The sequence below is a fragment of the Oncorhynchus tshawytscha genome, linkage group LG24, assembly GCF_018296145.1.
Source record: "Oncorhynchus tshawytscha isolate Ot180627B linkage group LG24, Otsh_v2.0, whole genome shotgun sequence".
In the NCBI taxonomy this organism is placed as follows: domain Eukaryota; kingdom Metazoa; phylum Chordata; class Actinopteri; order Salmoniformes; family Salmonidae; genus Oncorhynchus; species Oncorhynchus tshawytscha.
This window is the reverse complement of record NC_056452.1, coordinates 3,519,160-3,591,248: the sequence shown is the minus strand read 5'-3', so window position 1 is coordinate 3,591,248 and position 72,089 is coordinate 3,519,160. Positions and strand designations below refer to the sequence as shown.

Sequence of the window (72,089 nt, the reverse complement as noted above, 5' to 3'; positions counted from 1 at the left end):
TAACGTAGGCTAATGCGACTAGCATGAGGTTGTAAGTAAACAAGAACATTTCCCAGGACATTGACCTATCTGATATTGGCAGAAAGCTTAAATTCTTGTTAATCTAACTGTACTGTCCAATTTACAGTAACTATAACAGTGAAATAATACCATGCTATTGTTTGAGGAGAGTGCACAATTTTGAACAATTTTGAAACGTTATTAATAAACAAATTAGGCACATTTGGGCAGTCTTGATACAACATTTTGAACAGAAATGCAATGCTTCATTGGATTAGTCTAACACTTTGCACATACACTGCTGCCATCTTATGGCCAAAACATAAATTGCACCTGGGCTGGAAAATACATTATGGCCTTTCTCTTGCACTTCAAAGATGATGTTACAAAAAAATACAAAAGAACGGTAGGTTTTGTCTTTTTATTATCTTTTACCAGATCTATTGTGTTATATTCTCTTACATTCCTTTCACATTTCCACAAACTTAAAAGTGTTTCCTTTCAAATGATACCAAGAATATGCATAGCCTTGCTCCAGGGCCTGAGTTACAAGCAGTTAGATTTGGGTATGTCATTTTAGGAAAAAATTGAAAAAAAAGGGCGGATCCTTACTATCAAAAATGTATATATAAAAAAATGATTTAATAAAATATTGAATTTGGCCTTTACTACTATAGCCCATAGAAACGCATTGACTAACACTTTCATAAATGACAAAAAATACAGTCATAGAATGTATCATAAGTCATAAGGTTTTGAAGTGTCTGACCTATATCTAGGAGATATAAGAAAGCTCAAGAAATATACAGTACCAGTCAAAAGTTAGGACACACCTACTCATTCTAAGGTTTTTCTTTATTTTTACTATTTTCTACATTGTAGAATAATAGTGAAGACATCAAAACTATGAAATAACATGTGGAATCATGAAGAAATGCCAAAAAGTGTTAAACAAATCAAAAATATATTATATATTTGAAATTCTTCAAAGTAGCCACCCTTTGACTTGATGACAGCTCTTGCACATTCTTGGCATTCTCTCAACCAGTTTCCTGAGGTAGTCACCTGGAATGTATTTCAATTAACAGGTGTGCCCTGTTAAAAGATAATTAGTTGAATTTCTCTCCGTCTTAATGTGTTTGAGACAGTCAGTTGTGTTGTGACAAGGTAGGGGTGGTATACAGAAAATAGTTCTATTTGGTAAAATACCAAGTCTATATTATGGCAAGAACAGTTCAAATAAGCAAAGAGAAAACGACAGTCCATCATTACTTTAAGACATGAAGGTCAGTCAATGAAGAACATTTCAAGAACGTTGAAAGTTTCTTCAAGTGCAGTCGCAAAAACCATCAAGCGGTATGATGAAACTGTCTCTCATGAGGACCGCCACAGGAAAGGAAGACCCAGAGTTACCTCTGCTGCAGAAGATACGTTTATTAGAGTTGCCAGCCAAATAAATTGCAGCCCAAATTAATGCTTCACAGAGTTCAAGTAACAGACACATCTCAACATCTACTGTTCAGAGGAGACTATGTGAATCAGGCCTTCATGGTCGAATTGCTGCAAAGACACCACTACTTAAGGACACCAAGAAGAAGAAGAGACTTGCTTGGGCCAAGAAACACAAGAAAAAAAATGTATTTGTCACATGCGCTGAATACAACAGGTGCAGACCTTACAGTGAAATGCTTACTTACAAATCCTTAACCAACAATGCAGTTGTAAGAAAAATAATTGTTAAGTAAAAAATAGATAGGTAAAAATGTTTAAATAAAAGTAACAAATCATTAAAGAGCAGCAGTAAAATAACAATAGATTGGTTATATACAGGGGTACTAGTACAGAGCCAATGTGCAGGGGCACAGGTTAGTCGAGGGGGGGGGGTGGCAATGCAAATAGTCTGGTTAGCCATTTGATTAGCTGTTCAGGAGTCTTATGGCTTGAGCGTATAATCTGTTAAGAAGCCTTTGGGACCTAGACTTGGCGCACCGGCACTGCTTGGCGTGCGGTAGCAGAGAGAACAGTGTATGACTAGGGTGGCTGGAGTCTGACTATTTTTAGGGCTTTCTTCTGACACCGCCTGGTTTAGAGGTCCTGGATGGCAGGGAGCTTGGCCCCAGTGATGTACTGGGCCGTACGCACTACCCTCTGCAGTGCCTTGTGGTTGGAAACAGTTGCCATACCAGGCAGTGATGCAACTGGTCAGGATGCTCTCGATGGTGCAGCTGTAGAACTTTTTGAGGATCTGACGACCCATTCCAAATCTTTTCAGTCTCCTGAGGGGGAATAGGCTTAGTAGGATTCAATCTTAGTCCTGTATTGACACTTTGTTTGATGGAACGTCTGAGGGCATAGCGGGATTTATTATAGGCGTCCAGATTAGTGTCCCACTCCTTGAAAGAGGCAGCTCTAGCCTTTAGCTCGGTGCGGATGTTGCCTGTTATCCATGGCTTCTGGTTTGGATATGCACTGTGGGGACGACGTCGTCGATGCATTTATTGATGAGGCCAGTGACTGAGGTGGCATACTCAATACCATCTAAAAACCTGTTTTCACTTTGTCCTTTTGGGGTATTGTGTGTAGATTGATGAGAAAAACAAATGTTTAATCTATTTTAGAATAAGGCTGTAACATAACAACATGTGGGAACAGGGAAGGGGTCTGAATACACTGTATATATTACACACATTTAACCCCTTATTTTTGTTGGCATATAACTACCTCCATACTTCCATTTATTTGTATCGGCTACCCTCTGACACATCCCATGACACTAGTGAGGTCGTAGAGCAAAACGGAGAACACGTTCTGTTCATGAGAGTGTCCCCTTACCAAGGTGGGGTCACATGAGTTTTTAGCCCAAACGGTTCTGATGCTACGGAAGGCCGTCAGACGAATGTGGTGGATTGTTGCCCATGCAAAAAAAAATGTTTTACTTAGATTGACCCACGGGTACATCAGTAGACTCTTAAAACCTGTTGTGACTAGAGGGCAGTATTTTCATTTTGGAAAAAAAAACATTCCCGTAGTAAACAGGATATTTTGTCAGGACAAGATGCTAGAATATGCATATAATTGACAGCTTAGGATAGAAAACACTCTAAAGTTTCCAAAACTGTAAAAATATTGTCTGTGAGTATAACAGAACTGATGTTGCAGGCGAAAGCCTGAGAAAAATCCAATCCGGAAGTGCCTCCTGTTTTGAAAGCGCTGCGTTCCAATGAGTCCCTATTGAGCAGTGAATGGGCTATCAACCAGATTACTCTTTCTCCGTATTCCCGAAGGTGTCTACAGCATTGTGACGTAGTTTTACACATTTATGTTGAAGAATACCCGTAAGCGGCTACATTGCGCAGTGGTCACCTGATGCTCCCAGAGAGATTCTCGAGTAAAATACAGAGGTAGCCACTGAAAAACGAATTGTCCCGATGGATATATTATCGAATAGATATTTGAAAAACACCTTGAGGATTGATTATAAACAACGTTTGCCATGTTTCTGTCGATATTATGGAGCTAATTTGGAATATTTTTCTTAACTGCAATTTCCGGGCGATTTCTCAGCCAAACGTGAAGAACAAACGGAGCTATTTCGCCTACAAAAATGATATTTTTGGAAAAAAGGAACATTTGCTATCTAACTGGGAGGAGTCTCGTGAGTGAAAACATCCGAAACTCATCAAAGGTAAACGATTTAATTTGATTGCTTTTCTGATTTCTGTGACCAAGTTACCTGCTGCTAGCTGGACAAAATGCTATGCTAGGCTATCGATAAACTTACACAAATGCTTGTCTAGCTTTGGCTGTAAAGCATATTTTGAAAATCTGAGATGACAGGGTGATTAACAAAAAGCTAAGCTGTGTCTCAATATATTTAATTTGTGATTTTCATGAATAGGAATATTTTCTAGGAATATTTATGTCCGTTGCGTGATTACGCTCCCTCATGCGGGATTTAAGGATTAAATGAGCCAGAACTCCCCTTATGACAGGGGGATTGGAGCTTGTTGTGTGCAACAGGGAGGTAGGTGCATTTGAACGCAAGCTTAATACATTTTTTGTACTTGTTAAAAAACCTCTCTGGGATATTGTGGCCAAAAGCCAGTGAAAATGCAGAGCGCCAAATTCAACTAAATTACTATAAAAATCAAACTTTCATGAAATCACACATGCAAGATATTAAATTAAAGCTACACTTGTTGTGAATCCAGCCAACATGTCAGATTTCAAAAAGGCTTTTCAGCGAAAGCAAACTATGCTATTATCTGAGGATAGCACCATAGTAAACAAACACTGACAAGCATATTTCAACCCTCCAGACGTGACACAAAACGCAGAAATAAAGATATAATTAATGCCTTATCTTTGTTGAGCTTCTTTTGTTGGCACTCCAATATGTCCCATAAACATCACAAATGGTCCCTTTGTTCGATTAATTCTGTCGATATATATCCAAAATGTCAATTTATTTGGCTCGTTTGATCCAGAAAAACACTGGTTCCAACTTGCGCAACGTAACTACAAAATATCTTAAAAGTTACCTGTAAACTTTGCCAAAACATTTCAAACTACTTTTGTAATACAACTTTAGGTATTTTTTTTTATGTAAATAATCAATCAAATTGAAGACAGGAGGAAAACAAACTGTAGCTAGCTTTCAGGTCAAGCGCAAAAAGGGTTCTTCAAAGGGTTCTCCTATGGGGACAGCCAGTTCTCAGGTCCAAACTTGAATAAAAAGGGCTTTATCCACCCTGACAGACAAGAACATCTCAGTAAAACTTCTTAGCAACAAGAGTCCCCCTTCCAACTCAACCCTGCCTCTCCCTTCTTCAGTTAGCTCTTTCACCTTGAATTAGACTCATATCATATCATATCATATGCATGGTCGCTTCCACGACTTTCCTCTTTTCATCCTCTCACCCCCTTTTCTGCTCTCTATTCGTCAACCCTTCTTCTTGCATCCTCCTGTCTTTATCTTTCAAATGATCTCTCTGTCAGTCTTTTTGGCGTTTCTTTCCCCCAACCTGTGTTGTGTTACTTTCTTTCCAGTCTTTCATAGAACACAAATAGGCCCTCGGCAGTCTCTTTTCACCTTTAAATAATACTGTGGAGACAGACATTATTGTGCAGTGCACTCTACTCATTAGAACCTAATAGTCTGTGTTTCACTCAGCCTCCTAGTACTACGGTGAGCGCTTGTCAATTAGAGTCAAATTATTTCCAGTGTGTGTGTGCCTTGGTGTGTGTTTGTTTCAGGATTGGAGCTGGGGTAGGGGTTGCGAGCGGCATGTGTGTTAGAGGGAGATACAACAACAAAAAAGACCCAAAAATTGCGCATATGTGTGAGGGCGAGATAAACCATCAAGTCTCTAGTTGTGTATGAGTGAGAGAGAGAGTTAAATAAATCTAACTTAAAGTGTGTACGTGTGTGTATGTGCATATGTGTCTGTACGTACGTGCATGTGTGCGCGGGTGGGTACACCCTACAACTTGGCTACGCATTGTTTTTCCTGTATTCGTTTTCAGCGTAGCACAGGTGACAATCACAGGTGACAATCGTTGAGAGTAAATGTCACGTGAAGTGAACGGACACACTGACGACTACATTGAGTGAGGAGACACTGACAGCTCAAACAGCTAATACTGACAAACTGCACATTAGACCTACTGATAGTGAAAAAAAAGAGGAGTAGAGGGGATGTGACAGACAACGTGGGGAAAGAGTGAATGCGGACAGTAAAATAAGCAGTGTGATAGAATAAACGAAAGATCAAGATTTTTTTTAAAGAAACATCTGCAATCACACAAAAAAAGAGCTTAGAAATAGATGAAAATGCAATATCCACTGATAAAAGTATGGACTTACCTTAGTAATAGCGTGAGTGTGAAACTCCCCCGTAAAACTGGAAATACCGGTGAAGAGAGAGTCAAGACTAACAGGTGGTGAGGAGAAGGGAGGGAGGAAGACAGAGAGAGAGAGATGGAGAGAGAGAGACAGTGAGAGTCAGGGAGAGGAGAAAGATGCATTCAAAATTTAATGCATGAATAGTTCAAGTTGAGATTTTTTTTAAAAGAGAGAAGGAGAGGAGGAAGAACAAAGGCATGCTGGAGGAGGAAGATTATAGAGTGACTCAACGGGAAGGAAAATGATTCCTTGTCAGATATTCCTTGACAGTCTGTTTTGCGCTTCTGTGTGTGACTATTTCTGTCTTTCCTTTCTCTCCCTCCTTCTCTTTCTCTCCTCCCACTTGCCCTCCCTCCTCCTTCAGTGCAGTGTTGCAGTTGTTCCAGGATCACCAGAAAAACTCTCGCTTCCTTTTTCTCTCTTTTCTGTTCTGTTTTGCTTTCCAAGCCAGTGCCCAATGCAATGCAGTACAGACTGTCTCCCAGTCTCCCTTTCTGTCTCTCTCTCCTCTCAGTATGTCTGTTTCTTCCCCTCCCTCTCCCCCTCCCAGTCTCTCTCTGTCTCTACTCTCCACTCTCGACTCCCCCCTCTCAGTCAACCCCCCCCACCCCTCAGTCTCTCTCTGTCTGCCTCTCTTTCTCTCTCCCTCTCTCACACACTCACTCTTTCTCTCCATATAATTAAACTAATTGTACTTCAGGCAGTGATAGACACAGGGAGACATGCTATTTCCCCTTCTCTCCTCTTGGTAAAGGGTCATAATTGGTGTTGCTTACTTACAGGTCTTCCTGTCGTTACCCCTCGCTCCCTCCCTCCTTGTCTTTCCCTCTCTCTCTGTCTCTCTCTCTCTTTCCGTCCTTCCCTATCCCTTTCTCTCTGTGGCTCTCACAACCCAATCCTTGGCCTTCACTCTCTGAATCTATTCATCCATCACAGAGCAGCACAAATAATGTCAAAATTGCATTGTAGTATAGCAATGAGGACTAGCTGGCCATTTTTTAGGACTAGCTGGCACAGAGTCAGTCTCTTTCTGTTCATGTCTTTCTATTCTTTCCCCCTTCCACTCAAATGCATATGAATTCACGGTCACATTCTCTCTCAGGCACACACACGCTCACACGAACGCACACACACAGACACCGCACGCACACACACATACCCGTAAACTCTCAAAAAAAAGGGTGTTCAATCTTTCTAACCTTTTCTATTCCGCTACTCTTTCCCTCACCCATATCTCACTTTCCCAAAGCTGCTCTTTTCTTCTCTTCACATCCCACTAGTGTTGATGAACAGTGAAAATCCCCGCATAAAAATGCATGTGGTCCACTATCAGCGTGAAAGTAATTACCCAGTATCTCCAAAGCAATTATGTCATGCTTGGCTGTGTTGACATTAGAAGAAAATGACCCTCCATCCAAGTCTACGAAGTCTACAAACGATTGACCATAAAAAAAAATATTGACTCCTATATTGCATATGCCTGTGGATTATATGGATTATACCCTGTACATGCCTAGTTCCATATTTTTTTAAAAGATTGGGCTGGCATAATAACAAACCAGGTGTTTCAATCTGACAGATATTTTTACCTCAAAGTGAGTAGAAGACTATATATGAGAAACACAGCAATATCGATTAAAGGATCCCAAGACTCTCTGGAATAGAGGGATGATTGATGATGGATGCTGAAAAGGAAAAACATATATATAGCTGTGGGCAGCAATGGTCAGGTTTCACAGTATGGCAGAAAGGACATCAGATCATTTGGATAACAAAGCAACCACTCTATCACGTAGGAATTCAGTGTGGTTCATCGTAGGGACGTCCATGATAGTGATTATAGGTTTTGAGTTAAAACGCCACAATGGAGTGGATTTACAGTGATTTAAATTGACATGTAAAAGTCCTTCTCTTTTCTCAAACTAAGGTTAAACATGTACATGTCATTTGGTGTCATTTGGTTCATGAGAAGAAGATTTTAGTTATTTTAAGCATTAGTGTTGCATAGTAAAAAAGGTTCATGTCAATAGTTTCCCTATTTATTAAGATATCAATGCCAAACGCAACATGGTTCATCCTGGTAATGTCTTTGATGACCCTAAAAAGTTTCAAGTTGAAACTGGCCATTGAGGAGTGGATTTACAAAGGATTTAAATGGACACATAAATTCTGATTTCCTGATTGATCAATAACTCAACCATCTCTTATCCAATCCCCTAGTTGGTGCTATTTGGACGTATGGTTCATGAGAAGATTTTCAAAGACTGTAAAAAAAAATAAAAAAAATAAAAAAATAAGATTGAGGAAAATCTATGCTGACGGACCTTATGGGTCCTTGAGGGAAATTTGTTCAGCATGAGGAAAGACACCTACATACAAAGTAGGCCAAATGGGGTGACGATATGAGGGTTTAAGTGAGACTGCTTATAATAGCACCCCCTATAAGCCAATCGGTGACATTCTTTTTGACCGAGTTACTCATGTCCTGTAGTTTCTGAGTGCCAAATTAGAAAACATTTTACCAATCTATGATTAGGTTATTTGACCATGTAAATATGATTTTTTAAATTAATAATTCAGACAATAACAATAGATTTCACAGCTTCGCAGTGAAACCCTAATAAAATCACAGACGATGATCGCAGAGACTTGTGGACTTGGAAGGGAAGGTTTGTTTCTTTCATTTTCCTGTTGCAAATTCTCCTGAAAGTAAGATATTTTTCGAGTAAGATCATGTACGGAGAAGTGAAATATAAGAAGGCTCTTGTAAAAGAAGCACTCTGGTATTTCGATTGCATCCCAAATGGCACCCTATTTCCTATATAGTAGACTACTTTTGACCAAAGTACTGGTCAAAAGAGCGGCACTTTATAAAGAATAGGGTGCTATTGGGGAAGCAGACATCCTCTCCAGTACATATTCTGTGATCCAGATCCACCCTGGAGTATTGGGTGATTCACTAGCTGACAGAAGTGACAGACGGAAACGTTGGCATCATTACATGTATTAACTTAGATCCTGCCTGAAATAAAGGAGAGGCTGTTGTGTGACTTACAGTATAGTCTATTAATGATATGAGGACAAATACTAGCCTGGTCCCAGATCTGTTTGTGCTCTTGCCAAATCCATTGCTCATTGTCATGCCATGTTGTGCATGACCAGAAGTTAGCATGATATCACAAACAGACACTGGCACTCAGGCTAGACGAATACCAACATTGGTGTATGATACTGGGAGAGTACAACCCCAAACACTAGTATAGATCATATTAAAATAACATAATTGAATGGAAAAATGAAAAGGTAATAGGCTAGATCCATGATCCCAAAAAGACTGTCAATTTTTATATTAGATATTCCGACTCATAATGGTCTTGACATCTTGAAGAAGAAAACAATAATTTCACACAAAAAACAAAATGGCCTTAACGTCTTAAAGAGCTTTTAGTGATATTGTGTGGCTCAGTTGGTAGAGCATGGTGCTTGGGTTGTGGGTTCCATGGGGGACCAGTATGAAATTATATATATATTGTTTTACCTTCATTTAACTAGGCAAGTCAGTTAAGAACAAATTCTTATTTTCAATGACGGCCTAGGAAGAGTGGGTAAACTGCCTTGTTCAGGCGCAGAAGAACAGATTTTTACCTTGTCAGCTCGAGGATTCAAACTTGCAACCTTTTGGTTACTAGTCCAACTCTCCAACCACTAGGCTACCTGCCGCACTGTATGCACTCTCTACTGTGTCGCTCTGGATAAGAGCATCTGCTAAATGACTAAAATGTAAAATATGCACTACAAAATGATTCAAACAAGTTTACACTGAGAATACCAAACATTAAGAACCCCTCCCTTATATTGAGTTGCACCCCCCCCCTTTTGCTCTCAGAACAGCCTCAATTTGTCGGGGCATGGACTCCACAAGGTGTCGAAAGCGTTACACAGGGATGCTGGCCCAAGTTAACTCCAAAGCTTCCCACAGTTGTGTCAAGTTGGCTTGATGTCCTTTGGGTGGTGGACCATTCTTGATACACACGGGAAACTGTTGAGTGTGAAAAACACAGCAGGATTGCAGTTCTTGCATCTACTACCGTACCCTGTTCAAAGTCACTTACATTTTTTGACTTGCCAATTCACCCTCTGAATGGCACACATACACAATCCATGTCTCAAGGCTTAAAAATCCTTCTTTAACCTGTCTCCACCCCTTTATATACACTGATTGAAGTGGATTTAACAGGTGACATCAGTAAGGGATCATAGCTTTCACCTGGATTCACCTGGTCAATCTATGTCATGGAAAGAGCGGGTGTTCTTAATGTTTTGTATACTCAGTGTATATTCTATAGACAAGTGGCAAAAGCTCCATTCCCAGTGTCCTTGGTTGCCACTTGGAGACAGGCAGCCTGCAACACACTTCTCTGTAGGGCCTTACACTCGTTCATATGAGTCTGCACAGAGCATGGTTGTGTGTGCAGTTGCTTGAGATCTGCCCTGGTTGGCTGTAGCTATGTTAGTTTAGGGCAGGGATAGGCAGCTAGATACAGCCACAGGCCGATTTCTGCCGGGGACCGGGAAATAAATATTGTAATTTGTACACTGCAAATTGCTCCCTTTGTACACTGCAAACTGCTCCTTAAAACACTTCAGCGAGCAGGCCTTTCTAGTTCTTTCCCTTGAACAAGGCCCTTGAGCAGTCATTGAAAATAAGAATTTACCTAGTTAAATAAAAGTACAAATAAAAAAATAAAATCCTACCCTGCCTTTCTAAGGTCTTAAGCCAACAAACAGATCAGCAACCATTTCAAATCCCACTGTACCTTCTCCGCTATGCAATCTGGTTCCTGAGCTGGTCATGGGTACACCTCAGCCACGCTCAAGGTCCTAAACGATATCATAAAGGCCATCGATAAAAGCCTTTACTGTTTAGCCGTATTCATCGACCTGGCCAAGGCTTTCGACTCTGTCAATCACCACATTCTTATCGGCAGACTCAACAGCCTTGGTTTCTCAAATGACTGCCTCGCCTGGTTCACCAACTACTTCTCAGACAGAGTTGAGTGTGTCAAATTGGAGGGCCTGTTGTCCGGACCTCTATGGGGGTTCGCCACAGGGTTCAATTCTCGGACCGACTCTTTTCTCTGTATACATCAATAATGTCGCTCTTGCTGCTGGTGATTCTCTGATCCACCTCTACGCAGATGACACCATTCTGTATTACTTCTGACCCTTCTTTGACACTGTGTTAACTAACCTCCAGACGAGCTTCAATGCCATACAACTCTCCTACAACTTTGGCGATGTCATTTATAAAATAGCCTCCAACACTCTACTCAGCAAACTGAATGCAGTCTATCACAGTGCCATCTGTTCTGTCACCAAAGCCCCATATACTACCCAGCACTGCGACCTGTATGCTCTCGTTGGCTGGCCCCCGCTTCATATTCGTCGCCAAACCCACTGGCTCCAGGTCATCTATAAGTCTTTGCTAGGTAAAGCCCCGCCTTATCCCAGCTCACTGGTCACCATAGCAGCACCCACCCGTAGCACGCGCTCCAGAAGGTATATTTCACTGGTCACCCCCAAAGCCTATTCCTCATTTGGCCGCCTTTCCTTCCAGTTCTCAGCTGCCAATGACTGGAACGAATTCAAAAATCACTGAGGCTGGAGACTCATATCTCCCTCACTAACTTTAAGCATCAGCTGTCAGAGCAGCTCACAGATCATTGCACCTGTACATAGCCCATCCAACTACCTCATACCCATATTGTTATTATTATTTTTTTTCTCCTCCTTTGCACCCCAGTATCTCTACTTGGACATTCATCTTCTGCACATCTGTCACTCCAGTGTTTAATTGCTAAATTCTAATTACTTTGCCACTATGGCCTATTTATTGCCTTACCTCCCTAATCTTACCTCATTTGCACACATTGTATATAGACTTTTTTCTATTGTGTTATTGACTGTACGTTTGTTTATTCCATGTGTAACTCTGTGTTGTTGTTTGTGTCGCCCTGCTTTGCTTTATCTTGGCCAGGTCACAGTTGTAAATGAGAACTTGTTCTGAACTGGCCTACCTGGTTAAATGAAGGTGAAAAAATAAATAAAAAAATAGACCACAACTAAGCCCAAAAGATATTGTATTTGAAAATGACAATAATTTAATACCTTTATAGCATTGAGACACGATCTCGTACATTTTTTGATTTGTGTGAAAACTTGGCAACAGATTTCCTCAATGATATCTTTTTTTTTGCTGAATTCCTGGTTATTTTTGTCTTTTTTGGCCAAAAACTAAAATCACCCCAAAATTTGGGGGTGCAAAAAAAATCTCTCAGGGGACAGTTGTGACTGTATAGAAATAATGATGCCAAAATTGCAAATGATTTCTATCAGCCTAATGGAGGTGTAGATTACATCTCACATTCCAGTGTTCAAACTTCTAAACAAGGCTGCATGGGATTTCTCGTAATGTGACTCCTTGCAGCCAATGGCAATGTCCGCTTTAGGTATAATGTCAGGAGCTGCTTGTGGATTTGAAAGCTCTAATGTAGTTCCACCTCCGCGACACTGCCAAAACAACCGCTATGCAGATGTCGGCTAAAGTGGATCTGTTTGAATAGAGCTCTTAGAATAGGGAAAGTAGTATGAAGGTGGATGTCATGTAATGTGCATGAAATTATGCCCCATTTGGAGAAAACTCAATTAATAGAGAGTGATTAGGGGTTATTGTGACATGGCCCTCGAAGAGTTTCTGTTTAATTGATTGCTTCCTTAATGAAAGAGTCTCATGAAGAGTCTCAGGAAGTCTTGCCTGAGCGGTGATGATGAATTAGAGAGAGAAAATAAAGAGAGGGAGAAAGATTGGCGAGAGAGAGCGAAGGGGAAAGAGGAGGAGAAAGAGGATATATTAAACATTATCATAGGTCAAGAGTGATATTGCACTTTTATGGACTTGAAATAGCTTTCATGTAATATTTTCGTTAGAAGCACTATTTCCCCTCAAACTCTGAAAAAAGTGGAAGTAAGTGTAACAAATGAACAAACTATAGGCTAATGCATGGAGAACTGAAGAATAATACTTGGGGAACAGAGGCTACAATGTATAGAACAGAACTTAAGACTGAGGTATTGCTATGCACATACACACACACACACACACACACAATCCCACCCCACCCAAACACAATCCTAAACACTGTTAATTCTCTGCTGTGTATGGTCCTACTGGCAAATCTCAACTCAGTTGCTAGGCAACCGTTGAACTTATTATACCATCTGTATCATGACTGCAGTGGCCTGGTGGGGGTGGGGATGTGGGTGGAGGGTCAGAGGAGGGAATGTGTGAAGGGGGTTGGTTGAGAATAATGATGAAAAGGGGGACTTCATTTAGACTTTGTGCTTGATTGGGAGAGACAGCGATGCACAGACCTGTCTACTTCTCAGCCCCACCAGTCTGCCAACCTCTTATCTATTTTATCATCATAACCATACCCAATGTCGATTTGATGAGCAATACCAAGCAACGCCTCAGGTTAGATTAAGAAGATGGAGGGTGTCATTTCGGGAACACTCCAAACATGAAATATAAAAATGCACTCTTTCCTTTTTGACACATCGATATTGTCACGTTCTGACCTTAGTTCTTTTGTTATGTCTTTGTTTTGGTATGGTCAGGGCGTGAGTTGGGTGGGTTGTCTATGTTAGTTTTTCTATGATTTGCTATTTCTGTGTTTGGCCTGGTATGGTTCTCAATCAGAGGCAGCTGTCAATCGTTGTCCCTGATTGAGAACCATATTTAGGTAGCCTGTTTTCTATTGTGTTTCGTGGGTGATTGTTTTCTGTTTTCTGTTGTGTGTCTGCACCAGCCAGAACTGTTTTCGGTCGCTTCTCTTTGTCATTTTCGTGTTCATTTAATAAATATGGACACATACCACGCTGCACCTTGGTCCTCACCTTCTTCCACCGACGACGACCGTTACAGATATGTTCTTTTTTGGTAGGCTGTACGCAGGCAGAGATCAAATTTAAATCTTTAGTTGGAATTTAAATATGAGTAGGCCTACCAACCAAATATCACTTTAAGAAAGTGTGGGACTATTTGTTCAGCTGTATAAAAAAGAGGAAGGGAAAATCAAGTCACTTCACACTATGGGCCCTGGTCAAAATTAATGCACCAAAAATGGAATAGGGTGCCATTTTGGATGAAGCCACTGCCTTACAGTCTCTCCATGGAACTGCAGTGTGGATTCACAGGCATTCCAGTCTCTTCTGCTGCACCAGTAATGTGACTTTTTCCCTTGGCCTCAAGGCTGAGTTGGAAGGAAGTTTAATAGTCAACCTTAAAACAGCAATCAGCAGTAGAAGTTTAAAATGGCGCCGGAAGAAATGGCAGCAGTTTTACGGGCGCCCAACCAATTGTGTTATTATGTGGGTTTTTTCCACGTTATTTGTAACTTATTTTGTACATAATGTTTCTGCAACTGTATCTTATGGGAAAAAAAGAGCTTCTGGATATCAGGACAGCGATCACTCACCTTGGATTAGACAAAGATTTTTTCTTAAACAAGCAAGATGCACAGGACATTTTCCAAACACCCGACAGGGCCAACAACCCCGTTATTTGAAAGAGGAAGCGACGCAGGTACAAAGGACAAAGAGCCGGATGCCTGGTCAGGACCCAGAAAAGGCGAGTGGGAAAGCTGCCATTAACGTCAATACTACTCGCCAACGTGCAATCATTGAACAATAAACTAGACGAGGTACGATCATGAATATCCTACCAACGGGACATCAAAAAATGTAATATCCTATGTTTCACGGAATCGTGGCTGAATGACGACATGGATATTCAGCTACCGGGATATACGCTGCACCGGCAAGATAGAACAGCACACTCCAGTAAGACAAGGGGGGGGCGGTCTGTGCATATTTGTAAACAATAGCTGGTGCACGAAATCTAAGGTCTCTAGATTTTGCTCGCCTGAAGTAGAGTATATTGTGATAATATGCAGGCCACACTACTTGCCTAGAGAGTTTTCAGCTATACTTATCGTGGCTGTTTATTTACCACTACAGACAGATGCTGGCACTAATAGAGAATACCCTCTCGCTAGGGACAGAGGTCCCGGGCACAGCCAGGTAGTGCTTTGCTAACATCCTGGGTCGTGAACAACTCCCCAAAAAGCTCAGCCATGGCTGAGGAGAACCCCTGTCGTCTGCAGTCTCTGGAGAGGGGTTGGCTCCTGTGGTATCTGTGGCTTGGCCCTGCAGAATTAAATTAGATGAAAATGATTATCTCTGAAGTGGCTTTAAAAATATGATTTGTTTTTAGAAATATATATCAGACACTTATAACAATTACAATTATTACTTTATAATGAATTGTTAAATCACTAATTAATAAAAGTCACATTAACAAAATAAATACAATATTTGTTGTATATTGGTCAAAATCTCTGCTGTGAGTTCATTGTAGACTCTCAGACGAGCAGCAGCATCCAGGTGCAGCAGGGACTTGAACCGGGGGTCCAAAGCTGTGCTCTTGTGTAAGAAGTCTTGGACACCATGGCCAGCATATCTAGGCTCCGGGTTAACTCTGATAGCAGTCTTGACATCCCTTACTGTGGGTTCATCTTCATCAGATGATAGCATTGATTTCAGGATCATTGTTTTCATAGGCAGGACCATGAAAACTGATGGAAGGCTCTCAGTGCATATCAGTGTTGTGACTGTTTTGAGAGGTTTGCACACTTTGATGACTTCCTCTGCTAGCCTTATGTCATTTTCAGACAAAGTCACAATATCTTTGACATTCTTCCTCACAGCTTGATCAGTCAGTGTAGAATACACCGCAACTTTCTGCTCAAGGTATCTCTCAGCCATGTCATGGCTTGAATTCCATCTAGTAGGAACATCTTGGATTAGTTTGTGGTTTGGCAGCTCCAGCATCTCCTGTTTTGGCTTGAAAACATGTGCAGCAGTTGTGCTTTTATGAAAGAAGGATACCACCTTCCTGATCTTTGCTAAGAGGCGAGAGATTGGATTCACTGACATTGTTTTTTGAGATGCTAGATTAATAACGTGAGCAAAGCATCCTATCTGTGGCCCCAATCCAGCTAGTGCAACTGCATTTACAATATGTCTAGGGTTGTCAATGGTCACAGGAATCGTCACGTTATCCCTCTCCAACTTCCACACTGCAACAACTTCCCTTAGCTCTTCCCCCAAGTTTACACTGGTGTGACTCCTCTCAAGGGGACGTGTTTGAAGGACATGGTTTTTATCTCTCACTCTGCCGTAATGAAATGAGCCGTTACAGTAAGGTAGCTCTCTGTAGCTCTAGACATCCAACTGTCTGTTATTAGAGCAACAGACTGCATTTCTGACAAGTAGCTCTTAAGTTGTTCTTTTGTATAAGGCAGGTATTAATGTCTGGGCAAAATGTGTACAGGAGGGAATAGTGAAGCGTGGCTCGAGATATATATATATATTATTCCCCCCCTAGCTATAATATATGATTAATGTATTGTTAGGTTTGCAGTGCGTACCGAACAGTACACCGTGGACCCTGTATCGAACGGTTCAATACACATACCGTTTCACTCCTAGTACATATCATTAATGTATAAGTCCAAAAATGTATGTAACAACTGCTGGTTGCCTCTTCAACTGTATATCTCAGAACGTAACTAAACATTTTTTTTTTGCTCAGTAAAGCTGAACGAATTAGAAGCAGGTAATTTAAAAAGAAAAAACATGAGGGATGAATGCAAATAGGCCTGGTTGGTAATTAGTCCTATTGAATCTGGATATCTTGTGAACTTCAATTGACTTTGACACCCCTTGGTTGCTTCTGTGTATGATCATGTATAATTATTGAATGTATGTGACGTGTGGAAACAACATATTGAAATCAATCCATATGTGCCTCTCCAAACTACACACATGCATATGAGCATGCACTTGCATGCATACACACACACACACAAACATACACAGAATTAGAAACATGTGGAAATCATTGTGCATGAGCTGTGTTTGCTAATGTGTTTCCATGATGATGTTGATACAGTGACAGAAAATCTCTAGCAAGAAGAGGTCCAGAAGCCTCCTATTCTATTCAAGAGTATTGTCACATGGATCACATGCACCACTTTATATCTCCACTTTCCATCAGCTTTATGGCCAGATAAATCTCATGTAACAAATTACCAGCAGGCTATCGCCAATACTTCAGCCATCAATATCTCAGCTCTGTGTGATCTCAAGACATTTCCCGAGACAAAATATTTTTTATATCCTGGATTACAATGTGCAGTAGTCATGGGATTGCCTCAAGCTATCATACACCAACCCTGAAGAACTATTTTCTGTGAAATGGAATCTCTGCTGATTTTGCAAGGAACTCAATTTTAAAGAAACCATGCCATCATGTGGAGGCACTTGTTAACCAGAGAAGAAATGTGGTTCTTTATTTTCTATAGAGAGAGATGGGCAGAGGCAGACAAGGAAAGAGGGGTACCAAAGACTGAGCATGAGGGAGAAAATAAGAGGGAGCGAGTGAGCGAGATGAGAGAGAGATGGGAGGGGAACATACAGTGCATTCAGAAAATATTCAGACCCCTTGACTTTTTCAGATGTTATGTTACAGTCTTATTCTAAAATGGCTTAAAGTGTTTTTTTCCCCTCATCAATCTACACACAATACCGAATAATGACAAAGCAAAAAATAAAGCACAAATAATGACAAAGCAAAAACAGGTCTAAAATGTTAGAATCATATACATGTTAGAATCGCCTTTGGCAGCAATTACAGCGGTGAGTTTTCTGGGGAAGTCTCAGAGCACACCTGTATTTTTTTATATATTTTTGATTTATTTCACCAATATTTAACCGGGTAGGCTAGTTGAGAACAAGTTCTCGTTTTCAACTGCGACCTGGCCAAGATAAAGCAAAGCAGTGCGACACAAACAACAGCCCAGAGTTACACATGGAATAAACAAACAATACAATAGAGAAAGTCTATATACAGTGTGTGCAAATTATCTAGGATAAGGGGGGTGAGGCAATAAATAGGCCATAGTGGGGAAATTATTACAATATGTAACATTAAACACTGGGGTGATAGATGTGTAGAAGATGAGTGTGCAAATAGCGGTACTGGGGTGCAAATTTAAAAAAAAATATGGTGATGAGGTAGTTGGATGGGCTATTTACAGGTGCAGTGATCTGTGATTGTACAATAGTTGCACATTATTCTTTAAAAAAAGATTCAAGGTCTGTCAAGTTGCTAGATGATTGCTAGACAGCCATCTTCAAGTCTGAATTGTAACTAGAACAATCAATGTTGTCTTGGTAACCAACTGCAGTGCATATTTGGCCTTATTTTTTAGGTTGTTATCCTGCAGAAAGGTGAATTTGTCTGCCAGTGTCTGCTGGAAAGCAGAGTGAACCAGGTTTTCCTCTAGGATTTGTGGCAGAAGAATCAGAATTAGTTAGGTATTATAGATCATTATCTTGCTGCGGGATACTCCTTTCTCATTTATCAAGTCTCACCTTATGACGCATTCCACACATCTGTTGCTTGTCATGTAGACTATGGGGTGGATCTTTGCTATAAAATATTTTTGTAACCTTTGTATCGGGGCTCTCAACGAATCATCTGAGGGTGGTTCGTCGACCAGCCATTGCTGTTGCAGAGCTCTCACTAATAAAGATTCAGTTTAAGTATAACTCTGACTTGTGGGATAAGTTTGTCTCTCCTCATTTGATAATACAGAATTAAACCACCACAGATTTTGCATGTGCTTAACTCTATTCTGTTCTTTTTATCCTAAAAAAAACTCCCTAGTCCTTGCCGATGACAAGCATACCCAGAACATGATGCAGCCTCCACCATGATTGAAAAAATAAAGAGTGGTACTCAGTGATGTGTTGTGTCGGATTTACCCCAAATATAACACTTTGTATTCAGAACACAAAGTACATATCTTTGGCAAATATTTTGCAGTTTTACTCGAGTGCTTTATTGCATGTTTTGGAATATTTTTTATTATGTACAGGCTTCCTTTTCATTCTGTCATTTAGGTTAGTACTGTGGCGTAATTACCATGTTGTTGATCGATCCCCAGTTCTCCTATCATAGCCATTAAACCTACGGGATCGGTGTCCCTAAAACGGGACGGTTGTTGCTAACGTGTGCTAATGTGAGCAGAATGATGTTGTATATAACAGCCAACATTCCTGGACATATAGATGTCTTATATGGGCAGAAAGCTCATATTCTTGTTAATCTACCTGCAGTATCCAATTAACAGTAGCTATTACCGTGAAAAGAAAAACATGGTATTGTTTGAGGAGAGTGCACAACAACAAAAAACTTTTATCACGGCAACTGGTTTGATACATTCACCTATGAAGGTAAATAAAGTACTTACATTTAGTAATCTTGCTCTGATTTGTCTTCCTGAGGGCCCCAGAGATAGAATGTATCATAAAAATTGATTTGACCAAATAAAACTATGTTCAAATGTAGGAACTGGGGTCTACAGTTTGACCCCACTGCTGTCAGGATTTGGCCAGGATTGTTCCGGTTTTGGCCACTAGATGCCCCCATTGTGCTTTTTGACCCTTTTGTTTTCCCTTGTTTCCAGTTATTATTTGCACCTGTGCCTCGTTTCCCTTGAATATATTTAAACCCTTAGTTTTCCTCAGTTCTTTGCTCTGTGTTTGAATGTTAGCACCCAGCCCCAGTGATGCTGTGAACATTTGTTGCTCCAGTTGAACTCTCTTGTGGTACTCGGTTTTTGTTCTCATTTATTTTTGGTTATCTTTTGAGGCTTTTTCCTGCTGTACCTACCACCTTGTGGATTTACCTTTTGACTTGGAGGATTACCTTTTTCTCTTGGAATTACTTTTGACGTTGTGAATTTATATTTTTGCCTGAACTTTCCTTTTTACTTTATTAAAACACAGTCTGAACACTGCCTCATCTTCAGGGTTCTGCCGACTATTAGTGGCTCAGTTTGCTAAGTGACTGTTTCTCACACCGGAGACCCGGAGGTCCTGACAACTGCTGTCTCTGGCTTCACATCCATCCCGCCCAGACATCAAGATGTGTGAAAGTTCAAATCAAATCAAATTTTATTTGTCACATACACATGGTTAGCAAATGTTAATGCGAGTGTAGCGAAATGCTTGTGCTTCTAGTTCCGACAATGCAGTAATAACGAGCAAGTAATCTAACTAACAATTCCAAAAAAACTACTGTCATACACAGTGTAAGGGGATAAAGAATATGTACATAAGGATATATGAATGAGTGATGGTACAGAGCAGCATAGGCAAGATACAGTAGATGATATCGAGTACAGTATATACATATGAGATAAGTATGTAAACCAAGTGGCATAGTTAAAGTGGCTAGTGATACATGTATTACATAAGGATGCAGTCGATGATATAGAGTACAGTATCAACGTATGCATATGAGATGAACAATGTAGGGTAAGTAACATTTAATCTCAACCAAAAATGTAACTTATAGAATAGGACTAAATAAATTCTAATTGAACGTTAAATTCACATTGGGTTGAGATGGAGATGTGAATCCAACGTATATATATATTTTTGTATTTGCAGACAAACCGGAATTAAAGTCAGACTAAGTCAGTGGCACAGATGGAACTATCCAAGCAGAAGATACATCTCCTTAAAAATAATGATATTTGGTTGCATTGAGAACCAAACACAATTCAATATCACTAAATATAATTACATTTGAAATCAACCAGAGCTTGAAACCCTAAGCCTATTGTATTGTCAATTCTTTGTTGAATTCTGGGTTGAACTCAATTGCTGTTGAATTGTTGATTACTTTTCAAATGCTATATAGGCCTAAATGTCGTCATTAATGATTGATAAATTATGGTCACATTTAATTTCCCAGTAAAACCTACATTTTGGAATGACTTTGATAGCAATTTAGTTTTTAAGTGGAGACCTCACAAAAATCACTCTCACAATAGCAATGGTAATAGTAAAGTGACAAAGCAGGGCTAGGGAAGGTTAAAACCTTAGATGGGAGACCAAAGGGTAGCTGTAGATTGATCAATACTCCAGTAGAAGGTGCTGGCCAGACTATTTTGTTTCTGATAGTGGATATAACTTAGAAAATCTGACATTGTTTTAAAGGTACAAATTCAGCATATTTTATACAAGGTTTGTCTATGTTTGTAACACAGATGAAGGGAGTCAGGAAGCAGGTGCAGTCAGTGAGTTTAATAAGAACGAACATAGAGTGAATACATGAACAAGAGTAGTATCTGAACATAAACATAGAACCAATACTGCCTGATGGGTGATAACAACAGAATGCTAGATAAAGGGGGAGTAATCAGGGAAGTGATGAAGTCCAGGTGTGCCTAATGAGGCGTAGGTGTGCGTAATGAAGGTTGTGCGTAATAATGTGTTGCCAGGACCGGTTGTTTGTGGACCGGTTGTTTGTAGACCGGCGACGGTGAGCGCCGGAGGAAGGGAGTAGAAACTATGGCGCTGACAGAGACGGTTGCCTCGCTTTTTTTTAAATTATACATTGTTAGCCCAGAAAATCTGAAGTGTTATTACATAGAGCCGGGAAGAACTATTGGATATCAGAGCAAAGTCAACTTACCAACATTACGATCAGGATTACGACTTTCCCGAAGCGGATCCTTTGTTAGTACCACCACCCAGGACATTGGATTTAATCCCAGAGGCCGACCCAAAACAACATTGTCTTAGAAGAGGTAGACGGAGTGGCATCGTGGTCAGACTTAGAAGGCGTGCACACCACCCACCGCTTCCAAGTATATCACTCACCAATGTTCAGTCTCTAGACAACAAGGTAGACAAAATTAGGGCAAGGTTGCGTTCCAGAGAAACAGAGATTGTAACATTATCTGTTTCATGGAAACATGACTCTCTCCATATGTTGTCGGAGTTGGTACAGCCACTAGGATACTTCATGCGTCGTTTCGACAGAAATAAACATCTCTCTGGGAAGAAGAAGGTTGGGGGTGTATGCTTCATGATTAACGACTCAAGGTATAATCGTAACAACATACAGGAACGCAAGTCCTTTTGTTTACCTGACCTAGAATTCCTTACAATCAAATTCAGACCATACAGTGCCTTGCAAAAGTATTCACCCCTCTTGGTGTTTTTCCTATTTTGTTGCATTAAAACCTGTCATTTAAATGTATTCTTAGTTGGATTTCATATAATGGACATACAAAATAGTCCAAATTGGTGAAGTGAAATGAAAAAAATTACTTTTATGAAGAAAAAAAAAAGTTGTGCGTGCATATGTATTCACACCCTTTGCTATGACGCCCCTAAATAAGGTCTGGTGCAACCAATTACCTTCAGAAGTCACATAATTTGTTAAATAAAGTCCACGTGCAATCTAAGTGTCAAGTGATCTATCCCATGTTCTCTGTATACATACACCTGTTCTGAAAGCCCCAGGGTCTGCAACACCACTAAGCAAGGGGCACCACCAAGCAAGCAGCACTATGAAGACCGAAGAGCTCTCCAAACAGGCCAAGGATAAAGTTGTGAAGAAGTACAGATCGGGGTTGGGTTATAAAAAAAAATATCAGAAACTTTGAACATCCCACGGAGCACCATTAAATCCATTATTAAAAAATAGAAAGAATATGGCACCACAACAAACCTGCCAAAAGACCAAAACGCACAGACCAGGCAAGGAGGGCATTAATCAGAGAGGCAACAAAGAGACCAAACATAATCCTGAAGGAGCTGCAAAGTTTCACAGCGGAGATTGGAGTATCTGTTCATAGGACCACTTTAAGCCGTACACTCCACAGAACTGGGCTTCACGGAAGAGTGGCCAGAAAGAAATAAGCAAACATGTTTGGTGTTCGTCAAAAGGCATGTGGGAGACTCCCCAAACATATGGAAGAAGGTACGCTGGTCAGATGAGACTAAAAGTTAGCATTTTCTTTGATGGCCAAAAAGCTATGTCTGGCGCAAACCCAAACACCTCTCATCACCCCGAGAACAGTGAAGCATGGTGGTGGCAGCATCATGCTGTTAGGATGTTTTTCATAGGCAGGGGCTGGGAAACTGGTCAGAATTTAAGAAATTATGGATGGCACTAAATACAGGGAAAATCAATGAAACTAAGCATACTGCTAAAGCAACACTCGAGTGGTTTAAGGGGAAAGATTTAAATGTCTTGGAATGGCCTAGTCGAAGCACAGACCTCAATCCAATTGAGAATCTGTGGTATGACTTAAAGATTGCTGTACATCAGCAAAACCCATCCAACTTGAAGGAGCTGGAGCAGTTTTGCCTTGAAGAATGGGCACAAATCCCAGAGGCTAGATGTGCCAAGCTTATAGAGAAAAATCGCAAGAGCCTTGCAGCTGTAATTGCTGCAAAAGGTGTCTTTACAAAGTATTGGAGGAGGGGGGTGAATAGTTATGCATGCTTAAGTTCTGTTTTTTGTCTTATTTCTTGTTTGTTTCACAAGATAAAATATGTTGCAACTTCAAAGTGGTAGGCATGTTGTGTAAATCAAGTAATACAACTCCCCCTCAATTTTAATTCCAGGTTGTAAGGCAAACAAAATAGGAAAAATGCCAAGGGGGTAAATACTTTCACAAGCCACTGTATTATCTCCCAAGAGAATTCTCGTCTTTGATTGCCACAGCCATGCATATTCCCCCTCAAGATACAACGACGGCACTCAAGGAACTTCACTGGACTCTATGCAAACTGGAAAACATATATCCTGAGGCTGCATTTATTGTAGCTGCGGATTTTAAGAAAGCAAATTTGAGAACAAGGCTACCTAAATTCTACCAGCATATTGATTGTAGCACTCGTGTGGGCAATACACAATCACCGATACTCTAACCTCTGCGATGTATACAAGGCCCTCCCCCGCCCTCCTTTCAGCAAATCCGACCACGACTCCATTTTGCTGCTACCATCCTAAAGGCAGAAACAAACAGGATGTGCCCATGTCAAGAACTATTCAACACTGGTCTGACCAATCGGAATCCACGCTTTAATATTATTTTGATCACGCAGACTGGAAAATGTTCTGGGCAGCCTCAGAGACTAACATGAATTTATATGCTGATTCGGTGAGTAAGTTTATAAGGAAGTGCAGGTGATGTTGTATCCACTGTGACTATTAAAACTTTCCCTAACCAGAAAACATGAATAGCAAAACTGAACGTGCAAACCATCGCATTTAACTATGGAAAGATGACTGGGAACATGGCAGAATATAAACAGTGTAGTTATTCCCTCCGTAAGGCAATCAAACAAGCAAAATGTCGGTGTAGGGACAAAGCAAGGTCGCAATTCAATGGCTCAGACATGATACGTATGTGACAATGTCTACAGGCAATCACAGACTACAAAAAGAAAACCAGTCACGTCACGGACACCGATGTCTTGCTTCCAGACAAACTAAACACCTCTTTGCCCAGCTTTGAGGATAATACAGTGCCACCAATGTGGCACACTACCAAGGACTGCGGGCCCCCCCTCTCCTTCTCCGTGGCCAACGTGAGTAAGACATTTAAACGTGTCAACCCATGCAAGGCTGTCGGCCCATACGGCATCCCTAGCTGCGTCCTCAGAGCATGTGCAGACCAGCTGGCTGGTGTGTTTACGGACATATTCAATCTCTCCCTATCCTAGTCTGTTGTCCCCGCTTCAAGATGGCCACCATTGTCCCTGTACCCAAGAAGGCAAAGATGACGGAAATAAATGACTATCGCCCCATAGCACTCACGTCTGTCATTATGAAGTTCTTTGAGAGACTAGTCAAGGATCATATTACCTCCACCTTACCTGCCACCCTAGACCGACTTCAATTTGCATACCGCCCCAAAAGGTCCACAGACGATGCAATTGCCATCACTCTGCACCACTGCCCTATCCCATCTGGACAAGAGGAATACCTATGACTACAGCTCAGCATTCAACACCATAGTACCCGCCAAGCTCATCATTAAGCTTGAGGCTATGGGTCTCAACCACGCCCTGTGCAATTGGGTCCTGGACTTCCTGATGGGCCACCCCCAGGTGTTGAAGGTAGGAAACAACATCTCCACTTCGCTGATCCTCAACACTGGGGCCCCACAAGGGTGCGTGCTCAGCCCCGTCCTGTACTCCCTGTTCACCCATGACTGCGTGGCCATGCACGCCTCCAACTCAAATCATTAAGTTTGCAGATGACACAACAGTAGTGGACTTGATTACCAACAATGATGAAACAGCCTACAGGGAGGAGGTGAGAGCACTCACAGTGTGATGTCAGGATATCTCTCACTCAATGTCAACAAAACAAAGAAGATGATCATGGACTTCAGGAAACAGCAGAGGGAGCACCCCCCTATCCACATCGACAGGACAGCAGTGGAGAAGATCAAAAGTTTTAAGTTCCTTGGCGTACACATCACGGACAACCTGAAATGGTCCACCCAACCAGACATTGTGGTGAAGAAGGCGCAACATCGTGTCGGGCTGCATCACCGCCTGGTACAGCAACTGCACCACCCACAATCGCAAGGCTCTCCAAAGGGTGGTGAAGTCTGCACGTATCACCGGGGGCAAACTATCTGCCCTCCAGGACACCTACACCACCCGATGTCACAGAAAGGCCAAAAAGATCATCAAGGACAACCACCACCCGAGCCACTGCCCGTTCACCCCACTACCATCCAGAAGGCGAGGTCAGTACAGGTGCATCAAAGCTGGGACCAAGAGACTGAAAAATAGCTTCTATCTCAAGGCCATCAGACTGTTAAACAGCCATTACTAACACAGAGAGGCTGCTGCCTACATACAGACTCAAAATCATTGGCCACTTTGGCCACACACATTGGCCACACACATTGGCCACTAATAAATGGATCGCTAGTCACTTTAATAATGTTTACATATCTTACATACTCATCTCATATGTACAGTTGAAGTCGGATAATTACATACACCTTAGCCAAATACATTTCATCTCAGTTTCACAATTCTTGACATTTAATCCTAGTAAAAATTCCCTGACTTAGGTCAGTTCGGATCACTACTTTATTTTAAGAATGTGAAATGTCAGAATAATAATAGAGAGAATGATTTATTTCAGCTTTTATTTCTTTCATCACATTCCCAGTGGGTCAGAAGTTTACATACACTCAATTAGTATTTGGTAGCATTGCCTTTAAATTGTTTAACTTGATTCGGGTAGCCTTCCACAAGCTTCCCACAATAAGTTGAGACACTTTTGGCCCATTCCTCCTGACAGAGCTGTTGTAACTAAGTCAGGTTTGCAGGCCTCCTTGCTCGCACACACTTTTTCAGTTCTGCCCACAGATTTTCTATAGGATTGAGGTCGGGGCTTTGTGATGGCCACTCCAATACCTTGACTTTGTTGTCCTTTTTTGCCACAACTTCGAAAGTATGCTTGGGTAATTGTCCATTTGAAAGACCCATTTGCGACCAAGCTTTAACTTCCTGACTGATGTCTTGAGATATATATCCACATAATAATATCCACATAATTTTCCTCCCTCATAATGTAATCTATTTTGTGGAGTGCACCAGTCCCTCCTGCAGCAAAGCACCACCACAACATGATGCTGCCACCCCCTCGCTTTACGGTTTGGATGGTTTTCTTCGGCTTGCAAGCCTCCCCCTTTTTCCTCCAAACCCAATGATGGTCATTATGGCCAAACAGTTCTATTTTTGTTTCATCTGACTAGAGGACATTTCTCCAAAAAGTACAATCTTTCTCCCCATGTGCAGTTGCAAACCGTAGTCTGGCTTTTTTATGGCGGTTTTGGAGTAGTGGCTTCTTCCTTGCTGAGCGGCCTTTCAGATTATGTCGATATAGGACTTGTTTTACTGTGGATATAGATATTTTCGTACCTGTTTCCTCCAGCATCTTCACAAGGTCATTTGCTGTTGTTCTGGGATTGTTTTGCATTATACTCAACACAGCTCACAAATAAAAATACAATTTGAACAAATGTAGAATGATTTGTGAGCAAATGTTCAGAAATACCTAACATTTACAACGGTGGAATGTGAATTTGCGCATTCAAAAAGTGCTTGTGGATCTGCATTCTGTGCTAACAGAATTTATATATTTTTTTGCCTGTCGATGTATTGTAATGCACAAATGTCGCTTCAGATGAGAGTCAGGGATCTCCATTCATTGGGATAATCTTTGTGTCAGTTATAATTATATATATTTTTTATTTAACCTTTAACTAGAAAAGTCAGTTAAGGACAAATTATTGATGCGAAGCAGTGTTTCATTCAGCCATTTCTTGGGAGAACGTTTTTAACTATAAAAATAACTATAAAACTAACTATAAAAATAAAGAACAACTTCATGAAATGTGAGTATAATGTTTATTTATTCAAAAAATGTTAAAATATTCAACTAATGACTTTGATATGAATGTTCAATTTGACCATTGGGGCATGCAACGCAGAGTGTGTGCTTTCGAGATCAGCCCACTAACCAACCTAGCTAACTACTGTATATTAGGCATATCTCATCAGCTATTTAGATGAACAAGCAAAGTTAAATTAACTAGTTAATTCCGGAATGTGTAAATTATGAAGGACCACTCAGTTTTTAAATCCTGAATTGATGATCTGGCTAGCTAGTTAATGAGAAATGTTGGAAATATATTTTTCAATCTGTTTTCTTTCAGGGACTAAACAGGGCAATTGATGCTTGACGGAAGGATAAAGCACTCTTTTCCGACGGGTGTAGAGTTAAGAAATTGTAACATTATCTGATTAGAAACAGAAATTCTCAGTGGTGTAAAGTACTTAAGTAAAAATACTTTAAAGTACTACTTAAGTCGTTTTTTGGGGTAACTGTACTCTACTATTTATATTTTTGACTACATTTACTTTACTACATTCCTAAAGAAAATGTACTTTTTACTCCATACATTTCCCTGACAACCAAAAGTACTAGTTACATTTTGAATGCTTAAAAGGACAGGAAAATGGTCCAATTCACGCACTTATCAAGAGAACATCCCTGGCATCTCTATTGCCTCTGATCTGACACTCACTAAACACAAATGCTTTGTTTGTAAATATTGTCTGAGTGTAGGAGTGTGCCCCTGGCTATCCGTAAATAAATAAAAATACAATAAAATTGTGCCTTCTGGTTTAATATAAGGAGTTTGAAATTATTTTGATACTTAAGTATATTTAAAACCAAATACTTTTAGACTTTTACTCAAGTAGTATTTTACTGGATGACTTTTACTTGAGTCATTTTCTATTAAGATCTTTACCTTTTATGACACTTGAGTACTTTTTCCACCACTGGGAATTCAGCTAACAGTTTTCTGCTCCATGTAGGCTTGCTTGTTAACTAGCCAAGTCATGTGTTGTGCATCCTTAGCTACATTTATTAATATGTTGTTTCCTAATCAATATATGCATTCTGTGGTTGATTACAGTCAGTTCCCTCCCTCACTCTATTGTTGCACCATTGGGTTGAGGGACTGGGCAATGTTACCAGTTAAATAAAAGGCAAAATAATTGTTATTCGTTTGTTATTGGTTCAAGATAATCTGATAGTTGTTATGAAGAAAATGTTTTGAAGTATGAAATGACAAATTAAAAGTAAACCTATGACAACTTGATAAAAATTGCATAATGATGACACATTGAAGTGAATAAACAATACATGCACCGATTCACACACATTGACACACCCCGTCATCCATTCACACTCACACATGGAAGGAGTTAACAAGTCATCAGGAACAGCAACCATGTGTTATTGGCTTGTGTTCCAGCATTTGGTCTTCTTGCCTCCTTTTATTTACTTTTATAGAGTGACTCAATAAAACGACTCAAATGTCTTGTTCTGTTTAACAAGTCATCCTTGCTACCCAGTTGACATCTAACTCAATATTGTTATTCTAATGCTACTGTTCCCAAAGAGCTGTCCATTCGGAGTCAACCTAGAACCATGACCCAGCTTGGCCGGTTCTACCACTGACCAGCTGCTTTTGGTCCCTACTGAAACTCCCCACTAATCAAGCTCCCGTTTCTTTCAGACACTAGCTGAGTTATTTGATCTGACTGCTGACCAAAAACCGATAGCAGTGTTTCCCAAACTCGGTCCTGGGGACCCCAAGGGGTGGAAATTGGGGTTATGCATTAATACGACTACACAGTTGATTCAAATATAATATTTAATTATTTTAATCAGCTGTGTAATGAAGTTAAAAAAAAAAAAGATATATATATATATATATGTGCACCCATTGGGGTGCCCAGATTCGGGTTTTGGAAACACTGACCTAAAGAATATCGTAAAATGTCAGCAGTGTGGTTCAGCATAACTTTAAAATGGCACACCTGTTAATTGAAATGCATTCCAGGTGACTACCTCATGAAGCTGGTTGAGAGAATGCTAAGAGTGTGCAAAGCTGTCATCAAGGCAAAGGGTGAATATTTGAAGAATCTCATATCAAATGTATTTTGATTTGTTTAACATGAATTGCTTCAAAGAAACCACTACTAAAGGACACCAATAATTAGAAGAGACTTGCTTGGGCCAATAAACACGAACAATGGATATTAGACCAGCGGAAATCTGCCCTTTGATCTGAAGAGTCCAAATGTTTTATTTTTGGTTCCAACCGTTGTGTCTTTGTGAGACACAGAGTAGGTGAACGGATGATCTCCGCATGTGTGGTTCCCACCGTGAAGCATGGAGGAGGTGTGATGGCGAGGCCGCCAGGCCAAACTGAGCAATCGGGGGTAAAGGGCCTTGGTCAGGGAGGTGACCAAGAACATGATGGTCACTCTGACATTGCTCCTCTGTGGCAATGGGAGATCTTCAAGAAGGACAACCATCTCTGCAGCACTCCATCAATCAGGCCTTTATGGTAGAGTGGCCAGACGAAAGTGGCACAACAGCCCGCTTGGAGCATGCCAAAAGGCACTTAAAGGACTCTCAGACCATGAGAAACAAGATTCTCTGGTCTGATGAAACCAAGATTGAACTCTTTGGCCTGAATGCCAAGCGTCACGTCTGGAGGAAACTGGCACCATCCCTACGGTGAAGCATGGTGGTGGCAGCATCATGTTGGGAGGATGTTTTTCAGCGGCAGGGACTGGGAAACTAGTCAGGATCGAGGGAAAGATGAACGGAGCAAAGTACAGAGAGATCCTTGATGAAAACCTGCTCCAGGGAGCTCAGGACCTCAGACTGGGGGCGAAGGTTCACCTTCCAACAGGACAACGACCCTAAGCACACAGCCAAGACAATGCAGGAGTGGCTTCAGGACAAGTCTTTGAACGTCCTTGAGTGGCCCAGCCAGAGCCCAGACTTGAAACCCAATCGAACATCTCCGGAGAGCCCTGAAAATAGCTGTGCAGTGACACTCCCCATCCAATCTGAAAGAGCTTGAGGATCTGCAGGGGAAGAATGGGAGAAACTCCCCAAATACATGGTTGCCAAGCTTGTCATATCCAAGAACATATCCAAGAACACTTGATGCTGTAATAGCTGCCAAAGGTGTTTCAACAAAGTACTGAGTACAGCGTGTGAATATTTTTATTTTATTTGTCATTATGAGATATGTCTTTGTCATTATGGGATATTGTGTGTAGATAGATGAGGAAAAAGTAATTTAATCTATTTCATAATAAGGCTGTAACATTACAAAATGTGGAAAAAGTCCGAATGCACTGTATATGTGTATATATATATATATACACACACAGTATTTGATAAAAGCTCTTTGTACTATTAGTTTATCAACTTCAACAGTATTCTATAAAACGCTCAAACATTGTGAGTGATGTCAAACCAATATTAGGAGTGATGTCTGATATATGTTTTTCTGCAACTACAGGGGGATCATCCTCTCTAACCCCCACCAGATCTCTTCAACTGGTCTCTTCAATATGAGTACAACACGAGGTCCTGCTATCCTGCTATTTAATACAATCAACAATGTTTTGATTAGAGTAAGACTGGTTCAAATAATATTTATGTAAAAATAAATATTTTGACTAAAAACAACTATTTAAGAAATTATACAATTAAATGGGAGAAACATCCCGCATCCTCACATAAAACATACAGCAGTGGTTTATTGTGTTTCTCTCTATATATTATCTCTAAGGATATTTTATTTATTTTATTCTTATTTAACCTTTATTTAACTAGGCAAGTTAGTTAAATTTGCAATGATGGCCTACACCGGCCAAACCTGGACGACGATGGGCCAATTGTGCGCCGCCCTATTGGACTCCCAATCACAGCCGGTTGTGATCCAGCCTGGATTCGAACCAGGGTGTCTGTAGTTATGCCTCTAGCAATGAGATGCAGTGTCTTAGACCGCAGCGCCACTCGGGAGCTCGATATGGTGGATGGCATCTAAAAAAAGAATTGCTCCAAAGGTGTGAAATAAACTCTTTCACACAGAAAAAGGTCAGGGCTATTATGTTTAATGTAAGGATGGCTTACTCAGTGCCCTCCTAAACCCTGAACAAATGTGGTAAGCACATTGTTTACACATTTCCTTGCTTTGTCTATTTTGGATGGCCTGCCAGCCCTCCACTGGCATCCCGGGGTGATGTAGGAGAGGACAAGGGAGCATCAGTGGGCCCCCCTGATGGGCGAGCAGGATATACAGGAGGAGGATAAGGGGTATTGGGATGAGGGAGTTCTGGGGTACGTGGACATCGACATTGGGATGGAGCTGCCTGAGCTACTGCTGTTGGCCAGGGATATGGTAACGTTCATGTGGCTGTAAACTACAGGCTGACCCCTACCTACATGTACAAATTACCTCGACTAACCTGTACCCCCGCACATTGACTCGGTACCTGTATAGCCACGTAATTGTTATTTTAAGGTGTTATTTTAATTGTATTTTTTACTTCAGTTTATTTAGTCAATCTTTTCTTAACTCTATTTCTTGAACTGCAATTGTTGGTTAAGGGCTTGTAAGTAAGCATTTCACGTCAAGGTCTACACCGGTTGTATCTGGAGTACTTCTCCTGTCTTATCCGGTGTCCTGTGTGAATTTAAGTATGCTCTCTCTAATTCTCTCTTATTTCTCTCGGAGGACCTGAGCCCTAGGACCATGCCTCAGGACTACCTGGCATGATGACTCCTTGCTGTCCCCAGTCCACCTGGCCGTGCTGCTGCTCCAGTTTCAACTGTTCTGCCTGCGGCTATGGAATCCTGACCTGTTCACCGGACGTGCTACCTGTCCCAGACATGCTGTTTTCAACTCTCTAGAGATAGCAGGAGTGGTAGAGATACTCTTAATGATCGGCTATGAAAAGCCAACTGACATTTACTCCTGAGGTGCTGACTTGCTGTACCCTCGACAACTACTGTGATTATTATTATTTGACCATGCTGGTCATTTATGAACATTTGAACATCTTGGCCATGTTCTGTTATAATCTCCACCCAGCACAGCCAGAAGAGGACTGGCCACCCCTCATAACCTGGTTCCTCTTTAGGTTTCTTCCTAGGTTTTGGCCTTTCTAGGGAGTTTTTCCTAGCCACTGTGCTTCTACACCTGCATTGCTTGCTGTTTGGGGTTTTAGGCTGGGTTTCTGTACAGCACTTTGAGATATCATCTGATGTACGAAGGGCTATATAAATACATTTGATTTGTATTCGGATATATATTATTTTATTTATGTAAATAATTCACAAAAGTTCTGCTTGTACTGGCCGCCTACTTCTTTGTTGTTCTACACAAATACCATCAACACCTCCAGTGATGTCAGGTTACATACTGATGGCTGCTGGTCCACTGTCCATCTGTTCGCCTTGTCATATTAGGGTATGGAGTTTGACGTTTAACAATGTTGCCCTGCTGGACACGATTACAGATTTTGCTGAGAGTTACAAAGCAATAATATGTATGAAATAATGTGTATGAAATACACACACAATGTTAAAATACAATAGCTAAAGGATTTATGCATTAAAATGTTAGTCTGTTCGGCTGGGTGGCACATGGGCCGAACCAAGCTGAGATTGAGCTATTTTTGTTGTTCCCTCCAGAGATTGGACAGTTTGATGATCTGAGTTGGTGATCCCTCTTCTCTGTGCCTGGGGGCATAGTGTCCATCAACAGGGCACAGATATCATCAGCCAGAGGGATGAGGATATGGTCAGAGGGAGAGTTACTGGGCGATAAGGGGTTTCCCTAGCCATGTGTGTCAAAATATATTTGATGGGCATTATTGTGACCAGACTACGTCATTGTAAGTCAAACACTTGTGCAACTAGAGATACATTAGATGACCAAAAGTATATGGACACCTCATTGAACATCTCATTCCAAAATCATGGGCATTAATATAGAGTTGGTCCCCCTTTGCTGCTATAACAGCCTCCACTCTTCTGGGAAGGCTTTCCACTAGATGCTGAAACATTGCTGCAGGAAATTGCTTCCATTAAGCCACAGGAGCATTAGTGAGGTTGAGCACTGATGTTGGGCGATTAGGCCTGGCTCGCAGTCGGCGTTCCAATTCATACCAAAGGCGTTCACTGGGGTTGAGGTCAGGGCTCTGTGCAGGCCAGTCAAGTTCTTCCACACCGATCTTGACAAACCATTTCTGTATGGACCTTTGTGCACGCAGGGGCATTGTCATGCTGAAACAGGAAAGGGCCTTCCCCAAACTGTTGCCACAAAGTTGGAAGCACAGAATCGTCTAGGATTGTCATTATATGGTGTAGCGTTAAGATTGCCCTTCTCTGGAACTATTGGGCCTAACCCGAAACATGAAAAACAGCCCCCGACCATTATTATTAATCCACCAAACTTTACAGTTGGCACTAAGCATTGGGTCAGGTAGCGTTCTCCTGGCATCCGCCAAACCCAGATTAGTCCGTCGGACTGCCAGATGGGGAAGCGTGATTCATCACTCCAGAGAACCCGTTTCCACTGCTAAGAATCCAATGGTGGCGAGCTTTACACTACTCCAGCCGACGCTTGGCATTGCGCATGGTGATCTTAGGCTTGTGTGTGGCTGCTCAGCCATGGAAAACCATTTCATGAAGCTCCCAAAGAACAGTTCTTGTGCTGACGTTGCCTCCAGAGGCAGTTTGGAACTTGGTATTGAGTGTTGCAACTGAGGACAGACGATTGCTACGTGCTTCAGCACTCGGTGGTCCCGTTCTGTGAGCTTGTGTGACCTACCACTTAGCGGCTGAACAGTTGTTGCTCCTAGACGTTTCCACTTGACAATAACAGCACTTACAGTTGACCGTGGCAGCTCTAGCAGGGTAAAATTTTTACAAACTGACTTGTTGGAAAGGTAGGTTGGGCGTTACCCTGGAGGTCGGGTATGGGGCTACACCAATGCCATGATTATTGTATAAATGTGATAACCTTTGTATGCTCGCAATGCGCAATGATGGAAAAGTACTGGGTAAATGTTGATGTACTGCTTTAGTTCTCAGGCTGAGAATTGTCTGCACCTGCTGAGTCACGCCGGCTCAAGGCCGAGATAGTAGAGTGAGAAACCACCATCAAGACATGTTTTTCTCATCTTAGATACTTTGTATCTAATCCAATACAACAATGTTAAGATATGATTGACGGTAGGTTGTATAAAGAGTGTGGTCTCCTGTTTCGTCACTCAGATCTTTACTATAGACTACTAAGGTACTCTGTATGTGAATCTCTGTCTGCATTTGCATTTTATTACTAAAGAGTTTTATATATATATATATATTTATATTTCTACGTTTTCTGTGTCATCTATCTGGAAGACTGATTGTTAAAGGAAACGTACATCACTCCATGCAAAGGACCAGCCAACATTTGGCGAGCTTGCCAGGAGTGAGTGACGACTGCGTCTGGATGATCTTCGTCCCACTGTGCAGTGCATCAAATTATAAGGTAAGCAGATGCCTGTTAAACCAAAAGTCTGAAATTAGAAAAAGCACTGTGTGGTTGATGACTCATTCCAGTATGTAAGTGGCACCTCACTCATAGGGCTGATAATTACAGGAACAGTCGATACCTACATTTCTGTATAAGCCCGTAATAGGATGTATATGTGATAAATGACACAGAACCCCAGGTGTAATAGTTAGAAATTACTGAGGGTCTAATTGAACCTTGTGTGAGGAACTTGGTTATAGATTAGGATGAACCAAGTCAGTACTGAGGTACTGGGTGACAAGTGATTGAAAGTGTTATATGAGCATGGTGTTCTTACCTGAGGGAAGACACTGGATTTATGTGTGGTGTTCTTACCTGAGGGAAGACTCTGGATTCATGTGTGGTGTTCTTACCTGAGGGAAGACTCTGGATTTATGTGTGGTGTTCTTACCTGACGGAAGACATTGGTTTTGTGTATGGTGTTCTTACCTGAGGGAAGACACTGGTTTTGTGTATGGTGTTCTTACCTGAGGGAAGACACTGGATTTATGTTTGGTGTCCTTACCTGAAGAAAGGCATTGGTTTTGTTTTGATATATGTATAATTGATGGGATTATAGATTTGGTGTGGGACAATTGTTGTATGAGTTGAGTGTATTTGATAACAGCGAATGGATATATGCAAGTCAATATCAAGAATTTCTATAGTTTTGGCAAGTTGGTTAGGACATCTACTTCGTGCATGACACGAGTAATTTTTCCAACAATTGTTTACAAACAGATTACTTCACTTATAATTCACTGTATCACAATTACAGTGGGTCAGAAGTTCACATACACTAACTTGCCTGTGCCTTTAAACAGCTTGGAAAATTCCAGAAAATGATGTCATGGCTTTAGAAGCTTCTGATAGGCTAATTGACATCATTCGAGTCAATTGGAGGTGTACCTGTGGATGCGTTTCAAGGCCTACCTTCAAACTCAGTGCCTCTTTGCTCGACATCATGGGAAAAATCGAAATAAATCAGCCAAGACCTCAGACAAAACATTGTAGACCTCCACAAATGTGGTTCATCCTTGGGAGCAATTTCCAAACGCCTGAAGGTACCACGTTCATCTGTACAAACAATAGTACACAAGTATAAACACCATGGGACCACTCAGCCGTCATACCACTCAGGAAGGAGACGCGTTCTGTCACCTAGAGATGATGTGCGAAAAGTGCAAATCAATCCCAAAACAACAGCAAAGGACCTTGTGAAGATGCTGGAGGAAACAGGTACAAAAGTATCTGTATACACAGTAAAATTATGTGAAAGGCCACTCACAAGGAAGAAGCCACTGCTCCAAAACTGCCATAAAAAAGCCAGACTACGCTTTGCAACTGCACATGGGGACAAAGATCGTACTTTTTGGAGAAATGTCCTCTGGTCTGATGAAACAAATATATAACTGTTTGGCCATAACCATCGTTATGTTTGGAGGAAAAAGGGGGAGGCTTGCAAGCCGAAGAACACCATCCCAACCGTGAAGCACAGGGGTGGCAGCATCATGTTGTGTGGGTGCTTTGCTGCAGGAGGGGCTGGTGCACTTCACAAAATAGATGGCATCATGAGGATGGAAAATTATGTGGATATATTGAAGCAATATCTCAAGTCATCAGTCAGAAAGCTAAAGCTTGCTCGCAAATGGGTCTTCCAAATGGACAATGACCCCAAGCATACTTCCAAAGTTGTGGCAAAATGGCTTAAGGACAACAAAGTCAAGGTATTGGAGTGACCATCACAAAGCCCTGACCTCAATCCTATAGAAAATCAGTGGGCAGAACTGAAAAAGCGTGTGCGAGCAAGAAGACCTGCAAACCTGACTCAGTTACACCAGCTATGTCAGGAGGAATGGGCCAAATTTCACCCAATTTATTGTGTGAAGCTTATGGAAGGCTACCCAAAATGTTTGACCCAAGTTAAACAATTTAAAGGCAATGCTACCAAATACTAATTGAGTATATGTAAACTTCTGACCCACTGGGAATGGGATGAAAGTTGAAATAAATCATTCTCTCTACTATTATTCTGACATTTCACATTCTTAAAATAAAGTGACCTAAAACAGGGAATTTTTACTAGGATTAAATGTCAGGAATTGTGAAAAACTGAGTTTAAATGTATTTGGCTAAGGTGTATGTAAACTTCCGACTTCGACTGTATATCCTCCTATGTTAGGTTCTACTAGCGGGCAAATAGCCTAGTGGTTAGAGTGTTGGACTAGTAACCGAAAGGTTGTTCTGCACCTGAACAAGGGACTGTCCCTAGGCAGTTATTGAAAATAAGAATTTGTTCTTAACGGACTTGCCTAGTTAAATAAAAGGTAAAGAAAATAACAATCTGGGGATAGAACTGGGTTTTTCTACAGTACCATTAAAACAAAATCACGGGGCACTATGACAGATTCAACCAGAGACAGTGGGTCCCACACCAATGTAAGATATTAGTCCTAATCAATATTTACAGGACAAATATCCCTACTTGAAAACCGACCTGACTGTTTTGTCAAATGTAATAAATGGACCAACAAAGAACAAAAGTACAGATAGCCGGTCACAGGAACATTTGATAAGACTAAGTGTGATGTGATAAGTGACATAGTCAAGGGAAGGCAAGGCAGTAAGAAGAAGAGTAATAAGAAGGTTACCATACTGTCAGCCACTAGATTTGGACTAATTCGGACTGAAGGACAGACATTTTATGCTCAAAGTCAGTTGAAAGTTGAAGAGTCAAAGTGTGGCGGAACAGGGGAAAAGGAGAGACCCGGGATGTGGGCCCCTTCACCCTACAGCTCCCCCACCTTATGAAGATAAAGAAGGAGGTGTGGGAGTGAGAGAAGGTTCATACCCTTTAACAGCAACTGGTACAAAGGTAATTATTAAAGGAGAACTAATGAAAGAAGATGAAGAAGGAGAAGAGGGTGAGAGTCCACAAAAAAAGAAGAGTAGAACAAGACGGAGAAAAAAGTTTCAGTAATTGGCGAATTGCGGAATTCGGGTCCTCGTCAACCCCTCTAGGAAACCCAGGCAAAGACAAAGGCAGGAATATTCCGCATATGGCCAGCAGTTCATATAAGGGCAGTAGTGGACCCTGGGATCCGGAGAAGGACTGGGAAACAGGCAGTAAGAAAAGGATCTCATACAAACCAGTGAGAATTGCCATATGATGGAAGAACAAAGTTTGAAACGAGTAAAAGAATACTGTGTTTTCGAAGAACAATGGAAAGACGTAAAGTCTGCAAACACCGAAAACACCTGAGGGACCTACAGGATGACGATTCTGAGAAAAGCAGGAGACAATTTGACAAACTATGAGAACAACTCATGGAAGAGGAAAGAATGGGAGGTGATATAGAAGAGAAAATGTAAAGAATGAAACTGGAAGAGGAAAAATGTAGAGGATATAGCGCAAGAAGTTCAGACGATGACCCAAAGGGCGTGTTCCCTCTAATGTACAAACAAGGCCCGGGGGGTGCAAATTTATGCTGAATACAAGCCCTGGAGTTTTGGAGACATTGCAATTGCTGCTAAATCCCTACCAAGAATGTCGAAAGGAGCCGAAGTCTGGATAAGAGAATTTGGAACAAGGCACGGCCACCAGAACCTATGCCTTGGAGATATGAAGGCAATTTTATCCTGGGCACTCACCCATGGACAGTTCAATGATGTAATGATCCGTTGTGGGTTATTGGCTCAACCCGCTGAGCTGGAGTTAAGCCAGTGCCTACAACACCTATGTGACTGCTTGAGAGATATGTCCCCTACCATGTGAGACATGAGTAGACTGACTATAAATTTGGACCTGGCTCCGATTTCTGAGATTGGATAGATAACCTGAAACAGAAATGGCTTGAGGAATTGGGAGACTGCAATGACCATTCTGAAGCCACCGAGAACATGTTTTATGACAGAGCCTGCCTCAACCTCCCAGAAAAAGTACAGATGCAACTGAGGGAGGTCGTGGGCTGGGATAGAAAGGCGGGTGAGTAATGCGAGGATTATGTGAGACACCACTGCCAGAACTGGCTTTGTGATAAACAAGCAGAGAAATCAAGAAAACAGGTGCATGATGGTGCAGTAAAAAAGGCCCAATTGGAGGAGAGTAATAAAGGAGATGAGCCTGTCATGGTGATGATGAACACTCCTGCTCCTACAGCGCCCCCAAGTGGACCTGCACCAGAACCACAGCCCATAGTGCCTTATGTACAATTTCCCCCTCAGACCTATGGGAACCCACAACCATGGGGCCCACCATCACCCAGAATGCCACCTATGCAATGCTGGGGGTGTGGACAATTTGGACACATGAGGAACCAACATGAGGAACCAATGTCCACAAAATCTTCAATATCAAGGATGGGCTACAACACCTGGAGTGAACCGAAGAGGGAGAGGAAATTTCAGGAGGAAACCGAGGAGGATACCAACAATAAGGTGGACATCAGCAGCAACCCCAAACCTATAGAGGAACCCCCCCCACCCCCACCCCCCCAGCAGGCACAAGGAGGTTACCAGCCTGGCCCTGGCCACCTAGGAGGACGCGGAGGAAATCAACCACAGAGGGGGAAGAGGAGGTGTCTGGCCACAAGGAAATCAGAACACCACCAGTTCCAATTTTCCTGACGTTCAGCAATGAAGTGGCCCAGACCCTTTCCTCCAGTGTCCCCAGTACATATTCGAAGATGGGAAAAAGGACCTGACCTCTCTGACACTGCCCTGACTGATGCTGACTTGGAGCTTTTCGTTGACGGTTCTGCATATATAGATCAAATTACAGGGAAGAAACATGCAGGGTTTGGTATTGTGACAATTGATAGAACCACTCACATACAACCATTACCAGATACTTTCTCAGCTCAACAGGCTGAACTTTTGGCACTAACCACTGACTGTAAAATGGGATAAGGGAAAATGGTTACAATTTTCTGTGATTCTGCTTATGCAATAGGGGTTTATCTCTCCTGGTGTGGTGTCTGGAGGAGTAGGGGTTTTCACAATGCTTGTGGAAGTCCTATTCGTAATAGAACTATGGTTTTCGATCTCTTGGAGGCAATGATGTTGCCCTTGTGAAGGTTGCTGCTCACACTGGGGGGAAAGATTTTGTGAATATGGGTAATGCCATGGCAGCTGAGGCTGCTAAATTGGCTGCCTCAAAGTGTAATAGCTACTCCATGTTCTTCTCTGCTACTGTTGGGAAAGGCTCTGATGATTTGGCGTCTAAACAGGCTTTGGATGTTGGTTCTCATTTGGTATGGCAACTGCGGGGTTGTAAAATTGACCACGTTTCTAAAATTTGTAGACAGCTTGTCTTATCAGCTCTGTTTGCCATGTGGCCCATTTGTCAAGGGGGGATATGATAGAGGCAATTTCTTTGGATTGGTTTTGTCCAAATTTGACTCAGCATGTGAATCAGTTTCTATTTCGATGTGCTACGTGCAATTTAACATTGCCAAAGGAACACCTCTGAAACCAGGTCATTTCCCTACGCCAAGAGGACCATTTGTCCATCTTGCCGTGGATTTTATGGATCTTTCAGAAAGAAAAGGAAAAGGTACTGTTTAGTCCTTATTGACAGGTTCACCAGGTGGGTGGAGGCATTTCCCACCACACACTGTGATGCTAAGACAGTAGCAAAGCTACTAGTGAGGGAGATAAAACCTCAGGAACACCAAATCTAGGTATTATCTGCAGACAATGGTACCCACTTCACTGGTGATGTAGTGAAGCAGGTAGCCATAATGATGGGAGTGGACCAGAAGTTTGTGTCTATCTACCACCCCCAGAGTAATGGGGTTACCGAGAGAGCTAACCAATCCATTAAAGGGTTAGATAAGGCATGCCACTCCACCAAGAAATCTTGGGTGGATTGTTTACCACTGGTGTTAATGAAAATGTGCAGTAGTGTTAATAAAGGCCTGGGGTGTACACCACATGAAATATTGACAGGAAGATCCATGAATGTTCCCGCACACAGACCCATGACTGACAGACAAATAGACCTCACTCTAGCTGAAGTAGAACACTTGGAGTACATGAAAGAGCTAACTACTATTGTCAGATCTCTCCACTCTCACACTAGGAAAGCTCAGGAGGGGGTACCAGGTGAGGACCCCGACTACCTGCCTGTGGAGGTTGGAGACTGGAGACTGGATCAAAATCTGGGTCCACAAGGGAAAATGGAACCAGCCAAGATGGATGGGGCCATTCAAGGTAACCATGTTCAGGAAAGGTCTGGCTGGCATCACCTGTCCCACTGCCAGAAGTTGTTCAGCCCACAGGAGATTATGGTACCAGACACAGCCTGAAACAAGAGGCAGAAGCAGATGTGAGTCGAGACCAAAGACTTGAAATAGATGAAGGGCAAGACCAATGCCCTGAAGAACCAACTGTTTTACATGATCAGCAAGGTTATGTTGTAAATAAACAAACCCTTAGGGGGTATAAGAGAGGGAAGACGACAGCATGTGGTTGTTGGTGGTTGACTGTGTTGGGTCTATCCACACTACTTGTTTATGTGGGTGAAGCCGGCCCTGTCAACACGTGGGTAAAGTTTGTTCGAGACTTAGGTAGAAAAGTGTCCCCAAACGGAACTGCGGTGTTAATTTTGTCTAAACCCAAATCCATGAGAGAGTTGTTTAGTTCAATGAGTAGACCAATGGCAGAGACAGATCAGGCCTGCGGAATGTTGTATTTTATGAGGAGGGCATAAGACAAGCAGAGCCCGTGTAATTGTACCCAAGGACTCTTTTATGGACATGAGCAAATTGATCAGGGTAATAAGAACATATCGTTTAAGAAATGGGAATCCAGAAGCTGTGGATAAGCGGTGGATAAAATAGGGACTGTAACTCGTGGGTTTTGGCCACGGCATAATCCCCGGGATGATGATAATTAGAAGGTAGTTAGGAAAAGGCTTATGTGTACTCACCCAACGATGTATGGTTGGAGTGAAAACCTGGGGACCACTGTGGCTGAACCAATTTTAGAGAATCTGAAGCAAGAACGCGTTCCACCATTATGTATCTGTAACAATGGCTCTTTGGCTGTAACAGTGCATTGTAGATCTTATGCAGGCTAACTCCCTGAAGAAGAGCGCTAGATTGACCTATCTTGCTCTAAATGATGGTATGGGATCACCCTGGGGGTTTATGTGGATTTGCGGCGGTAGAGGTTATCTGGTCATTAAGGCAGTTACGGCTAGGCACAGTTTGGCTTACCTGCTGTCAGCACAGGAAGGCGAGTGTAAGGCCCTGGGACTGGATCTCGATGACAAATGCGTAATGTTACTTCCTGACTACTTCCTGACCAAAATTCTTCTTGATATGTCTAAGCTCTCTAATACTCTAAGCCCTAGTGACGATGATGTTCTGACCAGGATGGGTAAATGGTTCACTGGAAAATTTGGAAATGTTATGGGCCAGATTTGAATGGGTATCTTATAATTTGTAGTTCCTGTGTTGATAGGCTTTTGCTGTTTTTTGTTGTCTTGGTAAATGGGCAGAGAAGAAGACCATGCCTGGTTTAATGGTATTGGCTTTACCTGCCTCCTACGATGAACTGGTGTTGACCCCAACTATGACCCTCCTGCTTTCCCAACTGACCCAGAGGATGATTACCATACTACCTACAGTTGAAGTCAGAGGTTTACATACACTTAGGTTGGATTTTTTTTATTTCTATAAAAAAATGTGTGGGCAGAACTGAAAAAGCACGTGCGAGCAAGGAGGCCTGCAAACCTGACTCAGTTACATCAGCTCTGTCAGGAGGAAAGGGCCAAAATTCACCCAACTTATTCCGTGAAGCTTGTGGAAGGCTACCCGAAACATTTGACCCAAGTTCAACAATTTAAAGGCAATGCTACCAAATACTAATTGAGGGTATGTAAACTTCTGACCCACTGGGAATGTGATGAAAGAAATAAAAGCTGAAATAAATAATTCTCTCTACTATTATTCTGACCAAATAAAGTGGTGATCCTAACTGACCTAAGACAGGGAATTTTTACTAGGATTAAATGTCAGGAATTTAGTGAAAAACTGAGTTTAAATGTATTTGGCCAAGGTGTATGTAAACTTCCGACTTCAACTGTAAATAGGAATGCAAGAACACAAAATAGCAGAATGTGTAAACATATGCTCTGATAAAAGCATATCAACAAATGCAATAATAATACAGGTTAACAAGGATATTCACACATCCGCAATGTAAACATCCTGAAGGCCAATCAGATTGAGAGGGCCGGCCTTTTTTACTGACTGTTGATGATGAGCATATTCAGTTCATATCCATATGTGAACCATTTCAGGAAACTAGGCGTACGTCGCAAGTCACGACTTCACAGGAGAGCCTTTTGAATGTAAAAAAAAAATCAAAATGCGTTTTTTGGCAGAAATGCCTTCTCGAACATGTGAACTTTCATGCCATCTGTAAATACGAATGAAGTTGTTAAATTACGAGTTTAGTTGGTTTAGCCAAAGAAAAATTAAGGAACCTTCCTGCTAGCCATGATTGGCTGAGATAATGAGTGGGCTGGACATGAGTTTCAGAGATGAGTTTCAGATTGGTCTATGGTGTAGCATCTTGTGTCTATAAAATTAGCTGCTCGTTATGCGTACATAATTTTTTCTACTGCAGTTGCTTTTCAAAAGATATAACGTTAGCCATGGAGAACTGCAAATATGTTGCTACTGCTCTCAATAACATTGCTGCCCTGAATTTATCAGGCGCTATCGACAACGGTCAATGCAAAAACTTTAGCTAGCTATGACAATCGGTTTGTATTGCTAGTACTCTATTGCTTGGGATTATAGTTCATTGTTTATCTACCTAGCTAACATTAACGTCACATGTCTAAACAAATGACCCCAAGTTAAAGATTGCTGTTAGCTAGCTAACGTTAGCTGATGTTAGACGGCTGGCTTGCTAGTTAACATTAATTTACGTGTATGAACTGTGCAACGTTAGTGATGTTTTCTCAAATGCCATTTCACATTGCTAGTTATGTTATAGCCTAACGTTAGCTAGCTAACATTGAACTTATTTGTTTAACTTTTTTATTTGACTTATTTTTATTGACCCTTTATTTAACTAGGGCAATCAGTTAAGAACAAATTATTGTTTACAATGACGGCCTACCCCGGCCAAACCCAGACAACGCTGGGCCAATTGTGCGCCCGATTGTGCACCTCTCATTCACAGCCGAATGTGATACAGCCTGGATACAACTTTAGCTAGCAATGACAATCGGTTTGTATTGCTAGTGCTTTATGGATTGGGTTTATGGTTCATTATGTAGATAAACAAAATACTAAGTTAAAGCCTGCTGTTAGCGAGGTAACGTTAGCTGACGTTAGATGGCTGGCTAGCTAACATTACATGTATGAACTGTGTGTAGTGATTTCTCAATGCCATTTCATATCTATTGTATAATGATAAAATATTTGTATCTGTCTTTCAGCATCAGTAGAACATGCCTGACTGTCAAGAGAATTATGTTCATAAACCAATTCAATTAAACTACTGTCTGCTAAATCAGGATTTGTAAGATACTGATTGAAATGAAAGACAGAGGTCCAGCTAAAATAGTCAAGGTTTATTCACGGGAACGATCTAAAGTCAAGAATACAAAGACATCCATTTTATAGCTGCGCACATACTTCCACACGAACAGTAGATATCCTACACACACAAACAGCCTACGCACATACATACACCCTACACACATACATACACACACAACAGTAGGCACATACTGTCCCACTAGCCAGCCGACAAAGATTAGGGAGACCTTGATGTACTCCCTGTCCTTTCCCAAATCTCTAGTCAGGTCAGCACCAAATTTAGCTCAGTCTGTTTTTAAGATACTATAAACATTAGCTATATTGTTTTACCCTAATTCTGACTAGAACTACACATTTATTGATTATAATTTTATACATTCTAATCAATTCCATACATTTATATGGTTTCAGGGTGGAATATTCTAATCATTCAATTAACAGAAATCCCATTAACACGGACTCTTCCCCCACCAGTCATACAAGGAGAATGTTCTAATGCCTCCCATCAAAAAGAGAGCTGGCCCAAGCAAGAACAGATTACATCTGAAGCATGAGGACTTGCAGCAAGTGGTGAACTTCAACAACTACGCAGAGGATAATGCAATAGTATTATCAGGACACCACCATATGTGTGGTCGTAACATGATTTTGTGACATACCACAACAATATCATGTAACCGTATCAAGTGTCCACCACATATATGGCGCATGCATTTGTTTATGTACTGTACATGTGCACCTCACTCAGGTTTCATGGCCTTACCTTGTATGGGATACTATGTGATAAGTGCGTGTGTAACAGTATATAAAGTATGCTAATTTACTGGTGTGAAGGCATTTGGGCAATGGTGTAAAGTACTTCAATGTATTTGGGGGGGTTATCTGTACATTACTTTACTATTTATATTTTTGCCAACTGTTACATCATTAGATTCTGAAATAAAATAATGTACATTGACAGAAACTGTCCAATTCACACACTTATCAAGAGAACATCCCTGGTCATCCATACTGCACCTGATCTGGCAGACTCAAATGCTTTGTTTGTAAATTATGGCTATCCGTCAATAAAAAATGGTGCCGTCTGGTTTAATATAAGGAATTTGAAATTATTTATACTTTTACTAAAGTATGACAATGTAGTACTTTTTCCACCACTGGATGTGGCTGGGGGTTCTAGCATTTCTTTCACATGACCCATCAATTTAGACAAGTTTGTCTGGGTAAGCGTCATCTAAAATGTATAAAATATTTTTATCTGGACACTTTCTGTTTACCTGGAATTTTTCCTTATTGTAGGCTACTACCACTTTTAGCACATGACCTCACATGTGAATCCTTAAAGTGATGGGTGGAGCTAGCTTAAGAGGGTGTAGACAAAGGAGAGCTCTCCAGTAGATACTAAAACATTCAAGGCCCTTTTCTCAAAAGTGAATTTACAAGTTCAACTTTCAAAGCAGAATTACTGTCCAATTTTTCCTAAAAAATGCAGTGTATGATATACCATTTTGTAGCTCTGAGTATCTACTAATTTCAAATGTTGCTACATAAGACCGATTTGAGCCGGTCAGTTACATATTATTTGATTCAGTGATTGAAATTAAGACCCCATCCCATATTTAAAAAATAATAATATAATCATCCTTTTAGATTTAAGCTGTAAAGTGGAAAAAGTCAAGAATCTCAATACTTTCCGAATGCACTGTTCCTCGAAATTGTCTCGCTATTCATGTTGGATAAATTAGTCTCTCAATTTGAACTAAGCAAACTGCTAAATCATTCAGCGTACTTCTTGCCTAGGCTACCTGAAATTAGATGTAGGCCTATCAGGGACTTTAGTCTACCTGCATCTAGCTAAGCAAAGCGCGGCAAAGTTGAAGTCAGTTGTGGTCCATGTATCATCCGTTCATTGGTAATTCCATTCAAACCAGGAAGTAGAAAAACTGGAAATAGTTCATGTGTTTGGTTTCAGAATTTTATGAATGAAAATTGGATATCAACTAGTTTTTCGTTCATGGTGTCCAAATGGGGCATCGATTAACAGAAAATAAATAACGACAAAATGTATCCTGTTTTTCGTTTGTAGTACACACACACTAATATAATATTTACTGTGGATAGTCGGTCCTTGTGTTATTCATTTATTGGTCTTTTGACCTATTTTATTGAATTTTTATTGGTATTATTATGAACATATCAAATACAAAAACATACAAACAAGAGTAAATAAACCTAACAGACAGGGGTACTACATATCGAGATACATATTCAATTTGTCAAAGTTTTATGGTGCATATTGCTTCATTGTTTTTAAATTTCCTGATATAATTTAATTATTATTTAGAAATGATCTTAAATCATGTGAAGAGGGGTTTGTTCTCCGCCCACTTCTCAGAATGAATCTTCCATGAAAAACAAACATCTACAATGAAAGTTAAATCAGGGTCCATATCATTTGGATCAAAATAAAACAATATCAGTCTCTCAAATTAACATTAATAGCAGTTTCTTTCAAAATAAAATATTCTAACTCACTCCAAACTCTTGACATAAGAACAGTCCCAAAATAAAGTAAAGTAGAGTTTCTGGGTCACAACCACAAAAAAATACATTTGTTATCAATAGCTATTTTGAATCTGTGTATGATAAAGGTCTTTACATGGTGGATTCTATGAATGAGTTTGTAAGATACTTCTTTCACCTTATTAGATATACAATATTTGCCAGACAACAATTCCAGTTCACTTGTCCTTGGGTCGCATTCCAGTAAATGTTAGCAGAGGAAATATTAACATCTTGACATAGTTTCCTTATATACACGTTATTACATTTATAGTTTAAAATGTAAATTCCTTCTAGCTGTATTGAGGCTACAAAATCGTCAACAGTTGCACTTGGAGTATTGTTATATTCTCCTAAAAGAAGAATAACACCTTTAGGGACAGCCTTTTGTAACTAGGGGGCAGTATTTTCATTTTTGGATAAAAAACGTTCCCGTTTTAAACAGGATATTTTGTCACGACAAGATGCTCGACTATGCATATAATTGACAACTTTGGATAGAAAACACTCTGACGTTTCCAAAACTGCAAATATATTGTCTGTGAGTGCAACAGAACTGATGTTACAGGCGAAACCCAGATAAAAATCCAATCAGGAAGTGCCGCATTTTTTGAAACCGCTTCATGCCAATGACTCCTTATATGGCTGTGAATGGGCTACGAATGAGCTTACGTTTTCTACATATTCCCAAAGGCGTCTACAGCATTGTGACGTCTTTTTACGCATTTATGTTGAAGAATAGCCGTAAGGGACCACATTGAGCAAGTGGTCACATGATGGCTCCCGCAGAAAATCTTGCGTATAGTACACAAGTAGCCATTTTTCCAATCGCTTCTTATGAGAAACCAATTGTCCCGGTGGATATTTTATCGAATAGATATGTGAAAAACACCTTGAGGATTGATTCTAAACAACGTTTGCCATGTTTCTGTCGATATTATGGAGCTAATTTGGAAAAAAGTTTGGCATTGTAGTGACTGCATTTTCCGATCGATTTCTCAGCCAAACGTGAAGAACAAACGGAGCTATTTCGCCTACAAAAATAATATTTTTGGAAAAAAGGAACATTTGCTATCTAACTGGGAGTCTCCTGAGTGAAAACATCCGAAGTTCTTCAAAGGTAAATGATTTAATTTGATTGCTTTTCTTATTTCGTGAAAATGTTGCCTGCTGGTAGCAGAGCCTAGCATAGCATTATGCCATGATAAACTTACACAAATGCTTGTCTAGCGTTGGCTGTAAAGCATATTTAGAAAATCTGAGATGACAGTGTGATTAACAAAAGGCTAAACTGTGTCTCAATATATTTCATTTGTGATTTTCATGAATAGGAACATTTTCTAGGGGTATTTATGTCCGCTGCGTTATGCTAATTCGTTTGAGGCTATGATAACGCTCCCGCATGCGGGATGGGTAGTATCAAGAAATTTTAACAGCTATTTTAAACTCCTCAGTAGTGGATGTAACATTGTGTGTTCTCATGAATTCTGGATAATCATATAGTTGTCCATCATTATTCAATAATTGTTTAACCCAGATAATGCTGTTGTCAAACCAGTTGTGGAAAAACAAAGACTTGTTTTTGTATTTTATGTCTTTATTATTCCAGATTGTTTACCTATGTGGTGAGAAAATGTTTGTACATGAGGTTCCAAGTTAGAAGTACTTGTTTATGAAAGTTAGCCAGCTTAAATCTGGATTTTACCCACATCAAAGTTGCATTTGAGTAAGAATTATTGACGACCAATCTGTTGGAATATTAAATTAGGGATTATATTCCTAATGCAATCCTTATTTCTTAACTTGTGTGACCAATAAAAGAAAAAAGAGAAATTGGGCATCCTTGTTTAATTCCACATCTAATGTTGAATCTCTGAAGTTCCATGGGATAATGTAACAGAGCTGTTACTATTATAATAAAGTGTCTTAATTACACTTTGAAAATATTGACCAAAACCAAAAAATCAAAGAGTCAAAAAGTAAATAATGTTCAACTGTATCAAAAGCCTTGTAAAAGTCTTAAAATAAAGCTATCTTCCATAATGTGCTCATTGTAGCCTATCAAGTTCAATACTAGTCGAATATTATTACATACAGTGGGAAGAACAAGTATTTGATACACTGCCGATTTTGTATGTTTTCCTACTTACAAAGCATGTAGAGGTCTGTAATTTGTATCATAGGTACAAAAAAAATGATACAATGTGATTTTCTGGATTTAAGTAATTAATTAGCATTTTATTGCATGACATAAGTATTTGATCACCTACCAACCAGTAAGAATTCCGGCTCTCACAGACCTGTTAGTTTTTCTTTAAGAAGCCCTCCTGTTCTCCACTCATTACCTGTATTAACTGCACCTGTTTGAACTCGTTACCTGTATAAAAGACACCTGTCCACACACTCAATCCAACAGACTCCAAACTCTCTACAATGGCCAAGACCAGAGAGCGGTGTAAGGACATCGGGGATAAAATTGTAGACCTGCACAAGGCTGGGATGGGCTACAGGACAATAGGCAAGCAGCTTGGTGAGAAGGCAACAACTGTTGGCGCAATTATTAGAAAATGCAAGAAGTTCAAGATGACGGTCAATCACCCTTGGTCTGGGGCTCCATGCAAGATCTCATCTCGTGAGGCATCAATGATCATGAGGAAGGTGAGGGATCAGCCCAGAACTACACGGCAGGACCGGGTCAATGACCTGAAGAGAGCTGGGACCACAGTCTCAAAGAAAACCATTAGTAACACAATACGCCATCATGGATTAAAATCCTGCAGCGCACACAAGGTCCCCCTGCTCAAGCCAGCGCATGTCCAGGCCCGTCTGAAGTTTGCCAATGACCAGCTGGATGATCCAGAGGAGGAATGGGAGAAGGTCATGTGGTCTGATGAGACAAAAATAGAGCTTTTTGGTCTAAACTCCACTCGCCGTGTTTGGAGGAAGAAGAAGGATGAGTACAACCCCAAGAACACCATCCCAACTGTGAAGCATGGAGGTGGAAACATTATTCTTTGGGGATGCTTTTCTGCATAGGGGACAGGACGACTGCACCGTATTGAGGGGAGGATGGATGGGGCCATGTATCGCGAGATCTTGACCAACAACCTCCTTCCCTCAGTAAGCGCATTGAAGATGGGTCGTGGCTGGGTCTTCCAGCATGACAACGACCCGAAACACACAGCCAGGGCAACTAAGGAGTAAGAAGCATCTCAAGGTCCTGGAGTGGCCTAGCCAGTCTCCAGACCTGAACCCAATAGAAAATCTTTGGAGGGAGCTGAAAGTCTGTATTGCCCAGCGACAGCCCCGAAACCTGAAGGATCTGGAGAAGGTCTGTATGGAGGAGTGGGCCAAAATCCCTGCTGCAGTGTGTGCAAACCTGGTCAAGAACTACAGGAAATGTATGATCTCTGTAATTGCAAACAAAGGTTTCTGTACCAAATATTAAGTTCTGCTTTTCTGATGTATCAAATACTTATGTCATGCAATAAAATGCAAATTAATTACTTAAAAATCATACAATGTGATTTTCTGAATTTTTGTTTTAGATTCCGTCTCTCACAGTTGAAGTGTACATATGATTTTTAAAAATTACAGACCTCTACATGCTTTGTATGTAGGAAAACCTGCAAAATCGGCAGTGTATCAAATACTTGTTCTCCATACTGTACATGTCTGCCTTTCATAAAACCAGACTGGGTATCATCAATGATTTGGTCAAGACCTTTAAGTCTTTCTGCAAAGATGGATGCAAGTATCTTTCCATCATTGTTCATTAATGTGATTGGTCTACAACTTTGTTTGGTTTGGGGATTACAGAAATGAGGCCTGTCATAGAAACAGGCAGGTCCCCTAAATCAATTGCTTCCCTAAAAATATTAAATATAAATTCAACAATATCCTCCTGAAAATATGTATAGAATCCACTAATAAGGCCAGCATTCCCTGGTGATTTGTTATCTTTTAACTTGCTGATTAATTAATTTATATTAATGGGGAAAAAAATGTATCACAAGACTTTTTAATGTCTTCATCTATGAATTTTGAGTAATATTTGACAATGTCTAGAAAGGCAGATATGCCTGTCCTACTAGTGACATTACTGGTGTAAAGATTACCATAGAATTCTGAAACATATCTTTGGTGTTTTCATTTTCTTTGCCATCTATATTAAGCTTATGAATAGAGGTAAATTCTGATTTTTTTTCTCACCTTCAACCATCTCCTTCTTGATCTTACAAATGCCCCTTTTGCTCTCTCTTCAAACAGTCGGTCCATTTCTAGTTGTAAAGAAAATAACTGACCCTTTCCTTCTTCATTAAGGGCCTCCATAGAGATTAGAGAAAGTATTTCCCAAGTTGATCTTCCCTCAATCTTTTAAGTTCAGCAATTACTTTACCTCTCTTCATGACTGTTTGTCTTATTTCATACTTCATTAATTCCCAATAAGACTTAAATAGTAATTTTCTTGTATAATATCTTTGGCATCCATCTTGAAATTATCATCTTCCAAAAGTCTACTATCGAGTTTACAATAACTGCGATTTGTTTTATTAACTTCAGATCCATTCATATTTAAAGATAAAAAATATAACTATGATCAGTAAGAATTAATGGTTCAAAGAATACCTTGAGTACAGTGTTATCTAATGAATTAGAAAATCAACCAGAAGTCAATTCTTGACTGTCTGGACATGTCCTTGTTTCTCCAAGTGAAGTCCTTTTTATCAGGATATTTAGATCTCCAATTATTGACTAATCGAAGACAATGATTATTAAATTTAGGATTAACAATGCTGGATCTGTTAGGAGGGGGATGTGTCTATTTTCACAATAGATACAGAAATAAAATCCCCACCTAAGATAATTTTGATATCCTGAAATACACACACAACTCCATGAATCTCTTCTTCAAATTCTTGAAATAATATCCTGTTGTTTTGTTTGTTGTTGGATGCATAAATATTCCCTAATAAAAACATTTCACTGTTGAAATTCACTTTTAAAATTAACCAACATCCAGAGTGGTGAGTCTTACTACTGATGACCTTCCCTTTAAATGCACCTCTTAAAACCGCAACACCTGCAAAGTGGTTGTTACCCCATTGATTTTTCCAAAAAGTTCGATCGGAAGAACAAGCATGGGTCTCTTGTAGAAAGTCAAAGTCTGCATTAAACCGTTTGCAATACAGGAAAATGGCCTTACGTTTGAGTAAATTACAAATACCCCTGATGTTAATTGAACATACAGATAGACAAACTTCAAACAACCTTGTTATGCTAATATAAGCTTTTCCTAAGGATATGCATCTCAAAAGGTTTCCATACCATTATTAACCCCTCCAACAAAAAACTATGAAATACTGGTCAAAAAGTTTCCAAATTGTTCTTACTCACACACGGGGGAGACGTTGTGTAGACCTTACAATAAGCAGTTATTCACCCCGTGTTTAGTTTAACAGTTTTCAGTTCATCCTTTTCTCATTCAAGTGTTTGTGAAAATTCTTTACAATAAAAGGCCTACCAGTTCTGTCCAAATTAGAGGTCAGATCCTCCGTGAAGTGAAGTTTACAGTTTGGGCTGAGAAAGGGAAAGGGTCAGACATTTCTGTGACAGGAATATAAAAAGTGTAATATTAGCTAAGATGCTTAACTTACCATGAAGTTAGCATGCCAATAGAACATACTCAACATCTGAGCAAAGTTGGCTTGCACTACATGGCTAGCTAGCATTAGCCGGCTAACATTACTGCTGACTGACTAGCTAGCAGACTGGATAGCCAGCGCTACATGGCTACTGGATATAGCCATGCTAGCTAGTAGTAACTAGCTAGTGGAAGTAAGTTAGTCCCTAAACCTGATACAAGACGAAGCTGCCCAGCTAGAGGTACCCGCTACAGAAAGGTGATATTTCTCAATTTAGCTAGATCTTCTGTCTGGCTGATGCTCATTGATGGAGTAGGCTAATAATTTACCGTAGTTACCGTAAATGGCTACATATCTGGGCCTTTATAGAGCTATTTCTTACACATTCATTAAAACAATATCCAGATAAGCTATAGTCAATGCTGATATTGTGTGTGGGTTCGGGAATGTGCCTGCAGGAGAAGGGCACCTGAGCAGATCATCATGAACTTCATCCAGTTAAAGTTACATCAACCAATGCAGTAAGTTCAAAATCAGCCTTTTTATTGGTGTGGGTATATTTCACAAACCTTTCCTGTTTACTAAAAGGCATGTGTGTGAGGATACTACATGAATTGCTAGAACAATTGGCCTACTTTTCTGAATGTATACCTACCAACTTTCAGGGGGGCTGATAATCAATGATACGGATCCATTCTGATATTACTTGATTATTGATTCCCGTCACACCCTCTCATTCACACAGTCCAGTCACTCAGCCCGATCCAAAAACGTTTACACTACTTCTTCCTACAACACCCTGACAAGAAGCAAAGGGCCTGGCACCATGACTAAGTTTGCATATCTCTAACCCTGCTGTACTCCACCGTGCTGAGACAATCTGACTCTAGAACAGTACTATACTATTCTTAAATGAAATGCTCAACAGTGATTATTGATTCTCTCTCTGCCATCCTCACAGTTCACTCACTCAGATGGTGTATAGGCTAGTTGATGGCACCTACATGTCTGTTTGAAGGGACAACTGGACAGAACATATCAGAATGCTTGGACCTCAGCTGAGCGCCTTCTCTCCTTCCCAGTCTTTCAAGAAAAGCACCTTCTTTATACTTTCTGTTTGGCATGATGCTCTCAAGGTGTGTCTCTTTCCATGTTGTGTGGTATTACATATAGATTACTCGTAGACACGTACACATTGTTTGCCTCTGAATTGGTGTCTACTTCAGGCTATGTACTTGTTACCTTTACATAATTTAATGATCCCTCCACTGCCACATGCTCTCGCTCTTTCTCTCCAGGATACATTAGGGGAAGCTGCTTTGGTGTTGTCACCAATCTCCAGTGGTGTAAAGCACTTAAGTAAAAATACTTTAAAGTACTACTTAAGTTGTTTTTGGGGTATCTGTACTTTACTATTTATATTTTTGACAACTTTTACTCCACTACATTCCTAAAGAAAATAATGTACTTTTTACTGCTTACATTTTGAATGATTAGCAGGACAGGAAAATTGTCTAATTTAAGCACTTATCAAGAGAACTTCCCTGGTCATCCCTACTGCCTCTGATCTGGCAGACTCACTAAACAGAGAACTTCCCTGGTCATCCCTACTGCCTCTGATCTGGCAGACTCACTAAACAGAGAACATCCCTGGTCATCCCTACTGCCTCTGATCTGGCAGACTCACTAAACAGAGAACTTCCCTGGTCATCCCTACTGCCTCTGATCTGGCAGACTCCCTAAACAGAGAACTTCCCTGGTCATCCCTACTGCCTCTGATCTGGCAGACTCACTAAACAGAGAACTTCCCTGGTCATCCCTACTGCCTCTGATCTGGCAGACTCACTAAACACAAATGCTTTGTTTGTGAATTTAGTCTGAGTGTTGAACTGTGCCCCTGGCTATCCGTAATTTAAAAAACAATAAGAAAATCGTGTCTGGTTTGGGGCGGCAGGGTAGCCTAGTGGTTAGAGCATTGGACTAGTAACCGAAAGGTTGCAAGTTCAAATCCCCGACCTGACAAGGTACAAAATCTGTCGTTCTGCCCCTGAACAGACAGTTAACCCACTGTTCATTGAAAATAAGAATTTGTTCTTAACTGACTTGCCTAGTAAAATAAAGGTAAAAAAAAAAAGACATTTCAAATGATTTAGACTTTTACTTTTGATACTTAAGTACATTTAAAACCAAATACTTGTAGACTTTTACTCTTAGTATTTTACTGGGTGACTTTCACTTTTACTTGAGGTATTTTTTTAACTTTTACTCAAGTATAAAAATTGGGCACTTTTCCCACCACTGCCAATCTCGTGCTGCCAGACAACATCAACGACTTTATCCCCCTGATCCTAAACTTTGCTAACTCTTGTTCAACTGCTCTTTGATTAAATTGGTTTAATGAAATGTTTACATTAGCTTGAAGTGTGTTTTTTTTTTAAACCAAAAGTTGACAGATGACACTGAGTTAAAAGTTTCAAAGGGTAACTTGAAGCATAAAGCCACATTTTCCAGTATATATATTTTTTGGCTCCAAGTAAAATAAAATTACACACACCAATCCCTGTCCTAATTTCAGCAATGTGCACTGATGTGGTATATCTGGAATTTTATTTGTAGTACATCTCGCTCGTGAGCCCCTGGTCTGGAAATTGTCATATTTAAAAAAAAAAAAATTAAAAAATTTAAAAAAAATCAATTTTCAACATCAGTACAAAAATGTTCTGGCTGCTCCCATAGGATATAGTAATTACAAAAGTGTACAACGCTGAAAGTAGGACTTAGGTTTAAAAGCTCACGTCTGGTGTCTGCTTGATGCCTCTGAACCTGCAGGTAGATACAGAAATAAATATTGGCTCAACACTCACCAACCAGGTGTTGGCAACTCGGTAGCATTGGAAATGACACCCTTCAAGTACTGAGCAAAAGTCCAAATGAATTAAATTCCCTTAATTTGCATTGTGAATGTTGCTTTGATGGATACTAAATAGGACTGGTTGTGATCAACAGCATGAATGTAGTAGTGGAAATGTAATGACTTACAGCAGCAGTATTTTTTATGATCCAGCAGATGGCAGTAATTCACCTTCAATAACTGAGTAGCCCAAAGGAGAAGGGGCAGAGAGCAGAGTGCACAAGGTTTAGGCTTGAGATCCAACGGTGATAAATTCACACAAATGTGCCTATAATCCAAATCAAGCAGCTTGAGTGCCATTACTTGGGGTTGAAGTCATTAAACCCACACCCCCATTTCAGAAACGTTTTACCTGCTGTGCTCTGCTCACTATACTCTCAACCTAAAGTGCAACACATCCTCCTGTTTCGTAAAAAGAAATATGAACACAGAGCAGTTTAGAAGGTACATGTAAAATATAACACCAGAATTGGATGACCTTCCCTTAAATATAAATCAACACCAAAAAAACAAACACTATAGATCTGGAGAAAAAGTGACTGCCAAATATGAGAGAGAAGTCCATTTCGAAACCTGCGTTGGGAAACACTTATGAAATACACTGAGTGTACAAACCATTAAGAACACCTGCTCATTCCATGACAGACTGAGCAAGGGGAAACCTATAATCCCTTATTGATATCACTTGTTAAATCCACTTCAAATCAGTTTAGATGAGACTGGTTAAAGAATGATTTTTAAGCCATGAGACCATTGAGACATGTATTATGTATGGGTGCCATTCAAAGGGTGATTGGGCAAGACAAAATATGTAAGTACTTTTGAACGGGTTATGGTAGTAGGTGCCAGGCGCATCGGTTTGAGTGTCAAGAACTGCAGTGTTTTGTACACTCAGCGTATGTATTAGACATAACAGATAAGGGCAATGCACCACCTTACACATATCTACTATGAGTGATATCAATGTTGTGAGAATGCATCTTGATATGGCCTATAGTGGTGACACTGTACTATCCCAAAAAATATCAGATATACCACATTGGTACACATTATTGAAATTGGGACATGAATTGGTGTTTTTTTTACTTTGTTTTACTCAGAGCCAAAAAAAACTACTGGAAAATGGGCTTTATGCTTCAAGCTACCCTTTCAAACATCTATCGCCATGCAAGTGTAAACTTTCAGTAAAAAACCCACAATCGAAGCAAATCTAAACATTTAATTATAGATCTAATCAAAAAGCAGTTGGACAAGAGTTAGCAAAGTTTAGATGGACAGGGAACATGTTGATGTTGTCTGGCAGTGTGGGAATAGCAAAGCAATTTCCCCTAATGTATCCTAGAGACAGAGAGAGCATGTGGCAGGGATCCCTCAAATTATGTGAAAGGGACACAGCATTCTAACACACAGGTAACAAGTAAACTGCCTGATATGTACACCAATTAAGAGACTATCTGAAAGTGTCTAGGAGTCATCAATAGATAATACCACACAACATGAGAAAAAGAGACACCTTGAGAGCATCATGCCAAACAGGAAGTGTAAAGAAGGTGCTTTCCTTGAAAGACTGGTAAGGAAGCATTCTGATATGTTCTGTACAGTTGTCCCTCAAACAGGCCTGTAGGTACCATCAACCAGCCTACATACCATATGAGTGAGTGAACTGCGAGGATGGCAAAGCGAGAGATCAATAATCACTTCATTTAAAACTAGTGTAATACTGTTCTCGAGTCAGATTGTCTCAGCACCGTTAGAGAAATATGCAAACTTTGAGTTTCTGGATAGGGCTGAGTGACTGGACTGTGTGAATGGTCCTATGAATGAGCGAGAGGGAGAGTGTGGGGGAATCAGTAATCAAGTAATATCAGACTGAATCCATATCATTGATTATCGGTCCCCCTAAAAGGTGGTAGGTATATATATTCAGAAAAGTAAGCCAATTGTTCTAGCAATTAATTTAGTACCCACACACATGCCTTTTCTACATCTGCCTTTCAGTAAGCAGGAAATTAGGTTTGCGAATTATACCCACACCAATAAAAAGGCGTATATTGTAGCAGGTTGAGGGACTAACTTCCACTAGTTACTTCTAGCTAGCATGACTATAGCCAGTAGCTAGGTAGGGCTGGCCAGCCAGCCTGCTAGTTAGTCAGTAGGTAGTGCAAGCCAACGTTTTTCAGCTGTTGTTGAGTTCGTTCTATTGGCATGCTAACTACATGATAAGTGTTATGGGTGTAAGATGGCACAGTGATGCCATCTGTTGGTAAATGTTCATTACTGCAACTCTTGTGTTTTACCGGGGTGCTTGAGATACGTTGTGTTGTGTGTTGTGATGTACTGAACAAGACTGGTTACTCGCATCAATACCTCGGTCTCGTCATTTAACGTTCAAACAATAAGTACACCATCTTAACTAATATTACTATTTTTATCGTCCTGTAACACAAATGTCTAATCGCTTTGCTGAGCTGCCGACACTGCAGCTCAACCCAGACCGTAAACAAACACCTACCATGTCAGTAAATATTCTATTAGGGGGGTGTGTACTTCCAGGTTTGAACATAATGAAAAATGGGATACATTTGGAATGTATTTGTTTTCTGTTAATCGATGCCCCATTTGGACACCATAAATACGAAAACGAGTTGATATCCGATTTTCATTCGTAAAATTCTGCAACCAAACAATACATGAGCCATTTCCCATTTTTCCACTTCCTGATTTGAATGGAATAACCAATGAAGAGGATACACGGACCGCTAGCCTATGCCTATTGAAATGACAAGTCAATCTCGCAAATATGCTAATTATAAGGACTTAATAATGGCACAATTGCCAGAAAATAGTTTAACATGTTTATTTCACAGAGATTGAAATGCCTTTATTACGTCACATTAGTGCACACAATTTAGGCTATTATTTTGATGGAAACCCGAATTTTTCTTTATATGCCTTTTCAAGTTATGTCGATATTGCTTCTTAATTCTCTCGCTAACGTTATGGAAAAAGTGTTTAATGAATAAATATGGCAACTTTTATTTGCAGCAGCAGCAAGAAAAAATGGAGACTAGTTTTCAGGAGTTGTGTGCAAGTTTTCAGTGGTCTTGAATTCAAAAACTTTTGCTAGACCTGGCAACCTTGATCGTGTTTATTCTCCGGCACACTTGCTGAAAATCTGGTAACACATTTGCAAAGACAGTGGTCCCCGAGACGGAGAACATATAACATTCAATATTTAAATCGGCTACTAGGCCTACCCGTCTAATATATTTTGTCAATATAGGATTTCTGTCTTTAAAAACGGTGAAGGAGTGAACAAGAACCTGAGGTAGTAGGACACAGACTACATCTATAAATATATTTATTATTTGCACACAATTTGGGAGTTTGGAGCCGCGGTCTAAATGTAAGATTGTCGCTGCCTTCTAAAGCGCGATCTCTGGAAGACGCGTCGCAATGGACCGGTGAGTGGGGTGTCTCATAATATGGATTTTAGATCTTGCATATTGTAATATTATTTTCCTACAAACATGGGTATTTGCCATAATAGATTTATTTTTACCACTGCATGTCTTGTAAAAAAAAAAAAAAAAAAAAGTATAGACGTTATGTGACTAGATATGTTGAAATGCGAGCAATATACATATTAATCTAGGCCTATATAAACTCGTCTCAATTGTTTAATAATTTGCACCTCTGTTGCTTTTACATGATTGATTATCCATTGTAAATGTTCAAGATGCCAACTGAACACTAATTTAAGTCTGCTAATTTAAGTCTGGGGGGATGCCTCAAGTCCTCAATGTCAACAGTGAAGAGGCAACTCTGGGATGCTGGCCTTCTAGGCAGAGTTGCAAAGAAAAAGCCATATCTCAGACTGGCCAACAAAAATAAAAGATTAAGATGAGCAAAAGAACACAGACACTGGAGAGAGGAATGGGCCAGCATCCCGGAGTCGACTTGTGAGGCCTTCTAGGCAGAGTTGCAAAGAAAAAGCCATATCTCAGACTGGGCAACAAAAAGAAAAGATTAAGATGAGCAAAAGAACACAGACACTGGAGAGAGGAATGGGCCAGCATCCCGGAGTCGACTTGTGAGGCGTCTGTTGTTCAATCTACACACTCTCTAATGTACTTGTCCTCTTGGTCAGTTGTGCACTGGGGCCTCTCACTCTTTCTATTCTGGTTAGAGCCAGTTTGCACTGTTCTGTGAAGGGAGTAGTACACAGCGTTGTACAAGATCTTCAGTTTCTTGCCAATTTCTCGCATGGAATAGCGTTTCAGAAGAAAGATTTGTTTCTGGCCATTTTGAGCCTGTAATCAAACCCACAAATGCTGATGCTCCAGATACTTAACTAATCTAAAAGCCAGTTTTATTGCTTCTTTAATCAGTACAACAGTTTTCCGCTGTGCTAACATTCGCAAAAGGGTTTTCTAATGATCAATTAGGCTTTTAAAATTATAAACTTGGATTAGCTAACACAACGTGCTATTGGAACACAGGAGTGATGGTTGCTGATAATTGGCCTTTGTACGCCTATGTATACATTCCATTAAAAATGTCCAACTAGTATAGTCATTTACAACATTAACAATGTCTACACTGTATTTCTAATCAATTTGATGTTATTTTAAAGGACAAAAAATGTGCTTTTCTTTCAAAAACAAGGACATTTCTAAGTGACCTCAACTTTTTGAACGGTAGTGTAATCCAAAGTGTAATTAATTACTTCACCATGCTCAAAGGGATATTCAATGTCCCTTTTTTTATTTTTCCCAATCTACCAATGGGTGACTTTCTTTGCGAGGTACTGGAAAATCTCCCTGGTCTTTGCGGTTGAATCTGTTTGAAATTCACTGCTCGACTGAGGGACCTTACAGATAATTGTATGTGTGGGGTACAGAGATGAGGTGAAAAATCATATGATTCACCTGAGGAAGACATCAACTTGATGTCGAAACGTCCGTCAACTGTTCGCAACCTGTACAATGGATTAAAGTCAACAAAAATAAATCACTACCTTTTTTTGTTAAGCGCTCCAACTCCTTTTTACCTTGAAGTTGTCCTTTTGGATGTTTTTCTTGGTAAGCCATTCTCATGTGACACACTATTATTGCACATAGAGTGAGTCCATGCAATTTATTATGCAACTTGTTAAGCAACTTTTTACTCCTAAACTTATTTAGGCTTGCCATAACAAATGGGTTGAATAGTTATTGACTCAAGACATTTCAGTTTTTCATTTGTATTTCATTTGTAAAAATTTCTACAAACATAATTGCACTTTGACATTGTGGGGTAGTGTGTGTAGGCCAGTTACAACCTTAATTGAATCCATTTTAAATTAAGGCTGTAACACAATGTGGAAAAAGTCAAAGGGTGTGAATACTTTCTGAAGGCACTGTATCCTTTAAAAAAAAAGTTACCTTTATTTAACTAGGCAAGTCAGTTAAGAACTAATTCTTATTCACAATGACGGCCTACCCCGGGGGAAAACCCGGATGATGCTGGGCCAATTGTGCTCCGCCTTTTGGGACTCCCAATCACAGCCAGATGTGATTCAGGATTTGAACCAGGGACTGTAGTGTCGCCTCTTGCACAGAGATGCAGTGCCTTAGACCGCTACGCCACTTGGTAGCCTCATCATTAAAGCCTTTTTTAATCCACATTTAACACTAAATAATAAGTGATATTTCAGGTGGACAGAAAAGGCATTGGACAGTAGGAATGACCCTTATAATACATTTACATAAAATGTTATACAATTTTACCCAGTCAACTAAACCTTCTCAGAGCCACAACCGATGGTATTAACTCATTCCCTCTTATACACCCATCCCCGCCTCCCCTCTGCCAGGCCTGCCACCCTCCAGGACTACAAGGCTGCCATGCTGCTGAGTGGGGTTGGCGATGCCCTGGGCTACCGCAACCAGCTGTGGGAGTATAACGATTCAGAGCCAGCCATTCACCAGGTGGGCAATCTGGAAATGACCCTATAAAATCCCCAGGAGGATGGGAGCCTGGATCCCAACTGCATTGCACTATTTGACTTTATCTTGAAGTGAAACAGTATGGATTCAGGTTATCATTCTATGGCATTCAGTCCTACTCCCATTCATATGACTGGTTCCAAGTTGAACCTCAGGACCTATAGACACCAGGCACTAGTATACATCTGAAAGGATTGGATAATGTTTAAGTCGTAAGGGGTATAATGTGTAACCACCTAGCTAGCCTTTTAAAGAGAAAGGTTTAGCCATTATCATACCACTGCTAATATGCCTACCTATCCAATCTTTCAGTTCTACATGAAGTACCAAGGTGTTAGGGCAAAGGGTTGATTTATAATTGGGCAACACTCACATCTTTGTTTCCTCAGGAGTTGCAAGAGCTTGGTGGGCTGAAGAACATCACAGCACAGCTTCCTGATTGGCCAGTCAGTGATGACACAGTCTTGCACCTGGCCACTGCAGAAGCGCTCACCACCAGTGAGGCCAAAATCAAAATGGTTTGCTCATTGTTTACAGATGTCTACGTACCTAAAGGTGTTTGGTTTGAGGTTGTGTTTCGATGGGTTGCCTCTGTGAATAGGTTTGGTTTGACTCTCTAGCAGGAAAGGAAGGGGAGGAGCTTCTGCAGGATGTGGCTGCTCGTTATGTCGAGGGCATGAAAGACATGGAAGGAAGGAAACCAGTGCCATCAAGCATCTTAGGCAACACATAATGTTAAGATATATTTGTATTTTTTAAATCTAGTAAATCCCTTCCCTTTTTCCACATTTTGTTACATTCTATATTTTTTTCAATCTACACACAATACCCCATAATGACAAAGTGAAAACAGGTTTTTAGAGACATTTTTGCAAATGTATTAAAAATAAAATACAGAAACACCTTATTTACATAAGTATTCAGACCCTTTGCTATGAGACTCGAAATTGAGCTCAGGGAAGTACAGAGATCCTTGATGAAAACCTGCTACCGGAACTCTCAGGACCTCAGACTGGGGCGAAGGTTCACCTTCCAACAGAACAACAACCCTAAGCACACAGCCAATGCAGGAATGGCTTCGGGACAAGCTTCTGAATTTCCTTGAGTGGTCTAGCCATAGCCCGGACTTGAACCTGATCGAACATCTCTGGAGAGACGTGAAAATTGCTGTGCAGCGACGCTCCCCATCCAACCTGACAGAGCGTGAGGGGATCTGCAGAGAAGAATGGGCAAAACTCCCCAATTGCAGGTGTGCCAAGCTTGTAGTGTCATACCAAAGAAAGATGGCTGTAATTGCTGCCAAAGGTGCTTCAACAAAGTACTGAGTAAAGTGTCTGAATTCTTATGTTAATGTAATATTTCAGTTTAATTTTTCATCCATCTCTAAAAAATAAAAAAAACATTGTTGCTTTGTCATTATGGGGTATTGTGTGTAGATTGAGGGGGAAAAACACTGATCCATTTTAGAATAAGGTGGAAAAAGTAAAGAGGACTGAATACTTTCCAAATGCACTATCAAAATGTTTTTCTTTGTTCCTACATTTATTTTTTGTACTGTGACAAACACTCTAGACCTCATTTGCACTCTCTTGTACCCTTAGGAGTGTCCCAGTTGAGGTCGGGAACTGAAGGGGGCTTCAGAGTGCCCTACAACCCTGATGGCACCGGATGTGGGGCAGCCATGAGGTCTATGTGCATCGGACTGAGGTGTGTGAGTGTGTGTGAGAGTGAGTGAGAGAGAGAGAATATACACTGAACAAAAATATGAATACAACAATTTCAAATAAGTATTTTACTGCGTGCCAGTTCATAGAAGGAAATCAGTCAATTGAAATAAATTCATTAGGCCCTAAGCTAATGAAGAGTAGAAGTGCTGCTTTAGGATCAGTTTTGCCTTTTAGATAATAATGAATGTGATTATATGGACAGATCCCAGATCAGCACTCCTACTGTGACGCTTTAGGAATATGGGCCATGGTAATATTACAGTTGCACCACTGAACTCTATTTTTTTTTTTACATATAAGAGACGGTACTTAGTCATCCATCATCTGGTAGATGTAAATGCACTCTTACCAACATGGCAGAAAATACACATGGAGCATTCTAGAGATGGGTGTAAGGGATTGGGTCACAATGTAGTCAAACATGCACCTACCATGTTCAGATCCACCACCACATATCTCCCTTTCTAGGTACCCGTGTCCAGAGCAGCTGTCCACTCTGGTGGCCATTGCTGTGGAAGCAGGAAGGATGACCCAACCTCACCCGACCGGTTTCCTCGGTGCTGTGGCGACGGCGCTCTTCACCTCATACGCCGTCCAATGCCGACCAATCACGACCTGGGGGCTGGGCTTGGTCAAGGAGGCCTGTCCAATCGCCAAGAGCTTTGTTCAATTTCAGGGCTTTGCTGTCAGGGAGACAGAGAGACTGGGGATACTTCACTGAGAAGTGGGAGTGGTAAGAATACCCAATAACATCAATGATAACATGAAAATCAATAGGGGGCGGGTGTGTTTTGGTTGAGCTGCCATATCATTTTAAGTTCGTTATTTGCTAAGACACTTTTTTCATGTTAAGGTCAATAACATTGGATGACATTTATACAGTATAATACACAATCAAATGACTGGCAACATTCAATTTCAATAATGTGGATGGATACAGATCTTAGCTTATGATTTCACACCATATAACCCTCAGCAAGTCGAGGCAGCTGGCTGAAAGGTGGAATTAATTACATGCTGATGTACAGTAAATAAGAAATGAAAAAAAAAAAAATCAATGTAAAAGCATTCATGTCTGCTCTGGAGTGACGATTCCCCAGAGGTATCTAGGATCAGCTTCCCCTCCCCCAATTCTAACCCTAACCATTAGTGGTTAAAATAAAAAAAATGAACCAAGATTATTATCTAGGGGCAACTTCCCCACACACCTCCATCCCCTTCTATGACCCCCTTCCCTTCCATAGGTACCTGGAGCTGAGAGGCCTCTCCGAGAGGACGGGCCCCGTGCATTGGCCGGCGTCCTATGGGCCGGCGGAGAGAGACAAGGTCTATAAGATCTTCAGCCTGAAGGGCTGGGCAGCCACGACGCTCCAATGATCGCCCTGGATGCCCTGCTTGGGGCGGGGTCAGACTGGGAGGAGCTGATGAGCCGTGGGGGCTTCCATGGAGGTCAGTTCACAGTGCAGTGTTTTGCCTTAGAGAATGATAGAGGCTTCTAGTGGCCAAAAGGCCTTATTAGCATAGGCAGCACCATTGAGGGCTTCCACCATTTTAATGTAGTTAACTGGGTGGGACTTCCAACTTCATTGGCTGATCCCTCCTGGTGACCCTGTTGGAGTCCTGTCCAACTGGGTCATCAGCCAATCGTGAAGAAAATTGACTACTTCAAAATGGAGATTGCCTCAATGGCATGCTGTCACAGACGCTATAATGCCACAGATACAAAGATGAGTTCTATCGATCTCTATGGTTTGGCCGCATTCCTGTCTGACTACATTGCTGACACATGCCAGATCTTACAACATCTGGATAGCTGTTTAAAATTTCAGCTAATCACATCATATGATATAGCAATCTCATGCTCGACTGCGCAGTAAAGGACGTGGCATGCAACCATTAGTTGATGCAATGCAATATGATCCGCCGGGAATGTGACACTTGTGTGTTTATGTCACAATTCCTTGGTAGTGAGTGACTTGATGGCCATCTTAGAAAGGACAATATTGGCAACACTGTCTGAATAGAGGAAATACATAAACTATATGCTTAAATTAAGGTTTGTGTGGTCTCTTGGCCACTTTTTTTTTTATACTCGCATTCCATGCATCGTTTACTTCACAGGACTTTCTGTAGAGATTGTATTAAATTATAAGTCAGACATTACTCTTCTCTAGATAAAACAATTAAGATCAAATGTATTTATAAAGCTCTTTTTACATCAGCATAATGTCACAAAGTGCTTATACAGAAACTCAGCCTAAAACCCCAAACAGTAAGCAATGCAGATGTAGAAGCACGGTGGCTAGGTAAAACTCCCTAGAAAGGCAGGAACCTAGGAAGAAACCTAGAAAGGAACCAGGCTCTGAGGGGTCGACAGTCCTCTTCTGGCTGGGCCGGGTGGAGATAAGAGTACATGGCCATTAAGGCCAGATCGTTCTTCAAGATGTTCAAATGTTTATAGATGACCAGTAGGGTCAAATAATAATCAGTGGCTGTAACAGGTCAGCACATCAGGAGTTAATGTCAGTTGGCTTTTCATAGATGAGCTGGATCAGCTGCACAACCAGGTGGACTGGGGACAGCCAGGAGTCATCTCAGGCCAGGTAGTCCTGAGGCATGGTCCTAGGGCTCAGGTCCACACACACAGATAATTTTGCAGCATAGATACTGGAGGCTGAGACGTGGGGACACTGTGGCCCTGTCTGATGAAACCCCCAGACAGGGCCAATCAGGCAGGCTATAACCCCATCCACTTTACAAAAGCACAGCCCCCACACCACTAGAGGGATCTCAACAGACCACTAACGTACTACCCTGAGACAAGGCTGAGTATAGCCCATGAAGATCTCCTCCAAGACTAGACAGGAAGATCACGTCAAGTAGAGTATAACAAAACGTGTAGGTATGTACGGCAGGACCAAATCAGAGAGATGGTTAAGGGCAAGTCCATGTAATGCTTTGTAGGTTAGCAGTAAAACCTCAGCCCTAGCCTTAAACAGGAATCCAGTGTAGATGGGCTAACACTGGAGTAATATAATGAAATGGTTTGGGTCTAGTCAAGATTCTAGCAGCTGTATTTAGCAATAACTGAAGATGATTTAGTACCTTATCTGGGTAGCCAGAGAGTAGAGCATTGCAGTAGTCTAATCTAGAAGTGTCAAAAGCATGGATTAGCTTTTCTGCATAATTTTTGGACAAAACGTTTCTTATTTTTGCAATGTTACGAAGATGGGAAAAAGATGCCCTTGAAATATTCTTGATATGTTCGGCAAAAGAGAGATCAGGGTCCAGAGTAACACCAAGGTCCTTCAGTTTTATTTGAGACTGTACCAACCATCAAGACCGTCAGCTCAAACAGCAGATCTCTTTGTTTCTTAGGACCTAGAACTAGCATCTCTGTTTTGTCATAGTGTAAAAGTAAAACATTTTCCACCATCCACTTCCTTATGGATGAAACACAGGCTCCCAGGGTAGGCAATTTTGGGGCTTCACCATGTCATCTAAATGTACAGCTGTGTGTCATCCGCATAGCAGTGAAAGTTGGCATTGTGTTTCCGAATGACATCACCAAGAGGTAGAATATATAGTGAAAACAATAGTCGTCCTAAAACGGAACCTTGAGGAACACCGAAACATACAATTGATTTGTCGGAGGACAAACCATCCAGAGACTAACTGATATTTTTCCAAAAGATAAGATCTAAACCAGGCAAGAACTTGTCCTTGTAGACCAACCGATCACCACAAAGGTCTAGGAGTACGAGGACAGGTGCAGAGCCTTGGTCTGATGCCATTAAAAGGTCATTTACTACCTTCACAAGTGCAGTCTCAGTACTATGATGGGGTCTAAACCCAGACTGGAGTGTTTCGTATACATTATTTGTCTTCAGGAAGGCAGTGTGTTGCTGCGCAACAGCTTTTCCCAAAACATTTGAGAGGAATGGGAGATTCTATATTGGCACGGTCAAGGTTTGGCTTTTTCAGGAGGCGCTTTATTACTGCCACTTCTAGTGAGTTTTGTACACATCCATAGGATAGGAAACAGTTACTTATGTTCAACATAGAAGGTTCAAGCACAGGAAGTAGCTCTTTCAGTAGTTTAGTTGGAATAGGGTCCAGAAAGCATCTGGAAGGTTTAGAGGCCATGACTATTTTCGTGAATGTATCGAAAGATACAGGATTAAAAAACTCAAGTGAGCCTATGCAGATTCAGGACAACTGAGTTTTGGAGGAATACGCAAATTCAAAGAGGAGTCCGTAATTTGCTTTCTAATGATCATAATCTTTTAGTCTTAGAAGTTCATGAATTCATCACCTCTCAAGTGAAGGTCATCCTCTCTTGGGGAATGCTGCTTTTTAGTTAGCTTTGCGACAGTATAAAACATGGAAAGTGCTGATTTGTGATAGTATAGAACTTTTATTTTGGTTGGTTTTTATTCTCCTCAAATTTAGGCTGGAAAAGTATTCTGATCGAGCAGCAGTGAGGGCTCTTCGATATTGTCCTTGGGTAGGTGGAGGGAGTCTGGAAGGGCATTTAGGAATCTTTGGATTGTCCAAGAATGTATAGCACAGGTTTTGATCATTGGTTGGGGTCTGACCAGATTATTTCTTGCGATTGCAAATGTAATAAGATGGTGGTCCGATAGTCCAGGATTACGAGGAAAAACATTTAGATCCACAATATTTATTCCACGGGACAAAACTAGATCCAGGTTATTACTGAGGCAATGAGTTGGTCCGGAGACATGTTGGACAAACCCACTGAGTCGACGATGGCTCCGAAAGCCTTTTGGAGTGGGACTGTGGACTTTTCCATGTGATTATTCAAGTCAAACATTTGAATATTATCTGCCATGATTACAAGGTCCGATGGGAATGTAATGAGGAACTCTGTATATGGCCCAGGCAGCCTATAAACAGTAGCTATAAAATGTGATTGAGTAGGCTGAAAAGAGTTCTTGACGAGAAGCTCAAAAGACGAAAATTGTCTTGGAGGGTAAATTGCGCAGGAGATACGGTCACAAGGCCTCCATTTTACACAGTAAATTCATCAAGCTTGAGCCATGTTTCAATCAGGCCAATCACATCAAGTTTATGATCTGTGATTAGTTAATTGACTATGACTGTTCTGGAAGTGAGGGATCTAACATTAAGTAGTCCTATTTTGAGATGTTAGATATTGGGGCGGCAGGTAGCCTAGTGGTTAGCTTTGGACTAGTAACTGAAAGGTTGCAAGATCGAATCCCCGAGCTGACAAGGTAAAATAATCTGTCGTTCTGCCCCTGAACAAGGCAGTTAACCCACTGTTCCTAGGCAGTCATTGAAAATAAGAACTCGAAGTCGAAGTCTAATATTGCGGGTAAATCAATGACTTGGGTTTTCAATTTGTCAGAGCTATTGGTGGGAGGCTTCGGCGGCTCAGACCCCTTAACGGGTGGAGGAGAGACCTGAGATGGCTCAGGCTCTGAATCAGACTTGTTGCTTAGTGGGGAAAACCGGTTGAAAAGTTTCTAAATCTGCAGAATGAGCGACACTGGTTGTGCATGCCGAAAGCATTTCTTTCCAGAAGCCATGAGAAAATCGTCTGGCTGAGACAGTGCAGAGGGATTAACAATACCACCTGTATTTACTGGTGGCACAGACGCTGCATCATCCTTTCCTACACTTAGATTGCTCTTGCCTAACGATTGCGCCTGAAGCCAAGTTTGCAACTCTGCTAACCTCGCCACAAGGCGATAGTTCTCCTGTATATAAAGAGTACAGCGACTGCAATGGGAAGGCATAATGTTACTTAGCTTTCTTTTTTTTTGTCTGGAGGAGGTCCTGCAAATCCAATTGTGAGATGCTACCATCCTGCCTTACTAATCAAAACCAAATAAGAGGTGCGTTTGATTCAGATTGGGTGTACATTTTTTTGAAAACCATATTTCTTTTCACTCCTTCATAATTGTCGGGTGTTTATTGGACAGCTAGCCAGTCAATAAGAGATAGGAGTGTGCCAGAAGGGGAGTGGGACATATTTGTAACTGTGAGCACTGACAGCGGTGGTGTAACAGTATAACTTTAGACCGTCCCCTCGCCCATACCCGGGCGCGAACCAGGAACCCTCTGCACACATCAACAACAGTCACCCACGAAGCATCGTTACCCATCGCAGAGCAAGGGGAACTACTACTTCAAGGTCTCAGAGCAAGTGACGTCACCGATTGAAACGCTATTTAGCGCGAACACCGCTAACTAGCGAGCCATTTCACATCCGTTACAGTGGCACAAACTACAAGACCAACCCCAGGCCATATGGTTGCATTAGAATCCACTTCCACATAACTTCACCTCAGTAACCCACCCATCTCCATCTACTTGATTCCTCTCTTGCCCCTCCTCCTTCTCTTTACCTCCCTCTCCCGCCTCATCTATTTTATATTCACTTCTACATCCACCTACTTCTCCCCCAATTCCAGGTGACAGTGACAGTACAGCGGTGATCGCCTGCTGCTGCTGGGGGCTGCTCCATGGCACGGAGGGCGTCCCGCCCGGCAACTACACCCACCTGGAGTACAGGGAGCGGCTGAAGAGCAGCGCTGAAAAGCTCTACGCCCTGTCACACACAGGAGGTGACAAGTACGATCCATAAAGCACTGAGGGGGAGACGAAGAGAGAAAATGAGAGAGAATCTGTGAGTGAGGGAATGAGAATAATGTTTTACTGTCTTAACCACATGCATTGTCGCTGTATTCGGTCTTGCCCAAAAGTAACTACGCTTGGTAGGAAGTCAATTGATCCTGTGTGGCGCTGTCACAGTGTAACAGAAAAACTGTCATGTCAACGTAGATGCCTGGAGGGAATGGTTCCGTCCCACTGATCAAGAGCAGGGCTGCATCCCAAATAGAACTCTATTCCCTATGGGCTCTGTTCAAAAGTAGGGCATTATATAGGGAATAGCGTTCCATTTGGGACACACAAAGTCTACACCCAAGGACAATGAGGAGGAGGATTCAGTCATACAAGAGGCTTCCCCTTATTGAGCATTGACAATGCATGATAAATTAAGGGAGTGCAGTGCATTCGGAAAGTATTCAGACACCCTTGACTTTTTCCACATTTTGTTACGTTACATCCTTATTCTGAAATGTATTCTTTTCCTCATTAATCTACACACAATACCCCATAATGACAAAGCGAACAGATTTTTAGAAATGTTAGCAACAATTTTTTAAAAACCTTTTTCTGACCCTTTACTATGAGACTCAAAATTGAGCTCAGGTGCATCCTGTTTCCATTGATCATCCTTGAGATGTTTCTACAACTTGATTGGAGTCCACCTGTGCTAAATTCAATAGATTGGACATAATTGGGAAAGGAACACACCAATCTATACAAGGTCCCACAGTTGACAGTGCATATCAGAGCAAAAACCAAGCCATGAGGTCGAAGGAATTATCCGTAGAGCTCCGAGACAGGATTGTGTCGAAAAATGTCTGTAGCATCGAAGATCCTGAAGAACAAAAAGTTTGAAACCACCAAGACCTGGTCACTGACAGAGCTCCAGAGTTCCTCTGTGGAGAGAGGAGAACCTTCCAGAAGGAAAACTCTCACTGCAGCACTCCAAGTCAGGCCTTTATGGTAGAGTGGCCGGACAGAAGTCACCCCTCAGTAAAAAAGCACATGACAGCCTGCTTGAAGTTTGCCAAAAAGGCACCTAAAAGACAGTGAGTAACAAGATTCTCTGGTCTGATGAAACCAAGATTGAACTCTTTGGCCTGAATGCCAAGCATCACGCCTGGAGGAAACCTGGCACCATCCCCTTGGGGGAAGCATGGTGGTGGCAGCATCATGCTGTGGGGATGTTTTTCAACGGCAAGGACTGCAACACTAGTCAGGGTCGAGGGAAAGATGAATGGAGAAAAGTACAGAGAGATCCTTGATGAAAGCCTGCTCCAGAGTGGTCAGGACCTCAGACTGGGGCGAAGGTTCATCTTCCAACAGGACAACGAACCTAAGCACACAGCCAAGACAACGCAGGAGTGGCTTCGGGACAGGTCTCTGAATGTCCTTGAGTGGCCCAGCCAGAGCCCGGACCTGAACCCAATCGAACATCTCTGGAGAGACTTAAATAGCTGTGCAGCGACGCTCCTCATCCAACCTGACAGACCTTGAGAGGATCTGCATAGAAGAATGGGGGAAATACAGGTGTGCCCAAATACAGGTGTGCCACACTTGTAGCGTCATCCCAGAAGACTTGAGGCTGTAATCGCTACCAAAGGTGCTTCAACAAAATACAGAGTAAAGTGTCTGAATACTTATTTAAATGTGATGTTTGTTTATTTTTAATACATTTGCAAACATTTCTAAAAACCTGTTTTTGCTTTATCATTATTGGGTATTGTGTGTAGAATGAGGAAATACAACTATTTAAATCCATTTTAGAATAATGCTGGAACGTAATAAAAAATGTAAAAAGGGGGTCTGAACACTTTCAGAAAGCACTGTATTTACAATACCTGTTGCTAGACAAGTGGCTAAATTAGGGCTGGGAATTGCCAGGGACCTCACTATACGATATTACCACGATACTTCGATCTCTATATGTATTGCGATTTGACGTTCCAAACATATTGCTCACTATATGTCTGCTGCAGAGGGACAAGAGAGCCACGAGAAAGCACATTTTGTAGATAAGTACTCAAAACATGTTGGCTCGCCATTTAAAAAGAAGACGGAGAAAAAGCTATGATGAGAAATACAGCCGACTAGCACTAGCTAACGTTAACTACCTAGCAAATCAATACTCAGTCACAGTATCAATA

General features: G+C 41.0%; 2 protein-coding genes and 1 long non-coding RNA gene across 7 annotated transcripts in view; 2 read left to right on the top strand and 1 right to left on the bottom strand.

Annotated features, from left to right (window-relative positions):
- The window catches only part of LOC112223850 (double C2-like domain-containing protein alpha), a 71,249-nt gene extending 64,846 nt beyond the window's left edge, over positions 1 to 6,403 (bottom strand). For 4 of the 5 annotated variants that reach the window (XM_024387126.2, XM_024387129.2, XM_024387127.2 and 1 more), the window contains exon 1: positions 5,867 to 6,403. In XM_024387126.2, the coding sequence (XP_024242894.1) occupies positions 5,867 to 6,027 (161 nt within the window). In that variant the 5' untranslated portion in view covers positions 6,028 to 6,403. The remainder of the gene's footprint in view (positions 1 to 5,866) is intronic. The other variant, XM_024387128.2, reaches the window with a different exon arrangement.
- A 46,123-nt stretch (positions 6,404 to 52,526) lies between these two features.
- LOC121840711 lies at positions 52,527 to 53,999 on the top strand. The gene is made up of 3 exons (XR_006079843.1): positions 52,527 to 52,912; positions 53,113 to 53,175; positions 53,616 to 53,999. It is a non-coding gene; the product is annotated as an uncharacterized LOC121840711 (long non-coding RNA).
- A 7,197-nt stretch (positions 54,000 to 61,196) lies between these two features.
- On the top strand, positions 61,197 to 70,411 carry adprh (ADP-ribosylarginine hydrolase). The gene is given in 9 exon segments (XM_042305182.1): positions 61,197 to 61,537; positions 61,945 to 62,053; positions 62,179 to 62,277; positions 63,157 to 63,262; positions 63,751 to 63,978; positions 63,980 to 64,015; positions 64,527 to 64,636; positions 64,639 to 64,731; positions 69,744 to 70,411. Coding segments are annotated over 9 exon segments (1,122 nt in total). The 5' UTR covers positions 61,197 to 61,369; the 3' UTR covers positions 69,917 to 70,411.
- The last annotated feature ends 1,678 nt before the right edge of the window (positions 70,412 to 72,089 follow it).